Raw genomic sequence first — 72,089 nt, forward strand, 5'->3', positions numbered from 1 at the left:
CTAAAAATAATAACAAATAAAAAGAGGCAAAAATGAAAGGACAATTTCTGCATTATTTTAAACCAAAAAAAACCTACCACCATAGAAGTTGTTACTAATACAAGTATAAGAAAAATATCTTCCTTTTTAACAATAGAAATTGACAAATAAAATATGCAGTGGAGTACATTTCCTAAGCAATTCTATCTAATCTAAAAAAAAAGAGCACATTTAATTAAAGTACAAATTCTACAAACAAACCATTACATTCATTGTTCAAAAACCAGCCGCTCACAATAATAACTCCCAAAACAGTCCTTAACAACCATAACTACTAATAATAAGCTAATTTAACTCCCAAACCAGCCTTTAACAATCAACAACTACTATCTTGTATCTTAATTTCACCAAAACAAACAGCACATCTCTTTGGTAAAACAATTATCAAACAATAACAACAACAAGACTATCATTTAATCATCACTACAACCGCTAATAAGTTAATAAAATCAAATCAGGTATATTTCCAAAACAAATCCAATTCAATTAAAGGCTAAATTGCATTTAAAAAACACAAAATCTATAATTAAACAGATCTCTAATCACACTATTACAATCTTAATAAACCAAACAATAATCAATTACGAAGCAAAACCGAACCGGAAAACAACAGACCTTAGAATGTGAAAACCACAATTGCAATGCAGCCACAACCCAAGCTCCACGCAACCACGCCATGGAACAATTTACCCCAAAAAACCAGGACACATCTCCACTGGAGCGCCATCTGATTTGAAACCGATCAATCTCCGCCGGCATCACCATAGCTGTTGAAGACTCCGCCACAAAGTAGTACGGCTTTATTAGGAGGGAAAGGAAAAAAAATGGAAGAAAGATCAGTATCAGTCATGCAAAGCACCCATAACTAACAAGGTAAGAGAAGAGGACACGTCACGCCAAGCTGGAAATCAGACAAAAAAAAAAGGGGAAACGAAAAGACATAACTAACCCAGGTGATTTGGGTGGTCCAGTTTAGGGGGCTAAGGGTAGAAAAGGAAAGTCACTATTGCTAAGTGAATAGTAAACTAGTTAGACCCGGGCGATGCCCCAGGTTTTTTATTTCTTTGTTGTTTGTAGATATTGTGATATTTCATGCTTATAGTTTTTTCAAAATATTGCTTCATATTCCATAAAGTTAGCTAATCACTTGTTGTGTGTGACTATTTTATTTAATTCCACTATATTGTCTTGCTAGAATTTTGTACGTATAATTTGCAAGTTTTTCATTTTTAAATAGCATATATATTGAAAATTAATTAGCAATAATAAAATTCCGTAAATGCATAAGTAATAGTTAGAGTAATTAACAATACCGTACTTGATTGCTAATTTTTACATTCAGTAGGATGTATTATTTATCAAGTAAATCATTTATAGACTCTATTTATGTCTCAATTTTTTCATTTTATGATACATCTTCGTTATTTGCTGGGAGTTGTTTTTCTTCTGCATCTTCTCCTTGCATAGGTTCTTTCCAGAGTTGAGAAGCTTCGTTTGTTCAGTTTCCCTGTACAAATTCATATGATGATATCAGTGCTTTGGGTTATTTTTTGTTGGGGAAAAAAGGGTTTGGGGGTAGGGGTATCAATATATGCTTACCCTGTGGTTCAATTTATTTTCCGTTCATTGTCCTCTGATTTAGTTGATGTTGTGTCACTTGCATTTGGGGAACTTGTGTTGTGCAACATATGCGGATCTTCTTGCGTACCTTGGTTGTCGTTTTTTTTATGTTTTCATCATGCCATGAATCTTTTGCAGCAAATATTTTGTTTCTAAGTTATAGTTTATGTCAAATGTCTTGTGACAGTTCAACTCCACTGTGTCACTTCTTGTGTTCGCTTTCACACGGAATACAAATTGTTTTCCGTTGTATTCTTTTAGGCAACTCATAACTTTGTCCTCCCCGTTAGCCTGCAATTTGTTATTGTAGATTGTGATTTAAATGTATTAAGTCATAGGTATCCAAATGTGCCTGGTATCCAAATGTGCATATTATTTGAATAATAGTATTAAATGAATGCAATAGAATATATTAATTGATTTTCCATTTCTTTTGTCTGGCCAATTTTTTTTCTTTTGGTTTATTTTTTGTGTGTTTTGTGTTTACCTTATTGTAGAGGTTCACCGTTTCTTCTATTTCAATTCCGACAATCTTCTCAGCTTCTTTATCAAATAATGTCATTTGGCAGCTTTTACTCCCATGGTCTAATTCCACCTAAAATAAGTACCTGTGTATGGGCTGTATTTGTAAATTGTTGTAATTGTAATTTTTTTTCAAAAATAATTTCTTACCTTGGTTTTGGGTATTTCACTCGTAGTTGACAAACCCTACAAAACCGATCATCATGTATCATTCTCTTGCATGTGTCACATGATAAATATTTCCATTGTCCATCAGTGCGAAGATCCATTATTATTCCCTTGCAAGTGAATATTCCCTTTTTTGGGTGTGTAAGTATTAATTGATTAGTTTGATCTGAAAATGTACAATAATGGTGTTTCTTGTGTTTTGTTTGAAGTTGTATAATATATGGTGTTTTTTATATTTTTTGTATATGTAATACCTCGTATTTTTATGCGTATTTTATTTAAAATAAGTATTTTGAGAAGTATTTAATTGAATTTAAATGTTTTATTTAAAGTATTTTATTTATTTATTTTAATTAGTTGGAAATATTTTAAAAAAGGAAAGTTTATTTAATTAATTATTTAATTAAGTTGGGGTTTAATTTAGGAAAGTTTATTTTAGTAAAGTTGTATTAGGGATGGGATTAGGATAAATTAAAAAGGGAAAGTTTAGGGAGAAGGGTTTTAGAGAAGGGGTATAAATATCCCACATATGAGGCAAATCAAACTTTGCCCAAAGGGGAGAAAACCCAAGGTAAACTTCTCTCTCCTTTTCCTTATTTTCTTTCTTTTTTTTCTTTCTCCTTTCTCCCCTTCCCCTTCTTTTTTTTCGGCCACCCCCACCACCACTGCCAGCCACCGACAGCAGGTGGCTGCCGCTACCAGCAGGCGGCCACCGGCGCTGGCAGCCGGTGTGGTGGCTGCCGCCACCTTCTTCCTCCCTCTTTTTCGAATATAAAAAAAATAAAATAAAATAAAATAAAATAAAATTATTAATTTTGTTTTAAAAATCAATTTAATCCTAGATCTAAATATTAATTATGGGTTTTGTGATTTGATTTTGATGTTTGATTAAAAGTATTATGTTAATTAATTTTCAGATTATGTTTTTAATTAAAAAGCCCCAATTTTTGAAACCCTAGGTTCTTGATTTATAAATTATTGAAGGATTATGATATATAATGGTGTAAACCTTTGATTAAAGTGTTTTAAGACTAAATTACAGCAAGATTTAATTAAAATAAAGTGCTGGAATTTTTGGTAAAGCATTAGAAATCAAGTTTCTTTAAGGAATTGTAATTACCCATTAGTTGAGATTGAATTATGATGTTTTAAATATAATTTCAGCTTATTTTAAATAAATTATGAGGGGTTTTATAATAGTATATATTGCTGGAAATTTGTGTAGAGTGGGTTTTAATATTCTTTTATGATTTTAAATTGTAGGAGACTTTGAAGTGAGTGATTTCTATTAATTGTGGCGATATTAAGATCGTATTCAAGGTACGTTCGCGTACTTAGCATAATTATGTTGATGTAATAGCATGCTAAATGTGTTTGATTGATTACAAGTAGTGTCATGCTAGGTTTGGATTGGAAATTATGATTTGGATGTTATTGATGATTGGATTATGAGGCATGATTTATTTGTGATGGATTATTGGATGGAAAATAATAGTTTGGAATATTATTTATGAACCACATATTTATTTGTGGCATGTTAGAGAGCATGTTTAATTAAACTAAATGTTTAATTTGGTTTAGAATATTGAAAAGGAATTTATTTATGGTTCATATAATTTTTATTGATGCTATAAGCATGAGGAAAGGAGCTATATAAGTGTCTATGTACACGAGGAATAAATTGTATGTTGGTGCCTTTGTGCACTTAAGGTGTTATTAACGCCGAGGGATAGGATTTGTGGCGCTTTATGCGTTTAAGGTGTCATTGGCACCGAGGTAGAATTAAAAAGGGTTCAACATTAAATATTATGTGGTCACTAATTATTCAAGAATTAAATTGAAATATTTGATTGTTTGAATAATTATTGTTGATTGAATAATTATGGTTTGAGAGTCATCACCAAGTTTAATAATTTGTAAATAACGTAAAGTGAAAGATATTACGCACCAAAACTCTTGGAACGTATATACCTTGAGTATGAACATATGGGAGGAGTTATGGGATTTTATATTTAACCATAACTTCTAATGGAGTACAGGACGCTGTATATTCCTTTTTATTATTATGCGCAGGAATTCCGCCACCTATGTGTGGTTTTTGATGCTGGCACGGTTAGCTTCCGTGTCAGTAACCTCAATTTATTGGGGGAGGATAGGGGAAAACCCGTTCGATGCGTAATCAATGCTAAATAAATTATTTAGTGTCTAGTAAGAATTTTATTGAGTGTTGTATGCTTGAAAAACAGGTACAACATGGTAAGTTGTGTGTTGAAAGGGAATTGTATGTTAGTGTGTTAATTACGCTTATGTACTCAGCTTTGCTGATTGTGTGTTTGTTGGCCTTGTCTTTATCTTGGCCCTATTATGACCCATTTATAATGGATAGTAGTGGAAATAGGTAGAGATAAGCCTTTTCAGGTGTTGAAGCATATTCATGAATGGGCATGAGTGAAGAGCGTATCATGCTAGTTTCCATAAGTTTATGATGTGTTTATCGCTTTAATTATTTATGATAATATTATTATGCGTGACTAACAAAGAGGTTTTGAATTTGGTTTGGTTTTAATAAGGGCCTATAATGGTTCGAAGTTGTAGGTTGATTTTATTTTACTTCGTTTGACTTTGGTTTGACTTTACTTTCGTTGATTTACTTTTTAAGTTGACTTGTTTTGAAAGGGTTTGAAATTAGTCTTCCGCTGTGTGTCTTTGATAGTTGCCTTAGTCGTTATCACGGTGGCGGTAATGTCTTAGATATTCCTAATTAAAGTTTTAAACAGGTATTTTAAAAGAAAGGAATTTCTAGGGTGTTACAGTATATCCTTTATAAAAAGGATACACAACTAAACCATCAAATCAAAATTTCACTTGCTTTAAAAAGTTGTAATCAAAATTTTCCTCTCATTGTTAGTTAACCATCATGGCAATGAAATTATTTTTATAAAGTCCTCATAAACAACGCAGGTTGAGCTAGAATTATATAGTTGTAACTTATGAGCTAGAATTATAAAGTCCTCATAAACTGATTTAATAATAATAAATGATCACATACATGAAAAGGGTGATAATTGAGCTAGAATTTCACTTGATCAAAAGTGACAATGAGAGATTAGCCAACTATACAGAGTAAATGGAGCTTTGTTCATAATACATAGACACCCAAAAGGAAATATATGCATTATATTTTTTAAAAAATTGATTTGCACAATAAGAAGAAAGTACCTTAGGCTATTAGAATGAAGTGTCAAGTGTCAACCACTGAAATTAGCCTCAAACAACTCTGCAAATTCCAACATTAAAAAATGAAATTAATGAAATTAACAGAACAAATGATGGTTTTGATCAAGTTTTCAAGTTAGGGTGGTTTTGGGATTAGTCTGAATAAGTTTTTCATTTGAATTATTAGTTTTACAGACTAAAAACGCATTGTTCGTGCCTCATAAATTGACATTTAAGAAATTGACAACCCCCAAAAAAAAAATGAAACTTTTAGGTGATTTTTTAATCACTCTAAGACAATAGCTACTGCCACAAATCAATAAAATGAGGATACTTTCAGAGCAAAACACCTTTGCTTGATCACTCGACCGCAATAACTACAAACAAAATTCAATGAAATATGTAAACCTTTAGAACGTTGTGACAACTTTGCACCATAATATGGTTGGTTTTATAGTGAAAGATTGAGTGGTAGTACTAATGTCACACATATTAATTCAGCCATTAATTGCACAAATTTAGCTAGAAAAAATTTAACTGTTAACTATTATAATATGAGGCAATTCAATAGTTTAGTCTAATTTTTTTTCGGCAATTCTAATTAACACTCTTTAAATGATTGAATACTTTAGTGAGTCAAAAATTGATAATATTGTACGATTACTTATTCAACTAATTTATAATCATCTCAATTATTCTATCATCAATCAATTAATAACCTATACTAAAAGCGAACCTAAAATGACACTTGTCACAATCTCATTAACAATTTTTCTGCCCATTTTACTTTCCGTTTTTATGCAGATTCTTTAAGGAAATCATTTTATAATAATTTAAAATATCTTTCTTCCAATTAAATTCTTAACAATAATAATTCTCCATATAAACCCAACTAATATATTTTTACATATAAGTAGTCTTTTATTTGGTATTATTTTTTAAAAAAAAATGAGGTAAATGTTATTAAACAATACTACTATATATTATTTTAGTCTTCGATAATACTATTAACTTTTTTTTTTCTTCCAATTTTGTTACTTTTGCAATAATGTTTAATTCAATTAAAAATAAAATCATTATCATTTTGTTAATATATATATATATATATATATATATATATATATATATATATATATATATATATATATATATATATATATATATATATATATATATATACACACACTTTATTTTCCACTATTAAAAGTCGTATCAATACTAATGCAGCATGTGCGGGTACTATCCTTAGAATTTTTTTACAAAAAATAAAAACTTCAAAGACCTTTTTGTTTAAAAATCAAGTCTAAGTGTCACTAATCTTGACATTGATAGAGTTACATATAAAATTAAAGTTATATTTATTTTTGAATTAGTATTATGAGTTTATTTTTTTTTTTATAAAATTCAATACAATAACTCTTTATAAAATTTAATAATAACCGTGCATTGCACGGGACTTAAACTAGTTTAATAATATTGATTATACAATCAAGACAATTAAATGATTTTATTTCACAATCAAGACAATTAAAACCCAAATTTCACTTAGGATAATTCTCAAAATTATAGATCGATTACCTCTTTTTGAGGGGTTGCAAACCGTCAATTGAAAACATTGACGGCGTCGGCAGCCCATCATTCGATGCTTCCAATACTTTGGAAAACCGATTTAATTTATTCATTATTTGAAAAAGTAAACAAATAGCGCCCATCATTTGATTTTTGAAACCCTAATTACTTTTTATTTTTATTTTTTCCTTTTCAGGGTCTTGTTTCAACACGCTACCAGTTACGCGATTTGACTCAGTTCAAGCTTTCAAGGTCCCAAATAATTTCTTGTGGATTTTGAGATTCTGGGTATTTTCCGATTCTTAAATCTATTGCTTTAATTTCCTCCAAATTACGTGGGTTTTTGATTGCTTAAAGATTGGTTAATGAATTTTGATGGGCTGGAAAGTGCATAAATGTAATACTTGGTGCGATTTAGAAGCAAGTTTTGAGCTGTGATTTTGTTGAGTTTTTGGGAATTGTTAGATTTTCTATAATTTTGTGGTGTTTTTGCATAATTTGTTGTTGATTGGAGGTGAGTGAAAGTATGTACATATTAAATTGAGCGTTGAATTTAGCTGTGTCATTGATACACCAATGGGGTGTGTAAGTAGTAAGCCCAAGGCTGTGGAAGATGGTGGTGGGAGTCCTAGGCAGAGAGTACCGAGTAAGAGACTGTCTCAAACGACGTCTTCGAGTAGAGAAGGAGGTCCCCAAATGATGAGTAGAAGTGATAGTAGAACGTCTTTGATTGATAGAAAGGCAAACACTTCGATTCGATTATGTGAGGACCGTTCTGAGAAGAGTAGGCTGAAACCTGAAGATGTTTTGGTGCATCAATCAGATATTATCGTAGTTCCTAAAGCTTGGGAAGGTGAGCAGGTTGCTGCTGGTTGGCCTTCTTGGCTTGCTAAGGCGGCTGGCGAAGCTGTCTCGGGTTGGATTCCTCGGCGTGCAGACTCTTTCGAGAGATTGAACAAAGTATGCGCCTTCTTTCCAATTTACTCGCGTTTCTACTTTCTTAATGTCCCCCTTACCTCTATTTAAGAACTTTGATGTTCCTAAGTCATTATTGTGTATTTGTATACTTATAAAGTTATAAGTAGTGGACCAGTGACTCTTCTTCATTTGGTTAGTTTTGAGATATAAATTAAGAAGAGATACCTAAAGGGAATAATTCAGGCTAGTTAGCATGGAGACTTACAAAAGATTTTATTTGGTTTCCATGTCTTTATCTCTGGAACTCTAGATGTTTTAAGCTAAGCTGAGATAAAGCTTTGATTGCGAGTGGTGTCTTTAGCTTTTTTGAACTTAAATTCTCAACATCAACCTACATTAAAATTAAACTTGAGTTTTTAATCTTTTTTGTTATGTTAGTTCATATAACTACATTTTTGCTATTGCTTTTGGGTTTCTAATAATATTGTAACAATATTTACTATTTATTTTAGGTGAGCTGTTATAACATGAAAAATAAAATACTTATAACGTACTTCTAAGCTTTTTATCCCGTGAATGAGCTTTTCAAGTCAAGCAATTGTGTCTTGTAATATTTTTGAGCCGTTTGGGAGCTAGTTAGGATCATAAATGCCCCTAAGTTTAGACAAATGGCTAATATTTTTTTTGTGTATCTGCTTGAAATTTTTTTAATTGGATTGGACCTAAGGTGAAATTGATGGCAAATATCAACTACTTGCCATTGTATTAAATCTTAGCCTTATCAACACATTGCTACCATTGTAAAGGAATTTGAGCATACTGTGACAGATATATTAGGTTGTAACAACCGCATTCCACCCACATTGCTCGTAAAAGTGGTTATGTGGCTGTTACTGTGATCGCGACCGCATCTGAAATTTAACACCATGCTACTTGCTTCTTACAATTTTCTAGTGTCATGATGATAATACGAGTGTGATGACTATGATCTTGTATTAACTTTTGTTGCAACCATTTCAATTACATTTTCCCATTGAAGTATCAATAGTGGTGAGATAATCATGGACAAAAAATTATCTTCTCACGTTTCTCTCACACCCCACTAAGATTGACCCATGTCGCCCTTTTTGTTTCTTGTGGTTGCTCATGGGTGGGGTAGGAGGAAACGCTTATTGGGGAACAAAAGCCTCCCAAAATCCGCATACAAATTAAAGTAACTAAACATGCATATTAATTAATAACCACCACATAATTAATTATCAAAGAGAGAGAAAGAGGAAAAGACAGTCATACCTTTGATGCATGCTTCGCTCTTTCTTAGAGATTGAACTTGAAAGCGTAGAGCCCCGCAAATGCGCAAGGCTCCAACTATTCACACCCTCGAGACCCGACTCGAATGGCCCGGACTAGACCAAGAAAAATACTAGATTATTACAAACTTAAAGGTTTTCTCACCAGGAGATGCTTATTGAGTTCAACTCAAGTGTATAATCCTAGCTCCTAAAGTTGGTATTTATAGGCAAGGCTCCTAAAAAGGCAAAAAGTACAATCATCTTTCCATGTGGGAGAAATGATAGAGTGAGAAAAGTAAGTTATTAAGTAGCAAGACAAATAATCAAACATTACTTGGCACACATGGGAGGGGTTAGGTGAGGAGACTAAGGACCACAAGGGGAGGACCACTTTCCCCTTGCTCCCCAAGCAACCCCTGAAAATCGGCTACCCACTCCGGCCAACGAGCACGAGCCACGCCGGCACCCAGGCACCAAGGCGCGCCATGCTAGTGGCCTGGTGCTCGACTGGGTTACCAGTGTGCCCGCATGCGTGTGCGGCCCAGCACGCACGCCTCGCATACTTGCGAACTGCTACTGCTGGGCGTGGCATGCTTAGCGAGGCCCCCAACCAAGCCCAACAATTGCCGGTTGCCTTGAATGCTAGGTAGCTGTGCTAGCATGCTTGGCAACGCGCGGTTGGCCATGTTGGCCATGCCTTGCGCGCAAGGCTCACTCGGCCATGCTAGGTATGTTAGGTATGTTGTGCGTCCGAGCCTTGCCTTGCGGCAATGGCACTGGCTATCCATGCTAGCCATCCTAGCCCTCGATTGGCTAGGCCATTTCGAGGCTAGGTTTTGTCCGCGTTATGACTTGGTGTTTGCTTGATTTCTCGTCTCGTCCATTCATAAAGTCGACTCGACTTACGACGCCTGGTTTCGACGCTCTAAGCTCGAAATCCGACGTCTTTGTTCGTAATACTCTTATGACTCATTTAATCTTTTGGATTAATTTATGGTTTCGGTTTGGTTACTCGATTGGGTGTGACCTGAAGGGTTAATCCAAGATTAAACTGTAATATTAATTATTCATTAATATTACTGTCGGAAGCGGCATCCAATAATTATCTTTCTAATAATTCCAAACCCTCTATCGGAATAATACACTTGTTCGATGAACATCATTCATTTCAATGCTATCATAGGAATGGGGCAAACTCAATGGGACATCCATACCTTTATCTCAACATTAAAACAGTAGGTTCCTATAAATTTGAGTAGGAATTTATATTTTACTGCTACAAATGAGTTCTAGTAATTTTAATTTAGGCCCTATTCTTTATAGTTATTTTTATTGATTAAACTTATTTTTACTGATACTATATTATATTTGTTCTTTAATGTTACTGATTTTTACTGATTTAAACTTGCTTTATTTAACTAATCTAATTTTAAACTAATTTTTGTTGAACTTATATATTTTGAACTTAGCTTAGTTTTATTGAAATTATTTTTAACGAATTTAAATTATTTTTACTGTTTAATATTTCAATAAGGGTAAGAGAATAAGTCTAGTGAGATAAAGGGTTTTCTTGTGAAAAAATTGAAGCCGGATACATTTTCAATTCCGTACACAAATTTTATCCTCGAGTAATTTTCCTGATCCCAGCAGTACAAACCTTAAGACATGACTCTTTTCACACTTCCTAGAAAATTTAAATTATTGTGGCTCGAGTTTCTCTATGACTATTACTTGTGGATTACTTTAGAAGCTAATTAATATCTTATGTGTTAACTATGTAGAGATGCTCGTGACGTGAATTTTTAGGGTTTCTTTAAAATTTTGTCCTGCTTGCAAAGCAAAGCTATACTGGACAAAGTCTTTTGCTCTTATAGTCTTATTACGGAGAAAACTTAATTGTCTATTAGTCTTTTACTCTTATAGTCTTTTACTCTTATAGTCTTATTGCAGAGTAAACTTTATTGTCTATTATTAACTACTCTTCTTTTTTCCTTATAATTTTACGTCAATGTTAAAAATTGTGTTTGTTGCTCTGTAATTTGCTACTCAATAATTAAATCTAGAAAACTACCTTCATTAATTATACATACGTAAATTACAATGGTTGGATTATGCATATTTAGTTAAGGTATGTTTGCATCTATTCTTGCAGATTGGGGAGGGAACTTATAGTAGTGTCTACAAGGCTCGGGATCTTATTAATGGCAAGATCGTTGCTTTAAAAAGAGTAAGATTTGATAATCTTGATCAGGAGAGTGTAAAGTTCATGTCAAGAGAAATCCTTATACTACGTAGACTTGATCACCCTAATGTAATTAAATTGGAAGGCCTAATTGCATCTGCTACGTCTAGCAGCTTATATCTTATATTTGAGTACATGGAACATGACCTTACAGGAATTGCATCACTTCCAGGCCTGAAGTTTACAGAGCCACAGGTACCAACATTATAACTGTTTGCTTGTGTACTTGTTTTTATACTATATTTGTTGAATGTATTATTCCTCATTTCAAATAGGTTTTCTTTGTTAGGTAAAATGTTTTATGCATCAGCTTCTTTCTGGCCTTGAATATTGTCATAGACATGGTGTATTGCATCGTGACATAAAGGGTTCAAATCTCTTGATTGATGATTGTGGAATCTTGAAAATTGCGGATTTTGGGTTAGCAACTTTCTTCGATCCTTCGAAGAGCCTGCCATTAACAAGTCGAGTGGTAACTTTATGGTATCGACCACCTGAACTTTTGCTTGGAGCAACTCATTATGGGGTTTCAGTAGATTTGTGGAGTGCTGGTTGCATTCTTGGAGAATTATATACTAGAAAACCCATTATGCCTGGAAGGACAGAGGTAATATACATATTGGTGTGTGTGTTTAGGGCGGGGGGGGGGGGGGTGGAGTTCGTATTTTCGTAACTAGTAAAGTTATGTGGTAATGAAGGGGCAAAAGACTGGTAGGAAAATGTTTGAAACTGTAGAAACCCACATGAAATTGCAAGGGGTGGCCACTAAAGACTCTCGTTCTTATTCCCCTTTGACCTTTTCAATGCAAAATATGCCTTTCTTTTAATCGGTTTATCTTTACAGATCCACTGCTTGAGAAACTAATCAAACAATAAATTAACCCACCTATTAATTACTGCTTCACTAGTATAGTTTAATGAGTTAGAGCACTGAGCAAATTCCTATGGTGAATTATAACCTAAAAATGTATACTGAAAAACCCCACTCCATGAATTGAAAAATCACCAACCTTTGAATTTTGATTCTATTCCCATTCTGCATACTTAAGAGATTTGTGATGTAGGTAGTTCTTAGTGAAGGCAAAAGGAGAGCAAATACAATAAAAAGAATGTGTTTGTTTACCAAAACACTTAATAAGGTGTATGTGGTATATGATATGGGATGAGGGGATTGCTGTAGTGCTGCTTGTACTGGGTAAATGCTTAAAAAGTCATTGTAACATGTTTGTCATGGTACAGGGATTTTTTTTAACAAACTCCCAAGGTATTAAAAAAATTATTACTCTTGGACATTTTTATTTCTTTTTTTTCCTACTTATGCTGCATCAAAGTTGCATTGTGAATGTTCAATGCCTTAGAATGAAGATGACAAACAGCTAAAGCATTTATTGTATGAATTTATTGATTTTTGGCTACTGAGTTTATAAGCTGATAAAATAGGCTTGTATGTTGTGTTAGGGACTTCTTATAACTAAAGTTTTTCCTTTCGGTAAAATTATTTTCTAAAGGAAGTTTGGATATGTTAATAGGTTGAACAACTGCACAAGATTTTCAAACTTTGTGGATCTCCACCCGAGGAATTTTGGGAAAAATCAAAGTTACCCCATTCAACGGCTTTCAAACCTCGAAGACCTTATAGAAGACGTGTTGCTGAAAGATTTCAAGAAATATCTGCTCCTGCATTGTCTCTTGTCGAGACTCTACTCTCTATAGACCCTGCCTCTCGTGGAACTGCTGCTTTTGCTCTTGATAGTGAGGTGTGTGAATTGATTGATGAAGTAAATTGAATCCTGGTAAACTCTGGAAATTAGGATCTGGTATCATGTTATGAAATAATCTCTTTGCAATTACTTTTAAAATTGAATCTGAAGTATCTTAGATTGTGATTTGTGAGTGCTCTCAACATTATATAATTTAATTTCCTGTTATTTAATTTTGTAATCAAATTTCCTTCTGTTTACCAGACATTACAAAACATCCTTGGAATTATCAATAACATGTAGCTGATACCATCCTCAAAAACACTAGTTGTTGTAGCATGTTGAACTCATTGTTGTGTATTTGAGCGCAATTTTGTCAAAAGATGGTCTTGCTCACTTTGTTTGGTTGACTATTGGTCTTAAAGTACTTCATTCGTTTTTTTAGTTGCATCACTTTTGTAATTGCGGACTCCTACGCGATATTTGGATTAGAGGGAGATAGAGAGAAAAATAAAGAGGGCTTATGTGATAGGAGAGAGATAGGGAGAATATTATAACTAGGAAAGTGATCCATGTAAATTGAAACTTCTATTTTTAGAAAGTGATCATCTAATAAAAAAAGAAGAATGTATTGATTCTTTATCCTTTTGATTAAGTATGTTAACTTTGCACTGAGTTAAACAAAGAGGAGATTGCTTGCAGGGTTCCCCCCCTCCCCCTTCTCTCTCCTCCTATTTTTTCCCCTGTTATGGGTGATAAAGAGTAAGGGATGGTTGGTAAGGTTATTGATTATGCTGTTTGAGTGTTCGATTTATATGGTCTTTCTCTATTATTTCCTGGCAGAAGATATTGTGATTCTCAAATTTGATTGACTGTTAGCAAGGCGAATGGGACTCTAGATAAGCCTGTAAAGATTAGTGAAAGGCTGTTGAGGTTAAGGGAGAAGCAAGAGCGGATGCATAATATTCTACAAAATCGAATGCGGACGATACTTCTAAGGTGTCAACTCATAAATAGATTCTTCAGATTTTTTTCTAAAGGCTGATGTGGCTCTAGAAAAAGGTCTGGGGTTTTGATTTTTATGAAGATGAGTCTTTGTGAGAAGCAGATTGTTATTTGGAAAAAGGTCTGTTGTTAGAAAAACATAGGAGTAGAGACTCCCATGTCTTGGACTTGCCAATGGTGGATTGACAGTGTCAAATTGTTACATGATGATGTGCCTTGCACTGAATACCAGTGAAGAAATATGAATTCCTAAACCCCTTGCATGCTAGTCATAGTGAGGAGATTCCTAAGATCTTTCATATCTCCTCTTATATAATTATTGATTATTCTCTCTCATCACACCATAGCATTTGCTACTGTCTCCTCATAATTAAGGCTTTGTTTCTGTGGCTTGCAATTGTCAAATTCCTTAGAGTTGCAAAAATAGGACAGATTTTGTTGTCTTAAACTAAACGGTAGCCGATATAACAGTACAGGTCTGTTTGCATTATATTAGTGTCGAAATGAGCTAGGTGCAGCTCCCAAATTGTTTTAGACCATTTAAAGTGCATTTTCTCTCGAACTAATTTTCATCCTAGACTTTTGACTGTTGGAACACCTTGTCAAACTTGTAATACTATTATTTCATTTCTCTCGAGCTAAAAATTCTTTCTTTTTGATCGAGAACTACTGCCTGTTTTACGCTTTTATTTCATCTTGCTTTTTACTCATATGCCTTGCTCTACCATGTCAATGTACTTGATTTTGTTTGTCTATCTTGCTTTGGATCTTCAATGAGCACATATCAAAATAGGTAGTTGCTTTTCAGTTGGTGAATTGTGTCGTACCTGCTATTATTTCTTGATGTCATTTGATATTTTAATTTGCAGTTTTTCACGTCAAAGCCCCATGCTTGCGATCCTTCAACCTTGCCTAAATATCCCCCTAGCAAAGAGATAGATGCAAGAAGACGTGAGGAAGAAATCCGAAGGTACTTTCCATTTTCTGGAGCTTATTGTTATTATATTACTGTCCTCTGTCTGTAATCATATTTCCTAATGATCTATATTTGATGAATCACCTGCTCTTTACCTTAATGAAAATTTGATGAATGGAGGGGAGATAAAATACGGATTTAGATAGTCTTGTGTTGATATCAAGAGTCAACTGATAGGAAAAAAGGTCAGCAATTGGGGCAATAAGCTGATTTGTATTCTGTTATGGGCAGTTACGAGTTTATGACAAACCTCAGCCTTTGAGAACGTTTGGAAAAAGGATTTTGATGTGTGATGGTATCAGTTCTAGAAACCAGAAGTTAATGCATGGTTCCAGAAATCCAGAGTATTTACCCCGTACAACAAGTAGTTTGTGCTCTAAAAAATTGGTGTCAACCTTTTCTAGAGGGGAAGGAGCTCTGGTCTACCATTATTTTATGCAATAAAAAATTGAAGTATACAAGCTATTACAGACCATTATTTTTTAACAAGCTGCTTAAGTAAGCATTTACAAAATTTTTTTTGGGGGCGGGGGTGGACGCTGGCTAGGGTTCTTCGAGTCTGCACTAAGATAATGATGCCATGTTGATTGTGGAGCAATAATCAAATCTGATTAAAAATTATTAAAAATTGCTTACAGCCCAAAGTATTAGATATGTGTCCTTATCTGGCGTTAAAGAACATACATCAAGTGAAATTTTAAAATCTAAATTCAACTCAAGAAGAGAAAAAAGAAAACATAATTTTGGAAGGAACAAATCACTTTTTACTAACGCAAATACCAAGTCAAATTTGTTATGAATTATTCCCTTGTCTTTATAGAACTACATACCTAAAGAAAGGTTAGAAAATGGTAAACTAAAATCTGAAAATTTTTATAAATATCAAACATATATATATATATATATATATATATATCTATATATATATAGATATATATATATATATATATATATATATATATATATATATATATATATATATATATATATATATATATATATATATACACACACATGTATATATATATACATGTATATATATATATACATGTATATATATATATATACATATATATATGTATATATATATATATATATATATATATATATATATATATATATATATATGTATATATATGTTCCTTGTTAGACTCCTTAATCTACCCAAAGTAAGAAGAAAATAGTCAACTCATTTGTTAACTTTTCAAAAGTTTTGATGAGAAACAGTCTTAGGTTAGGCAACAGAATACGTTACCGTGTTGACTTTAAATTTATAATGCCATAACTTCATCCTTACTTATAATATTAAAGTTATTTATTACTCGCTGGAAAAGTTTGTGAATTCTACTTTCACCTTCAAGAAATATCCGGATAAAAAAAGTGATTTTCCTGTGCATTCATACTATTTACAAGCAATGCACAGCCACCTGTGTTTTACAAGCTGTTCCTTTGGAAGAGTAACTTTCTTTCAAGAATATCTGAATTGGTTTTATTGTGTCAGTTACATGTAATTGCTTCCAAATCATTATGATAACATTAAATTTAACCTATATAGGATTTTTTTTGGCGGTTGGGCATGGCCAGTTGCTAATTAGTATTCTGATATTGCCTGATCCACAATGCCCAAATCTCAAATTTACTTACAATTTCAGTTATTAGACTAAGATTGAGTTCTTGTAATATAGGTATTGTCATAGTTGATTACTTGTAATTTTGTATTCCTTCTAAGGAAGCAATAATATTAATCCCTTAATCTGAATTTCAAATTTGAATTTTGCATGAAGAAGTTTTGACTATTGGATAGAAAGAATAAAAAAAGTAGGAGAAATTGTGGAGATAAAGAAAGAATATATTGTTGGGAAGCAGAGAAACATAAAAAGTTCAAAATTTTAAAGCCTGCTTGAAACAGAAAATTGAAGTTTATTTTGCACATCCCAAAATATGTAAAGTGAAAAGTGAGTAAGATGATTATAAGACATAGCCCTTCTTTTTTGGTTTGTTTTGTTTCAAACTTCTTGTCACTCTATAATATCAATGAAACCTTAAATGTCAATGTAAGATTAGCCATTTAAAACCATCAACATCTATGTCATTTTACATTATTATTAGGGGAAAAATTCAGTGGTAGCCTCTACTTTTGCTTTGATTTTTTTTTTTTTTCACTGGTATTAAAACTTTTTTATTTATTTATTTATTTTTTTTTATTGATTATCAATGGTAGCTTTAAACATTTATAATTTATCAAATTTGGCTTTAATGATGTTTTTTTAGTTAGAACCTAGTTTTTAGCCCGAAGGTCATTATAATATGAGGTTAGAATTGTTGTCAAGTATTTGTATTTCTAATGCGTTGGATATTAATATGTTGTCAATAATGTTATGAGATTAAACATAGTGGTCAGATTTTACAACAAGAACAACAACAATAACAAAACCAAGCGATACCATGAACCAAACTTTTGAGATCTATGGATAATTAAAAAATAATACAAGACATAACATGTATATATATAATGGAAAAAAAAGACAGATTATTAGTGCATTTAGATTAATTATTGCTTGAAATTTTGTTGTTGTTTAATTATTGAATTTAAGTCCCTTACATATAAAATTCAAGATAGTAGTTATGGTGAATGAATGGATATAAAATAATATAGCTTAGATGGTAAGTTATATATATTATTAGTGAAAGGTTTTTAAGTTCAAATCTTAATAAACATTTTTTTAGAATGATAAAGTTATTGTAGATTGAAGATTAATATAAGACTTGCACTTGCCATGTCATTGCTCATGTGGCACCAAATAATGTTGAAGGATGGATGACACATAATAATAACTTATTGTTCTTTGGAGTTTTAATATTGTTATAGATTCTATTAAATCTTACTTTTTAAAAATGAAGGCAAACTCAGTAAAAAATTTATTAATATGAAAGCCCTTGTCAACCCCACTCATTCTCCTTTTTTCCCCCTCAATTCCTTATCAAACCACCACCTCTATTGTAAGACCTAACCTCCACTACTGCATAAGCTTCCACCGCTGCCACTACTACCCCCTTGTCTGGCTTTGTATATTTCATAGGAGTGAAGACCATTCTTTAATCCTAGCTATATGATTTATGATGATGATGATAAGGTTGTGTTGTTGGGATTTGTGATTAAAAATATAATGTGGATGATGGTAATGTATTGAGGTGTACTGCAAATCAAAGAGCAGAGAAAAAATGGAGTACGGTTAAATCAATGCTTTAAAAATCCAAAAAAATAATATGAAAATTTCCTTGAAAAATCCCCAATATTTATCAAAAACTTCTTTGAATGAAAAGTTCAGATGGGTTGCGTAGAATGAATCGAGAAAGATTAATTGGTTTTGTGTTAGATTTCGAATTATATTAGATTTTTAAAAGAAGAGAGAGACATGAGATGGAGGTGAAGGCAGAGGAGAGAGAAAATAATGGTGATAGTGGGAAGTTGATGTAGGGTAGTAGACAATGGAGATAGTTAACCATACTTAATTAAAGTTAGTTTTAACATATAGTTAACCATTCATGAAAGTCAAAAGTACGGGGCTACCATTGAGAGTTTCTGGTGTTTTTTTTTATTTTTTTATTTTTTTATTTTTAGCCTTTGAGTAGATTAATCAATATATCTAAATTTATTACAGTATTTGCTCGTGACATATTATGTCATTATACATGTTTAAATGCTGTTGAGTGCCATTTTATAATTCCCAAGCACCTCTCATACAAACTGGTAACTTTTACTGCTGGTTAATACAACTTAATTTGGTATTCAAGTTCTTCTGATTGTTTTCATGAAGTTCATTAGAACTGATCATTTTGGTTATATACTGAGTGATTTGGCACAAGTGTTTGAATGAGTTAAAAGGCAGGTTTGATCACGATCTATTTTGGTGTATCTGTGGATAGATTGAGTTATGCTTTGGGAAGTTCTTTCAAATTATGTTTTCTTTGCCAATTTAGGGTTTTTGTGTAGTTCACAACTAATAAAATCAGCCTTCTCCTGTAAATCATTGTGCTGTTATTTTTGGCATGCAAGTTATATTCCATTTGCTTCCAAAAGATTTATAGTCCTCGTTAGTTGTGCTTTCTTTTGGTCTCACTAATGCAACGATCTCTTATGTTTAATTTTGTTACATGCATAATATTTACATGTTTAGTTGTGTTCTAAAGATTTGACAATTTATAGCTAAGATCTTTCTTCTTTATAGTTAATTTCACATGTATAGCTTGCAATCCTCAGTGTCTCCACACCCCCCCCCCCCCCTCCTCCCTTCTTTTCATCAGGTATGATTTCCCTAACTTTGGTTAGCTATGTTTTTTTTGTTGATTTTGTAGACGTCATGCTTCAGGAGGCAGGCATGATAGGGTTGACCAAGGAAAACAAAGCTCACAAGAATCTATTGCTACTGTATCCGCCAAAGTTAATGCGGACTTTGTTTCATCATTGCAGGTAGTGTAGACTATATATGTTCTTTCAGTATGAAGTACGAGGCTATATTACATACATAATTTGTTAGCTGAGTTATCTCTTGCTGCTCAATTTAAGCTGAACTAACTTGTGTACAGAGTGTTGGAATGAGTCCCAGTAATCGCATTAGAGGATGCAGTCCCAAGGATTTACAATGATTAAAAAAAAAAAAAAATCAGACTTCGAAAATAGAAATAACAAAACTTTAACGCGGCTCAGCCTTTTCACTTGGTTACCATTTACCAATGATAATAGACTAAAGAGTTATTACAACAGCAATGCCAACAAAAATAAAGCCTGAATCCCAAAAAGATGAGGTTGGCTACATGAACTAAGATATTATCTGTTGTGGTCCTCCACAAATATTTTTCCTTCATTCACTCCTATCTACTATCTAGTGCTATATTGATGTTGGAGCAAGTATACGACTTTTATTAATTATTATATGTATATACATAGTTATCAGAATCGGGATTCTACCTTGAATTGGTGAGTGGGGTAGAATTTAATCGGTAAAATCAAATCGTAGAATCGTACAATTCTACAAAATTGTAAAATTGGGCTTCAAAATGTAACAAGTGACTACATACATAATTTTTAAGCAATGAGAATGATAACAATGTATATTGTTGATAACATATTATCGACAATACAAAAATAAAATAGTCTTAGAATTAATTTTGCACGCGCATAACTCAAACAAATACACAATACACTATAAACTATAAAGTTAGATTATTGGTACACATTCTTAAGAATGAGAGTACGAGACAATTGTTGTTAAATAATGAAAAGATAAAAAAAAAAACGTAGTTGACTCGCAAAGTTATTTCCCCTAATAAAAAATCCAATGATAATAGAAAATTAAGTGTTAAGTTAGTTCATTTAATGAGATAGCTAAAGAATGACAATTTCAACAAACTCATGTTATAAAAGTGTATTTTATATGCCCCGAGTGCATTAGACTCATGAATACATTCATATGCCCACAAAATTTAAGTGGTTGGATAAGATCTTAAAAGTTATTTAAATTGATGTTCCATAAGCTTTATTATGATTAAGATTGAATAATATATAAGTTATTGACTAAATTTAGGCTCAACTATGACACCCTTACACTCTTTAGGCTATAACATAAAATATATAAATTATATGGGTACGTGACCAATTTGATTAGAAAGCAAACTTCAAAATCTTTCCAATGATATATTATAAGCCCAATTCCAACTTCGCAATTAAAAAGTATGGGTTTTGGAAAATCAGATTTTTTGCAGGAGTGGAATCGTTAAAATCGGTATGGAATTGTAGAATCGGTACCGATTCCAACAATTCTAACCGATATGAGCGATTCTACAGCCGACAATTTGCATAGTTTAGGTGAATGTACGATAAGTTTTTTATTTTTCTCAATGATAAACATCAAATAATCAAATTATTTTTGGTCATCAACAATATGTGTAATTAATTCAGTGGTGACATTAATGAGATTAATCTACAATTATAAGCTTAACTATAGTTAATTAAAGGCAAAATGACTAACATATCCTTGAAAATCAGATTTTTCTTTATTATTTTAACAATTAAATTATTTTTTTTTTTAAAAAAAAACCATTAACCACACTTTTCCCGCCACCACATCGAGCCAACCACCCTCCCAACCTCGACCCCCCTTCCTCCGACGTTGGCCGTGCTTGAGAGAGCACGAACCACGAAACTCTATACCCTTAGGGCACAACCCCAACCCTCGAAAAACCCCAACCATCCCTAACCAACAATGGCGTTGGAAAACCCTAACCCAGTAACCCCAAATATCATCTGAAATTCCAACTCCGATGCCGACAAATTCCCAAAAACCTTGTCGATTTCGACCTAGGGTTCGTGAAGTTAGCTCCAGATTCATGTTACCGATGGAAAAACCTCCAACGAACATCTAGAAGCAAATCTGCATCAAAACCACGCTATCCAACGATCTAAAACCGATTTCTGGCCGTCATAGTCAAGATACGCCTACGGAAATTGACCCGATTCGTTGAACCGGAAATCTGTTAGCTCAGTTCGATCTTCATCGAAACCTAGGGCTACTGTTAATGGTGAAAATGATGATGATGATGATGGTGGCTGTTATGTTAATGGTGAAAATGATGATGATGATGGTGGTGGGTGCCGCGAAAGAGAGAAAGAGGAAATGACTGGTGGGGTTGCGCTAGCGTTGGGGTTGTGGGTACTGAGTAGGCAAAGGCTGGCTGGGTTGGGGAAGGGGGAAGAAGTGGGCGGATTTTTTATTTTAATTTTTCTTTTAAAATAGGGGTATTTTGTAACGGACTCAATGCTCAACAAGGGTCATGATTTGATTACTTATTCAAGAAGGAGAAGGAAGGGTCAGCAAAATGGAATGTCAGAGAATGCACAACAAGGCAGCCACCAAGCAGAGAGCAGTCACCAAGCAGGCAGCATCATCCAATCAGAGGAGAGCCTTGACAGCTGCCACAACAACTTTTGTTGTTTTCTTCTTTTTGGCAGATTATGTATATATAAGAAAGGGAGAGTGGGATGTGCTAGGTAGGCAAGATCATAGTAATTCCTAGGCTAGAGAGTGGTGCCCTAAAGGTGCTAAAATCAGAGACTAGTAGCCTCAAGCTACCCTTGTTTTGTTTCTTCCATTTTCATATTAATCAAAGAGCTGCCCATTTTCCTCAAAACTCACATCTTTATTGCATAACTTAATATTAATGCGAGTAAGTAACCACTAGAGTGTTACAAGTGGTATCAGAGCGGCGGTCCTGCGGCCAACAGTACCGGAAACCACCACCCCATACTCTGTTTACAAAAAAAAAAAAAAAAAAAAAAAGAAACATGGTCACATCTGCAACACAGATGTGCGATAACCTGGATGAGCTAATGGCTGGAGTTCAAACTCGATTGCAAGCCTTGGAAGCGGCAATGAAAACACAAGAAGAAACACTCAAGAAGACCTTAAGTGAGGCCAGTGAGAAGGTCGATAATCAATTTGAGCTGCTACGGCAGCAGCAGGAAGCTCAGACCGCCGCGAACGCCACCACACAAGCCCAGTTCTTCGAAGAGCTGCGAAACTTGGTGAACCAGAGGCATCACGAACAGGGGCTAGGCTACAGCCGTGAGGATCGCAACCAGAACGGCGGCGGTGACTACCATTGGAAGCCGAGGAAGCTTGATATGCCCATATTCGAAGGTGCGGACCCGGATGGGTGGATCCTAAAAGGGGAGAAGTATTTTCTCCACTACCATCTCACGGAGGAACAAAAATTGCAGGCGGCCGTCTCGGCGTTGGAGGGGGACGCGCTAAGGTGGTTCCAGTGGGAAAATCGAAGGAGGCCTATTGCTACGTGGGAGAGTATGAAAGCGCGGATCTTGCGTCAATTCCGGCCAACTCACGCCGGGAGCCTCCACGAGCAGTGGCTCGCCGCAAGCCAGGAGACGACAGTCATGGAGTATCGAAAGAAATTCATCGAACTTTCAGCGCCGTTGGAAGACATCCCTGAAACGATTATGATGGCTCATTTTATACAAGGGCTCAAGGAAGACATCAAAGCTGACGTCAGACTTATGAACCCGTTTAACCTGGAGCAAGCTATGGAGATCGCGGGTCGGCGGGTTGAGAAAACCACCCGGGTATTTTGGGTCGGGTCGACCCACTACCAGTACAACTAGATCATCCGGATCCAGCCCCAATCGGGTGAGGCCTCATTAGCACTTTTGGAACCCCTGCTCAACAAGCCACGACCTTCAAAGGGTGGCCTAAAGCTCCGATCATCACCCCTGAGTCTCAGAGCTCAGTTAATCTTCCCCGATCTACCACCAGTTCAACGGCGAGGTCCGGGGAGCCGCGGCGGCTGACTGATTTCGAGCACCAAGAACGTAAGGCCCGAGGGCTTTGTTTTAGGTGCGATGAGCGGTGGAGCGTGGGCCATCGCTGCAAGAACCGCGAGCTTAGTGTGCTGCTGCTCGGCGGCGAAGAAGACGTTGGAGCTGGGCCGTCCAAACCTCCAGAACTGGACTCCAGCGACGACGAGGTGGTGGCTGGAGCCACCCTCTGCTCCTTGGTGGGAATTTCGAGGCCGAAGACCATGAAATTGGAGGGGAAGGTCGGACCGAAGTCAGTGGTGATATTGGTGGACTCCGGAGCCACACATAACTTCGTCTCGGAGGTGTTAGTGGCTGAGGTGGGAATTCCGGTGAGCGGTGACCGTGAATTTGAAGTATCTCTTGGGAATGGTGATGTGATCGTGGGAAAAGGGAGGTGTACAGGGGTTCGGGTGGTGTTGAATGGCGGTTTTGTGGTGGTGGAAAACTTCCTGCCTCTGAAATTGGGTAGTGCTGATATGATTTTGGGAATTGAGTGGTTAGAGAAGTTGGGGTCGGTCACGCACAATTGGAAAACGCACCTCATGAGTTTTATGGTGGGTGATCGGAGGGTGACCTTGGTGGGAAATCCCGCGTTAGAGCACTCTAAGGTGTCGCTCAGGGCAATGTTGAGAGCCTTGAGGCACGAAGGGGAAGGCTTATGGGTAGAGATCAATCATGTTGAGATTAAACCAAGGGCAGAAGGAACCGAGCCACTAGTGGCAGCACCACCCCCGTGGTTGAGGGATGTAATGGATGAATACCAAAGTGTCTTTGCTGAACCTAAGGGGTTACCACCTAAGAGGGGACATGAACACTCAATTGTGTTAAAAGAGGGAAGCAATCCGGTGAGTGTAAGACCCTACCGGTACCCCCAATTTCAAAAAGATGAGATTGAAAGGATGATTAGGGAGATGTTAATGGCCGGAATCATCAAGCCTTCGGTGAGCCCCTTTTCAAGCCCGGTTTTGTTGGTTAAAAAAAAAGATGGATCGTGGCGCTTTTGTGTAGACTATCGTGCCTTGAACCGAGAAACAATTCCGGACAAGTACCCCATTCCCATCATCGATGAGCTCTTGGATGAGCTTCATGGGGCGGCCATTTTTTCCAAGCTCGACCTCAAGTCGGGCTATCACCAAATCTTAGTAAGGGAGGAGGATACACCCAAGACCGCTTTCCGAACCCATGAGGGTCACTACGAGTTTTTGCTAATGCCTTTTGGGCTTACTAATGCTCCCGCCACCTTTCAAGCCTTGATGATGAGGTGTTCCGACCTCACTTGAGGAAATTCGTGTTAGTTTTCTTCGATGACATCTTGATCTATAGTCCCAACATTCAGAGTCATCGTGAGCACATGAGGGTGGTGTTGGGGCTACTCAAGGAACACCACTTGGTGGTGAATTTCAAGAAATGCGAGTTTGGGCAGCAGCAAGTTGCTTATTTGGGACACGTGGTGTCCAAAGGTGGAGTGGCGGTGGACATGGAAAAAGTCAAGGCCATGGTGGAGTGGCCTACCCCAAAGAATTTGAAGGAGTTGCGGGGTTTCTTGGGGCTAACCGGCTATTATCGCAAGTTCATTAAGGGGTATGCTCAACTAGCTAGACCCTTGACCGAACAACTTCAGAGAGATAATTTTGGGTGGTCACCCGAGGCAACCAAGGCATTTGAGCAGCTCAAGGCTGCCATGGTGGCTGCCCCTGTGCTAACAATGCCAAATTTCAGCAAGTTGTTTGTGGTAGAGGCCGATGCTTCGGGCTATGGCTTAGGAGCGGTGTTAATGCAAGACTCTAGGCCTATAGCATTTTACAGCGAGTTATTGGGCCCTAAATCGCAAGCAAAGGCCACCTATGAGAAGGAACTAATGGCGATTTGCCTAGCCATCGTTAAGTGGCGCCACTATCTCCTAGGCCGTCACTTTGTGGTGAGAACGGATCAACAAAGTTTGAAGTATTTAATGGAACAAAGGGAAGTGGGAGGGGATTATCAAAAGTGGGTGCGCAAATTATTGGGTTTCGACTTTGAAATTCAATTTAAGCCGGGGGCTAGCAATAGAGTGGCGGATGCCCTCTCGAGAAGAGGTGGTTCGGAGCTGGAAATGGCAGCCATGATTTCTGTCCAAGGAATTAAGTGGGAAGAGTTGGAAAAAGAAATCGAAGAGGATGACCTCTTGGGTAAAATAGCAGCAGCAGTGCAGCAAGGAGGTGGGGCGTATGTGGGGTACACCATGGAGAATGGTAGGTTGTTGTTTAAGGGAAGGGTGGCGATTCCAAAGTCATCCACCTTGATTCCCAAGCTCTTGCGAGAGTATCATGATAGTCCCATTGGAGGACACCAAGGTGAGACTAAGACCTACTTGAGAATTGCTTCGGAGTGGTATTGGATTGGGATGAGAAAGGATGTCGGGGAGTATGTGCAACGCTGCCCCATCTGTCAGCAAGCAAAACACTCGCAAATGCAACCCGCGGGGCTCTTGCAACCCCTACCCATTCCCGAAGCCATATGGGAGGACATATCCATGGACTTTATTGAGGGCCTTCCCAACTCAATGGGGATGAATTCTATCTTGGTTGTGGTAGATAGACTCTCCAAATATGCTCATTTCGTTGGGCTAAAACACCCATATAGTGCTGCCACTATAGCTGCCATTTTTGTTAGGGAAGTGGTCAAGCTCCATGGGTTTCCTAGTTCTATAGTTTCGGATCGGGATCGTATATTCATGAGTATTTTTTGGCGAGAGTTGTTCAAGCTACAAGGCACGGAACTCAAGAGAAGCACCTCGTATCACCCCCAAACCGATGGTCAAACGGAAATAGTCAATAAGACCTTGGAAACATATCTAAGATGCTTCGTGAATGGGCAGCCGAAATCTTGGGGAAAATGGTTGCATTGGGCTGAATTCGCTTACAACACTGCTCACCATGAATCAATCGGGTTTACCCCATTTCGAGTGGTCTATGGAAGGGATCCTCCGAAGCTAATTAAGGTGGGAAAAGGCCAAACGCCAGTGGATAGCTTGGAGGTGTGGTTACAAGAAAGGGATTGGGTGCTTGAGGATTTGAAGATGAACTTGCTTCGTGCACAGCAAAGAATGAAGGCAAATGCTGATTTAAAGAGACGAGAGGTCGAATTTCAGGTGGGAGATTATGTCTACCTTAAGCTACAGCCACAGAGACAAAAGTCTCTTGCTAAGAGGCCTAATGAGAAGCTCTCTCCGCGTTTTTATGGGCCATTTATGGTGGAGCAACGCGTGGGAAATGTGGCCTATAAGCTGAGTTTGCCAGACTCTTGTCGCGTACACCCTGTGTTCCATGTCTCTCAACTGAAGAAGGCACTTGGCAGCCAAGAAGTGAGCCCTACCATACCAACTCAGCTGACAGCAGAACTGGAGCTGCTGGCAGAACCAGAGCAGGTGCTGGCTGTCAGGAAATCCAGCAGCTCTCCCTCTCACCTGGAGGTGTTGGTTAAATGGGAAAATTTACCCATGATGGAAGCCACTTGGGAAGAAGCTTCTCTCATCAACGAGCGTTTTCCTTCCTTTCACTTTCACCTTGAGGACAAGGTGAGTCTTCTAGGGGGAGGGAATGTAACGGACTCAATGCTCAACAAGGGTCATGATTTGATTACTTATTCAAGAAGGAGAAGGAAGGGTCAGCAAAATGGAATGTCAGAGAATGCACAACAAGGCAGCCACCAAGCAGAGAGCAGTCACCAAGCAGGCAGCATCATCCAATCAGAGGAGAGCCTTGACAGCTGCCACAACAACTTTTGTTGTTTTCTTCTTTTTGGCAGATTATGTATATATAAGAAAGGGAGAGTGGGATGTGCTAGGTAGGCAAGATCATAGTAATTCCTAGGCTAGAGAGTGGTGCCCTAAAGGTGCTAAAATCAGAGACTAGTAGCCTCAAGCTACCCTTGTTTTGTTTCTTCCATTTTCATATTAATCAAAGAGCTGCCCATTTTCCTCAAAACTCACATCTTTATTGCATAACTTAATATTAATACAAGTAAGTAACCACTAGAGTGTTACATATTTTAGGCATTTCACTATTCCCTCCATTTTAAAACGTTAACCATGGTTAATATTTTCTTAAATGCTTAACTAATGTTATCACTGAATTAGGTTTTACAAATTATAGATTACCAAAGTTAATTTGATATTTTATTGTTTACCATTGAGAAAAAAAAAAAAAAAAAATAGAAACTTATGAGTACCATTGAAAATTTCTTTTATCTTATTATTTTTAAGATTTTATCAATCTTTTTAGGGTTTATGTTAGTTGAATAAATGAATCATTGTATTATTTTATAAGTAGAGATTGGTTTTAGCCGAATATGAGTTGAGCTTTAATGCTTAAACCTAAGTGAGAGGATTATCGTAAAGAGTTCGAACAGGTTCCTGGAATTCAACGTAGTTGCCATTACAGTCACCCTTAGAAGTTGTTGTTTTCTAAGTTATATCCTAAGGTCGTCAAGATCGGCATCATATATGCTCATGTAAATTCATTTTCATCACTAAGTTTTCATTGTTGGTGCATCTATTGCTCACTATTGCACATCCCAAACAAATCTTGCAGAATCACTCTTATTATATCCTCAAATGTTGCCGACTTTTATTCATAAGGAATTTGATGCATTTGAACTAAGATTTTTAATAATCTTCTCTAATATTCAAAATGCAAGGGTTATAAATCTAATTTAGAGCTTCACATATCTTAATTATATAATTGAGGTTTATTTATTTATTTAAATTCTAGTATTTTTCTTCACAGACTAGACTAAACATAAACAACCAATCATTAACTGGTTTTAGACTTGCCAAGGAATTTTTGATAGAGTTGTAACGTTCTAGTTATATATTACTGTAATATTGAAGGAAAAGCAATAAAGATGAATTCTTTAGGGAAGTAGGCAGCTATTTCATTGAGTAATAAAGGGAAAATCTTTCACACACTAGGAGGCTTGAGGCCACCACTCTCTCACTAGTACCTTGAGGGCACAAATCTCTACACTCAAGTGTTTACAAATTACCAGCTACCTAGCACACTCCTACCACCCCCCCCCCCCACTTATATGTACACAATCAGCCAAAAGAGAAAGATGACAAAAGCTGCAGCTGTCGCCTGTCACAATGCGAGGGGCTGCTGCCAACCTTCATTCACGACAGTCCTTGGTTGCTCTGATTTGGTGGCTGCTCCTCTACCTCATTCCCTGAGTCCTTGCTGCTGTCCTTTCTTCTTCCTTCGCTCATACGTGATCCAACCCTTGTTCTTGTTGTTCAAGGCATTCGTTACATTTCCTTCCCCTATGAGAGTCACCTTGTCCTCAAGGTGAAAGGATGGAAACCTCTCTTGAATTGTAGCAGCTTCTTCCCACGTGGCTTCAATTACGGGCAGCCCTTGCCACTGAATTAGGACCTCCAGGATTTCAGGGTTGCTCCTAGAAGTCCTGATATCCAACACGCTTTCAGGTTCAGAGTTCCAACTCCTCGGTCAATTGGGTAGGAATCGTGGGGTTAGCCACTTGATCCCTTAGTGCCATTTTGAGCTGGGACACATGGACAACCAGGTGGATACGGCACGTTCCTGGCAGTTCCAGCCTGACCGATGCGCTGCACCACCTTGAAGGGCCCATAGAAACGCGGAGCCAACTTTTCATTTGGTCTTTTTGCAAGAGATTTCTGCCTATAAGGCTGGAGTTTCAAATAAACCCAGTCCTGTCTCAAATTCCTCCTTTCTCTTCATATTAGCGTTAAATTTCATCCTTTGTTGGGCTCGAACCAAGTTCACGTGCAGCTCATCTAACACCCAATCCCTCTCTTGTAACCATTCGTCCAGCCTATCCACCGGTGTTTGCCCACTGCCCACCTTGATTAATTTTGGAGGGTCTCTCCCGTACACCACCCTAAAAGGTGTGAACCCTATAGAGGCGTGATACGAAGTGTTATAGGCATATTCAGCCCAATCCCCAAGGCTTGGGTTTGCTATTGACAAAGCATCGCAAGTAGGTCTCCAAGGTTTTGTTGACAATCTCCGTTTGTCCGTCGGTTTGGGGATGGTAAGCGGTGCTTCTCTTGAGGTCCGTTCCTTGCAACCTAAACAACTCAAAACACACTCATAAAGACGCGATCCCTATTCGATACAATGGAAGTAGGGACTCTATGTAATCGCACAATTTCCTTAACGAATATTTCAGCCACTGTTAACGCGCTAAATGGATGTTATAATCCAAGGAAATGCACATACTTGGACAACTTGTCCACTACAACTAACACCGAGTCCATGCCCTTCGATTGTGGAAGACCTTCTATGAAGTCCATGGAAATGTCTTCCCATATAACTTCGAGAATGGGCAACGGCTGTAGTAAGCCTGCTGGGTGCAGTTGAGAGTGCTTAGCCTGGTGGCAAGTCGCACAGTGCTTCACATGGGTACCTATGTCTTTTCGCATCCCAATCCAATACCACTCCGAGGCGATCCTTAGGTAGGTTTTGGTTTCTCCGTGATGACCCCCCATTGGGCTTATCATGGTACTCTTTTAAAAGCTTGGGAATCAACGTTGAGGATTTAGGAATTTCTACTCTCCCTTCAAATAGTAGCCTGCCATTTTTGATATAAAATCCAACATGAGCCCCTTGCTTTGCTGCCACCTCCGCTGTGATTTTGTTCAAGTCCTTGTTGGACTTCACTTCGTTCTCCAACTCCTCCCAATTAGTTCCAGAAATTGAGACTAAGGCTGCCAACTACCCAACAATCTCTCCTCTTCGGGACAGGGCGTCAGCAACCCTATTGCTAGCTCCGGGTTTGAATTGGATTTCGAAATCGAACCCCAGTAGTTTGCAAACCCACTTTTGACAGTCTCCGCTTACTTCCCGTTGCTCCATGATATACTTAAGACTTTGTTAATTCGTTCTAACAATGAAGTGTCGTCCGAGCAAATAATGTCGCCACTTGACCACAGCTAAGCATATTGCCATCAATTCTTTTTCGTAAATGGCTTTGACTTGCGACCTTGGGCCTTACACCTTGCTGTAAAAAGCAATTGGCCTTGCTTCCTGCATCAACATGGCACCCAACCCGTATCCTGAAGCATCCGCCTCGATTACAAATCGCTTGCAAAAATCTGGCATAACAAGCACGGAGGCCGAGGTCATGGCTGCCTTCAACAGCTCAAACGCTGTTGTTGCCTCGGATGACCACCCAAAGTTATCCTTCCGTAGTTGCTCCGTAAGGGGTCTTGTAATTTGCGCTTATCCTTTGATAAACTTCCGATAATATCCGGTCAATCCCAAGAACCCACGCAATTCTTTCAAACTTTGTGGTGTTGGTCATTCCACCATGGCTCGGATTTTATCCAAATCCACAGCCACCCCTTTTTGGGATACTACATGACCCAAGTATGCAACCCTTGTCTGACCGAATTCGCACTTCTTGAAATTAGCCATCATGCTGTGCTCCTTAAGCTTGGACAATACCATCTTCATGTGTTCCAAGTGACTCATCTGGTGGGGACTATAAATTAGAATATCGTCAAAGAACACTAGCACAAATTTCCTTAGGTATGGCCGAAACACCTCATTCATGAGGGCTTGAAAAGTGGCCAGGGCGTTTGTGAGTCCAAAGGGCATCACTAAGAACTCATAGTGGCCTTTATGGGTACGGAAAGCAGTTTTGTGAGTGTCCTCTTCCCTTACCAAAATTTGATGATAACTCGATTTAAGGTCGAGTTTTGAGAACACGGCAGCCCCATAGAGTTCATTTAATAGCTCGTCGATTATAGGAATGGGGTACTTGTCGGGAATTGTCTCGCGATTCAAAGCCCGATAGTCCAGGCAAACCCCCACGAACCATCATTTTTCTTCACCAATAATACGGGCCTGAGAAAGGACTGACAGATGGTTTGATTATTCCTGCCTCGAGCATTTCCTTGATCAATCTTTCGATTTCATCCTTTTGAAATTGCGGGGATCGATAGGGCCTAACGCTCACCGGATATCTGCCTTCCTTCAACACTATAGCTTGTTCATGTCCTCGCTTTGGTGGTAACCCTTTTGGAGAGGAGAACACCTCCTGAAATTCTCATTAGTCCGTCCAGCCATTCCGGCACCAAGATGACTCCTGATTCCTCATCCCTCACCGTAGCTTCCACTCGGTTAATCTCCAACCAAAGGCCTCCACCCTCGTGGCGCAGGGTCCGTATCATGGCTTTGAGCGATATTTGGGTCCGCTCCAAGGCCGGGTTCCCTTCCAAGGTGACCTTCCTGTCACCCACCATGAAGCTCGTTATTTGGGTCTTCCAATTGTGAGTGACTGGTCCAGCTTCTCTAACCACTCAATGCCCAATACAAGGTCGGCATTCCCCAATTTAAGTGGCATGAAGTTGTCCACCACCGCATACCCACCATTGAGAACCACTCTCACTCCCTTGCATCTCCCCCTTCCCCTCGCCGTTACCTAGTGAGACGCCAAACTCGTGAGTGTCCACCACCGGCACCCCCACCTTAGCCACCAAAACATCGGAAGTAAAATTGTGGGTAGCCCTCGGATCCACCAAAATTACCACCGGTTTAGGTCCCACCTTCCCTTCTAATTTCATGGTTCGGGGATTGGAAAGCCCCACCACCGAACAAAGGGAAACCCCCGGCGCCACCTCTTCCTCATTGCTGGAATTGGAGTCGGGTGGTTTGGATGGCCCAGCCTCGGCGTCCTTCGTGTTGCCCAGAAGAACACTCAGCTCCTTATTCTTACAGCGGTGCCCTACCCCCCATCGTTCATCACATCGAAAGCAAAGTCCCTTCGCTTTCCGCTCCTGATGTTTGGCGTCCGTCAGCCGACGACTCGTCGGATTTCGCAGATGAACTGGTGGTCGCCTTAGTGAAGTTCACCAACCCTTGTGATTCTGTTGGAGCCTTAGGCCAGCCTTTGAAGGGTGTATCTTGTTGGGTTGGAGTCCCGTAAGTGCTGATGAGGCCCACGCCCAGACGAAACCTTGGACCCACTACCACTTGCCACAGATTTACCCGACCCGAAGTAGCTGACTCCCTTCTTTGATCCGCCTACCCGGTTTCTCTCCTCAACTCGACCCGCTATCTCCCTGCTTGCTCTAGGTTCAACGGGCTCATTAGCCTCACATTTGAGCCCACTAATGAAATGGCCCATCATGATGGTTTCGGGTATGTCTTCCAAGGGAGCTGAAAGTTCGATGAACTTTTTCCTGTACTCCAAGTCGTCACGCCAATCACTGTTCGTGGAGGCTTCTGGCATGAGTTGGCCGGAATTGGCACAAGATTCTAGCTTTCATGCTTTCTCAGTTCGGTATTGGCCTCCTACGGCTTTCCTATTGGAACCACCGCAAGGCGTCGCCCTCCATGACTACCACGGCGGCTTGCAAAATTCTGCTCCTCCGTTAGTGGTAGTGTTGAAAGTATTTCTCCCCCCTAGTATCCATCCAGCCATTGAGGTCCGTGCCTTTGAAGATTGGCATGTCCAACTTTCTCGGCTTCCACCAGTGACCTCCACCGCCGCCTGGGTCTTGCCAGCCTCGCATTCCGTTATTGAACGGTGGCGCTTGCTCTTGTTCGTGGTTCCTCCGGTTTACTAGAGTGCATAGTTCCTCAAAGAATCGACCGTCGAACCTGTGAATGGCGTCATCCGTGGATTTCTTAAGGGATTCTTCATGAGCCTTCATCGTTGCCTTTATCGTCTCTAATTGGTTCTTTACTCCGACCATCTGTTCTTCCAGTGCGTCGCACCTTTGGGTTGCTGAAGTAACCATTTTTTTTTTTTAAAAGTCGGAAGTTTGTGGTGGTTTTCCGGCTCCGACAGTCGCAGGATCACCGCTCTGATACCACTTGTAACGTTCTAGTTATATATTACTGTAATATTGAAGGAAAAGCAGTAATGATGAATTCTTTAGGGAAGTAGGCAGCTATTTCATTGAGTAATAAAGGGCAAATCTTTCACACACAAGGAGGCTTGAGGCCACCACTGTCTCACTAGTACCTTGAGGGCACAAATCTCTACACTCAAGTGTTTACAAATTACCAGCTACCTAGCACACTCCTACCCCACCTTTACTTATATGTACACAATCAACCAAAAGAGAAAGATGACAAAAGCTGCAGCTGTCACAATGTGAGGGGCTGCTGCCAGCCTTCATTCACAGCAGTCCTTGGCTGCTCTGACTTGGTGGCTGCTCCTCTACCTCATTCCCTCACTGTCCTTTCTTCTTCCTTCGCTCATACGTGATCCAACCCTTGTTCTTGTTGTTCAAGGCATTCGTTACAAGAGTTCACTCCATCAAACTTAACAGAAATTCTGAAAAACAATCCAACTTCATTTCAGCAATAACAATCTCTTTATAATGAGCAGCTCAAAAGTTTATTTTTCTATAAAAGACCAATTATGTATTTTCAGGTTTTCTTTAGCAAAATAATTCTAAAAAAGCTGGAAACTATTAATTCATACTAATTATTTGCCTCCCCGTACTCATGTCTAAATCTTTGACAAAGTTCCCGTGCCATAATAATTTGAGATCAACGTACTAGTCTTGTAATCCGAACAATCAATATATAAATTGTGGTTTTAATTTGTTCTTTTACATCCTTTTTTGCTCTTGCTGTGGTTTTAATTTGTTCTTTTACATCCTTTTTTGCTCTTGCTGTGGTTTTAATTTGTTCTTTTACATCCTTTTTTGCTCTTGCCTTTTCGATTTAAATTAGGGTTATTTATTTGGGTTAATGGAAATTATGACGGAATCTGTCAAATGGTAGTGGTATCAGAACCAAAGTTTAATTAAAGGTAGTTGTCCACAAACTTTGAAGTAAAAAGGTAATTGTTCGCAAAAGTGATAACTTAAAAGGTAAGGGTGTTCAGATCCGGGTACCCGGGTTTTCGGTTACCCGAAAATGCGGGTACCCGAATCTTTGGGTAGTTTGAAACTCGGCCCATGACCCAACCCAAAAAAGTCGGGTACCCGCTTTTCTCAGGCAGGTCATAGGATACCCGGAAACTTTAAAATCAGTTTTTTTTTTTTTTTTTTTTCCTAAAAAAAAATCAGTTCAAAAAGAATATATGTAAAACTTAATTAATTAAGGTCAATACATACATTAATACTTTCAAAAATAAAAAAATGCCAGTAGATTAATTTGCTACTAACTATAAAAGATCCATGAACAATAAACACTGCTGTAACATACAAAGTATTTGATTGGAGTCCTTACCAAGTTTTTACTTACTAAATTGAATTACAAATATCACATATCTTGAAATAAATCTAACTACATCATAATACATCCTTAAACAAAATGATAATATAACCCAAAGAATCTGGGTTTCACTCTTTTACCCTAAGCCTGCTGTGCTGCCGCCTTTACCTCTGCCGCCTGCTGCTAACCATAGTGTTTTCCCACCGCCCCACTTTGTAGAGGGGGAAAAGATTATGTAGAGAGGAGAGTTTAGAGAGGGAAAGAGAGCATGTAGATAGAGGAGAGAGAAGAGAGTATGTAGATTGTAGAGAGGGAAAGAGGAATGACGGCTTGTTAGAGGTGAGAGAGCATGGTAGTTGGGAATAAAACCCTAACCCTTCACATGAACTGATTTATCTTTTAACCCAAAAAAACAATATATATATATATATATATATATATATATATATATACACGGTTCAGCGGGTACCTGCTACCCTCACAAGTCTGCCCATGACCCGACCCGAAGCCCTGCTATATTTCTCGGGTCGGGTACCCGAACCGCTAATTTGAAAAAAAATATATAAATACCCGCTAAATTCAGTTGGGTCAGTCGGGTCGGGTATTTATGAACACCACTATTCAAAGGTAGTTGACAAAATTTCTATTATCATTGATATAAGCATGAAAACTTTACTCAACAAAACTCCAAGCTCTATACCATTTTCCTTTTAATTAATCTAATGTAGACTAATAGCATGTAAACATGTAAATATTCCCATTTTAATAACAAGAATGTTCGTATTTTCTTAATTATGCTGGGTACATTTTACTCTGATAGAATGCCTTTACAAGGAAATATCCAGGGCTCAGTTTTTGTAGGATATGATGCATCATAGAAGTTTCAGGTTTTTAAAATGCTATATATTTTGTTGTAGATAATAGTTTGACATCAGTGTACCATATGTATGTAAGTCATGTATCTTTTGATGTTTAGGCTTACTACCTTATATTTTCATTTAAATGCTTTCATCATCTTTTGCTGACCATTTCTTGAAATAAACAAAGTAGAGATTCCACGTTTTAATGATGTTGTTTGGTATGTTGGGCCCTGTCTTTTAGCATGCGGGAGAAGTGTGTTGCTAACTTGCTATTGTGAATTCCCTCCTGAATGTGAGACCTTATTGCTGAATGGCATTTTATCTAGAGAATTATTGACCTCTGTACAGGTCTCTGGAACAACCTTTTAACCTTCACATTTTGAGTATTTTGATTCAAATTTTGCTGCCTCCGGTTTTGCAAGTCCCATATTAATTTGCAAATGATGTTGTGTATATATTTATGGATAGGCAATTTTGTCTATCCTCTTTTGTATATCATTTTATTCTTGTATTTCTCCTTCTTTAGAAAGTTCCTCCAATTTGTTGCTTGACTTGCTCATATGCCCTCTTGCTCATTATACTATGATTAAATTGCAGAAAAAGAAGAGTCAATCCCAATTAAAGCCTCAAAATGAGTTATGGCCTGTTCAAGTGGATTTTTCTTCTGGTTCTACGGGTAATTCAGAAGCTGTCAAAGAAGTGAGTAAAGAAATCTTTGACCGCCTTCACCAGAGAGGTGTATATTCAGGTCCATTAGCTCGTGTGGATCGATGGTCAAATGGTGAGAAGAAATTGAATAATCCTCCATTTTCAAGGCTGCCAAATGTAACTTCATCTAGTTTGGTGCCGAGTAGGACTTCAGTTATTGATGATAATCGCCGAAGATTTGGCCTTTTGAAAAATCAAAAGGCAACTGATGCAGCAGAAAGATTTTCAGGGCCTATTAATGATTTGGATGGAGTAAGAAATGATGATTGGTTGGACTACTCTGGAAGTATGATGGGTTCCCATCAGCTTGAAGAAAATACACATCCAAGGAGACTGGCTTTGGTAAGTTTAATCCTTTTTGTGCGTTACATTAGTCAATTATCGAGTTTGAGTGTAAACTGCATCATTTGATTAAAGTCATCATATTGAAACTTCCTTTCCTTCAACATATATAACAACATATATATGCTCTGCTGGCTGTCTTCTACTTAGAAACTCAAAATTTTTCCGGAAAGTACACTAGAAATGTTTTAACTGTCAATTTATGCATTATTTCTTCTGTTTCCGTCTATCCAGCAAAGTCTTGCACCTGACAGTGACAGAATTCACTTATCTGGCCCACTACTCCATCCTTCAAAAGATCTGGATCAGATGCTTAAAGAGCATGATCGTCGATTTCAAGAGGCAGCTCGTCGTGCTCGTCATGGTAAGTTAAAGCACAACAAAGTGCTGGCTAGGTGATCCGAATAGATGCTTAAAGAGCATGATTAGTGATTTCAAGAGGCAGCTCCATGATAAGTTTAAGCACAACAAAGTGCTGACTAGATAATCCGATTAATTCATACTGATACAGGTCAAGTTTCATTCAACCTTCCATGTAAATACACATATCATCTTGTTGGGTGGTGATGAAGAAGTTATATATCAAGCAATATATATATATATATATGCAAATTGGGTTATATAAGGCTCATTAGCTAAGTAATGTTCGTTTAATTTCATGAGCTGTTACTCACACGTCTTTAAGATTCTTTTTATTTTTTTATTTATTATTATTATTATTATTATTATTATTATTATTATTAATATTATTATTATTATTATTATTATTATTATTATTATTATTATTATTATTATTATTATTATTATTATTATTATTATTATTATTATTATTATTATTTTCTAACCTCACCCAGCCTCTTTTTTCATCCTTTATAATGTTTTGTTATAACCTGCCCATATCCAAAAAGTTGAAGTTTATACGTGAGAAAAGAAAGTTTAACTCGATTGAATTAGAGCAGCTCATGTTCTATCGTTTGGGAACAAGAATGAGTACTTTTGTCAAACAAATTGTTGCAGGAGCTAAGCTCTACTGCTTGAGACAACAGAATTGGGTAGAATAGAGGAGATAAGAGACTAAGAGAGTTAGAAAGAGAGAGAGAGAAGAGAGATAGAGAAGTTTTGTTTATTATAAAATCTTAGTGGCGCACTCAATTCATTTTGCCTTCTATACATTAATTTTCACTCTTTGCTCGATTCCCTTGCCCGGGATTTCTTTTTTGTGCACTCGATTTCTCCGATTTCGCGCCCGATCGGGCGAAATTTCACTCGATTTCTCCTTCACTTGCGTGCCCAATCGGGCGATTTTTCGCTCGATTTTTTGCTCGCTTGCACGCCCGATCGGGACACCCGATCGGGCAAGGATAAGGTTCGATCTGAACATTACTCTTGCGCCCAATCGGGCGAGGTCTGCCCGATCTGGCCCCTGCCCAGTTCGGGACACTCAATCTTTTTTAACTTTTTCTCTTGAATACTCTTTACTTGTTCAAAACCTGTGCCAAAAGACACTTTGTAAAGGTAAAATTGCACTCTTCTCACCTCTCAAAATAAAATAAAAAATAAAAGAAAGGAAAAAAAGTTAGTCTAGAAAGCAAGAAATACGGGTTGCCTCTCGCAAAGCGCTGGTTTATCTAGGTCCCGCATGACCCTCTTACCACAATGTAACTCAAGGTGAACCGGAACCGGTTAGGTGAACTAACTCAACCGCACCGATCGTAGCCCCTTCATGGTATAACTTGAGTCTTTGACCATTAACCTTGAACTCGTTACCTTGCTCATCAAACAATTCCACAGAACCAAACTTATTAGCCCTTTTTACAGTAAAGGGACCCGACCACCTTGACTTCAACTTTCCTGGGAAAAGTTTAAGTCTAGAGTTGAACAACAACACCTTGTCACCCTCTTTCAACTCTCTTGGAAGGATCATCTTGTCGTGCCATCTCTTGGTTTTCTCCTTGTAGACTCGTGCACTATCATAGGCCATCAACCTAAACTCATCGAGTTGGTTACTTTGAAGTAACCTCTTTTCTCCCGCTAGCTTAGCATCCAAATTGAGCTCCTTAATAGCCCAATATGCCTTGTATTCTAATTCCACCGGAAGATGACATGCTTTACCGTACACAAGTCTATAGGGGGTAGTACCTATTAGGGTATTAAATGCAGTTCTGTATGCCCAAAGGGTGTCATCCAACTTATCGCCCCAATCTTTCCTTGATTTGGCTACCACCTTCTCTAATATGACCTTGATTTCCCTGTTGGAAACTTCAACTTGGCCACTAGTTGGGGATGATAGGCTAGACCTGTCCTATGGTATACACCATACTTCTTGAGAAGGGTGTCTAACTTCCGCTCATGAAAGTGAGATCCTCCATCACTGATTATAGCTCTAGGTACTCCAAATCGTGGAAAGATGGTCTTCTTGAAAAGTCTATGGACCACCTTGGCATCATTGGTAGAAGTGGTAATGGCCTCAACCCACTTGGATACATAGTCGACGGTGACAATTATATAACGATTCCCATTTGAAGAAGGGAACGGTCCCATGTAATCAACACCCCAAACATAAAAAATTTCTACTTCCAAAATCCCGGTTTGAGGCATCTCATGCCGTCGCAAAATGTTGCCAGTCCTCTGGCAAGAGTCACAAGCCTGCACAAAAGTGTTAGCATCCTTGAACATGGTGGGCCAATAGAAACCTGACTCATTAATCTTGGCCACCATTTTGGTAGGGTCATGATGTCCACTATAAGGTGAAGTGTGGTAGCTAGTAAGAATGTCGTGGACTTCCCATTCGGGAACACACCTGTGAAATAATCCATCTGTACACTCACGAAACAAAAAAGGATCATCCAAAAAATAATGTTTAACATCATAAAGGAATTTCTTTTTCTGTTGGTAGGATACGTCAGGGGGTAGAGTACCACCCACTAAATAATTAGCAAAATCGGCATACCATGGGTGCTACTCTACAATTGCATACAAGTGATCATCAGGGAAAGAGTCATCTATAGGAAGAGAATTCTTACCCTCATTATACCTGATACGTGACAAGTGATCTGCCACAACGTTCTCTGCACCTTTTTTGTCTTTTATTTAAACATCAAAGTCCTGGAGTAAGAGAACCCAACGGAGTAGCCTAGGCTTTGATTCTGCCTTAGCTATCAGATACTTCAGAGCTGCATGGTTAGTAAAAACAATAACTTTAGAACCAACTAGATATGATTTAAATTTTTCTAAAGCATAAAGCACAACAAGAAACTCCTTCTCCGTGGTGGCATAGTTAACTTGGGCTTCGTCCAAAGTTTTACTTGCACAATAAATAACATGCAAAACCTTGTTCTTTCTCTGTCTGAGCACGGCTCCTAGTGCAAAGTCACTTGCATCACACATAATCTCGAAAGGAAGATTCCAATCGGGTGCACATATGATGGGTGCCGATATCAAAGCTTGCTTTATCCTGTTAAAAGCCTCAAGACACTCGTCAGTAAAAACAAAAGGGGCATCCTTGAGTAAGAGCTGAGTTAGTGGTTTAGCAATTTTAGAAAAATCTTTGATAAAGCGACGATAAAACCCCGCATGACCTAAGAAACTTCTAACTCCCTTAACATTAACTGGAGGAGGTAATTGCTCAATCACAGAAACCTTAGCTTTATCTACCTGTATACCCTTATCAGATACAATATGACCAAGAACTACTCCCTCTGTCACCATAAAGTGACATTTCTCCCAATTTAAAACCAAATTGCATTCTTCACATCTTTTCAAAATTTTGGCAAGATTTGCTAAGCATGCATCAAATGAAGAACCATACACACTAAAATCATCCATAAAGACTTCCATAATAGACTCTATGAAATCAGAAAAAATGCTCATCATGCAACGTTGAAAGGTAGCGGGGGCATTACATAAACAAAGGGCATCCTACGATATGCAAAAGTACCATAAGGGCATGTAAATGTGGGCTTGGGGGAGATGATCTTTTCTTGATCTTCAGGGTGAATCGGAATTCGGAAAAATCCCAAATACCCATCCAAATAGCAAAATAATTTATGATTAGCTAACCTTTCAAGCATTTTATCAAAAAAGGGAAGGGGGAAGTGGTGTGGCGATTTAGTTTACGATAATCGATGCACATACGCCACCCTGTAACAGTTCTAGTGGGAATTAATTCATTTTTCTCATTTTTAATCACAGTTATCCCACCCTTTTTAGGAACCACCTGTACAGGACTTATCCACTTAGAGTCAAAAATAGGATAGATAATACCTGCATCAAGTAATTTCATCACCTCTTTCTTAACTACTTCCTACATATTAGGATTCAACCTCCTCTGGGGTTGAATGCAGGGCTTATAATTGTCCTCTAGATGTATCTTGTGCATACAAAAATTAGGGCTAATACCCTTGAGATCATCAATACTGTACCCTAATGCCCTTTTGTGGGTTCTAAGAACCTCTAGAAGTTAGGAAGTTTGAGGGTCATCAAGTGTAGTACTAATGATCACAGGGTACAATTCCTGCTCATCAAGAAAAACATATTTTAAATGAGAAGGGAGAGGTTTTAGTTCAGGTTTCTTCACCTCTGCAGGTTTAGATTCCTGAACCAATTTTACTACCTTCTTACTCTCTTTAGGATCGAGTTCTTCTATGGCAAGAGCTTTCTTAATGGCATCCACCTCTTTGCTCCAAATACTCGTATCACCTGCAGACAAATCTCCACAAAGTATTTCTTCCAAGGGATCCCTTACAAGAACCTGTGGTAAGCTTTCTTCACAGATATCATCCATTATATCAATCACATCAGTTAAACAACAATTTTCCTCTAGCATAGGTCCTTTCAAAACCTTCCCTAAATTAAAAGTGATATTATCATCTCCAACAGAAAGGGTTAGTTTACCATTTTTAACATCAATTATGGCTCCTGCAGTATGGAGGAAAGGCCTACCTAATATAATGGGAATTTGTGTATCCTCAGCCATGTCTAAAACAACAAAATCAACAGGGATAAAAAATTTACCAACTCTAACAGGGACATCCTCTAAGATACCTAAGGGGTATTTAACAGAACGATCTGCCATTTGTAGAGTAATATTAGTAACTTTTAAATCACCCATATTAAGTTTAGAACATATAGACGATGGCATAACACTAACAGAAGCACCCAAATCACACAATGCTTTATCAATGAAGACATTACCAATATGACAAGGGATAGAAAAAATACCAGGATCCTTTAACTTAGGAGGGGATTTATTTTGCAATAAAGCACTACATTGCTCTGTAAAAGCTATAGTTTCTACCTCATTAAAGGCCCTTTTCCTAGTCAGAATATCTTTCATAAATTTAGCATATGCAGGAACCTGTGTAATAAGGTCTGTAAAGGGAACTGTTACCTGCAAATTTTTCACAACCTCCAAAAACTTACCAAACTGCTTATCCAATTTAGTTTTCAATTGACGATTTGGGAATGGTAGTTTGATAAATGGTTGTTATGCTTCTCTACTCTTTTCCTGAGTAGTATCCTTCCCTGAAGTTGTACCCTGTAATGTAGTATCAAAAATGTTAGTTTTACCCTGGAGCCCTGCAGGAACATCAGGTATAACGGAATCAGGATTAGAAATTTTAATTAAATTAGATTCATCCTCTTTGGGCATAGGGGGCCCATCGTAGTGTGAACCGCTTCTCAGGGTAATTGCATTTGCATGATCCATAGGTGGTATTCCTTGCGATGGTAGAACTCCATGCTGGCGAGTTTGTAGAGTAGAAGATAATTGGGCAATTTGGGTATCCATGACTTTATTATGGGCTATAATTGAGTCAATCTGTGTATCTCTACTCTCCATATGCTTTTGCATATTAGTTTACATCGCTCTAATTTCTGACAATGCAGGGTCAGAAGATGGAGTAGGGGTTTGTGCTGGGGCTTTTTAGTTAGAGTGGGGATGGTAATATTTCTGCTATGAAGGGGGCGCTTGTTGTGGTTGTTGTGGAGGTGAAGGATTTTGAACATTGGCACTCCGATAGGATAGGTATGGATGGTTCTGGAGGGCAGGATTATAGGTGTTGGAGTATGGGTTATTTTTCCTATAGGTTTGGAAGGCATTAACCTGCTATATAGAACTCCTGCAATCTTGCTCCCAATGTCCTACAATACCACAATTTTCACAAAAAGCTTCATTAGAATTATTAGAAACAGCAGAGACATTAACAACAGAAGTAGGAATAGCAGTACTAAGACTATCTAGTTTCTAGCAAATAGATGTAAGTTGGGCTTGCAAAAAGGATACTGAATCAACGTGGTGTTTGCCTTTGTTCACAAAGCCTCTAGAATTCCCATATTGGGAATTATTTACTGCCATATCTTCAATAACTTGACCTGCATCATCAACATTAAGATTCATAAATCTACCACTAGCCGTGGAGTCTAGAATCGTCTTTGATGTATTTCCTAATCCGTTGTAAAAGGCTTAAATCAACTGCCACTGTGCCAGATCATGATGGGGACACTCCCTCTGCAGATCTTTGAATCTCTCCCAAGCTTCATATAGCACTTCATCTGGCTCTTGGCCAAAATTCTGAATTACACTTCTCAATAGAGCTGTTTTCTCTACAGGGTAATATTTGTTATAAAAATTCAAAGCAAGAGTTTCCCAGTTAGTAATACCTAGTGCAGTTCTATTCAAACCATTAAACCACAGTTTAGCTTTTCCACATAATGAAAAGGGAAAAAGAATCTCCCTAATCTGGTCCTGCGTAACCCCATTCTGCCAATAGTATTGCAGTACTGACAGAAACCTGCAATGTGAAGATTTGGGTCTTCACCCTTGGCTCCACTGAACTGCTTCCTTTCTATCATAGTTATGAATTGGGGCTTGATCTGGAACTGGACTCCCTCGAGATCTAGAGTACGCAAAAGGTGTGGAAAATCCGTCAGGGACGGTTGCGAGTAATTGCTGAGCTTCTTAGGTGCTGTCATCTCTGATTCTGAATCTGAAGGAACTTCTGAATCACTAGAATCAGTTGGCGGATCGTTAGGAATATCGTTACTCCCAGAACCTGCCATGATTTGTCTGTAGAGATTCTTTTGTCTATGGAAAGAGCGCTCGATATCAGGATCGAATGTAATATAACCTGATCTGGAACCCCTGGGCATAAACAAAGAACTAAAAAGACAAATATGAGAATCGCCTCAAAGAACTAACGTTCTCTGAGACAAGAGAAAATAATCTAGACTACATAGAACAATCAAAAATAAAAATTAAAACCGTCTCCCCGGCAACTGCGCCAAATTTTGATAGGCTAAAGTAGTAGTCACCCAATCAAAAATAATACCTAAATCCACTAACTATGCAGATAGGGAAGAAGGGTCGAACCACAGGAAAACGAGTTAATTTATTCCTAATTAATCAATATAATCTAAATTATCAAGTAACCAATTTGTTATTATAAAAGGGAACTAAACTACTAAGAGTATAAGTGGGAAGGAATAAAAGTAGGAGGAAAATCAATGAAATAAAAGCCTAGGGCATAGGTTCACCAATAAACAATATTCCAAGGTAAAACATAACAATCAATCATCAATGCATCAATTAATCAGATCATAAAGGGCTTTCGCTACGTATTACAATCAAAGATTTAATTTACCGGTATTAAATCTCATCTCTCGAATCTCGACTTAACCATTTATAAATTAGTGAGCCTATTGAAACTAAGCCTAAACATCAATTCTCATCTCTCGAATCTCGAATCAATATTGCTAAACTCATACAATTAAACCAGGCCTAATCTAATTGCATAGCATTAAATCAATCAATAGGAAATTAATCAAGCATTGATAACCAACAATAATAATTTACCCCTTCATATTATTTATGGATCCCCATAAACCCTAGAAAGAAAACTACTCAGACATAATTGAACATAAACTAAACAAAGCAATTAAAGGAAACATGATGAAAGAAATAAATTAAAATAAATGAGATTAAAGTAGAAGAAATCGTTACCAAAGTAATCGGAATTAAGGAGTTGAATTAAGAACAAAAATGGAGAACAATGTTGTAGAGAGAGAAACTAATTTAAAGCTAAGTAGAGAGAGAGAAAGTCTAAGAGAAGAGGTCCTAAGCAAAAGCATTAAAAATCGTATTTATACCATAACCCGAAACTACTCCTAATTAGAAACTAAGTAGTCGTCGAAGAAGCCTCCCCAAAAACACGCGCCCGCCTTTTCTCTTCTCCCTCTTGTTCTGGGCATCCGCCCGATCGGGCTAAAGCTTGCCCGATCGGGCCCGGCTATATGCTGGACTTGGATTGGGCTCCATTCTTGGCCCAATTCGAATATCCACTTTGGGTCTTGAATACTTGGTGTCCAAAAGCAATCGGTCATGCCTTCAAATGCTCGTAGTTGTACCGCAATAATCCCGGGAAAAAGCTCAAAAGATGCAATTCCATACAAAACTCAACCGAAACTACGAAAACACTAGAAAACACTAATTAGTAATAAAAGTGGCTCTAACGAGCCAAAAACACTACTAATTACGACCAAGGGATGGGGGTAAAACACCATATAAAGTAGACATATCAGCTATGCAGCCCGGCTCGCCAAGGGATGCTTTGCCCTCGATTTCCGTGCAATATCCCCTGGTTTTTAACCCAAATTTTGCGTGACTAAATAATTAATTCAAATTAATTTTAGAATTAATCAAATGAGCCAAAAATGAAAAATTATTACAAGTCCAACTTAAATAAAAACTCATCAAGTTGCGCATTGATGTGTGACATTTTTGGCACTCATTTGGTTCCTTTTTGGATGATTTTTATTTTATTTTATCTCTCTTTTCTTTAGTTTTCCTTAGTTTTATTCTTGTTTTCTTCATTTTATGCTTTTTGTAGTTAGTTTCTCTTTTTCTTGTCTTTTTCTAGTTTACTTGTTATTTTTCTCTTTTACTTGCTTTTTATCTTTTGCTTGTAGGTGGTAATTGATTGTCCAAGAATTCCCGGGCTTCCTTTCTATAGTTTTCCATTGATTTTCATGCCTAAAGCTTGTGCAAGAAGTTTCAAGTCAATGAGAGGTTCAAGGAGCATGCTTCAAAGTCTTGTTTATGCCTTCCTCATGGCTCATTTTCTTCAAGAAATTCAAGGAAGTTGCTGCCTACCTTGTCCTCCATCATCATCATCTAGGGTGCGTGCACCTTGTGAGCAAGGGCAAAGAAGAAAGGAGGAAGCTGCAGCTATGTGCGGGCGCACTTGAGGAGTGTGCGGCCGCACATCAGGTGTGTGCGGGCGCACATTCCTGGGTACACTCCTTCGAGCGCCCGCACTTACGAGGGTCTATTTTTGGGCGTCATTACCGACCTCTCCTTTGTATATATAGTTATTTCTACCTGTTTTTGGGGAGGAAGTTTTAGTTTTAGATTGAATTTGATAGTTAGTTTTTGGGAGAATTTTAGAGAGAGAAACTCAAGAACTAGAGAGAGAAACTCATGATTTTTGGTGATTGCTCAAGGATTCCTCATTGTATTTGATCTTTGGATCAAAGTTTTGTAAGGATTTTCTTCTTGATTTCAATACAAGTTTGATTTTAGTTGATTTCATTAGTTTTTCATATTGTTGATGATTGATTTGGTTATTGATTGAATTTTGATTGATTTTGATTGATTGTTGGTTTAATTTTTGAATTCAAGTATGTTGATAATGAATTTGATGAATGTAGTAGTTTTGATCTCCATTTCTATGGCTAGTGAGTAGTTTCCTAGCTAGGGAGATGGTGAAGCATGTATGAATGATGGAATAGTGTAATTTGGGGATAATTGATGGAGTTGATGATATGATTAAATTTGGTTGATATTTCATGTGCATGTGTGTGATTAATTGAGGTTTGGCCATCTTTGATTAATACACTAGATTGCATTGTAAGCTTGCTATGATACGGACCATTGATTAGTGAACTTGCAATTTCACGATTGAGGTGCTTTGTGACGTTCCCTAGTTAGTGTTTAGCGTAGTTGACGCTAGTTAGACCTCTAGGTGAACCACCTTAGTATGCTCTTTTGGATACATGATGATTTTCCTTCATATCGCTTGACTTAGTCGGTTTGACCTCCCAAATTACCGTTTCCATTATGATTGCATGTGGATCCATTGCCCTAGTGTCTTAGATTGATTTAATACAAGTTTGCATACCTAGTTAGCTTTACTTCTACCTCAAACCCCTTCTTGATTCCGAAATAGCTTGATCTAGACTTCGTGCACTTGATATCCATTCCCTTGGGTTCGACCTTGACTTGCCACTACGCTAAATAGGGGTTAGTTAAGTTACAAATTTTGTTTGATAGGGTGGGGTGGTAGCCCAACGACCTACCGTTCTCCGTCCCATCAAAATGGCGCCGTTGCCGGGGAATGGTGCTTGAGTGTATGTTGTTTTTGAGTTTATTTCATTTTGATAAAATACAAAAAGATTTTGTTTCTCTAGGCTACATTTGTAGCCGTGCTACTAACATTTTTGTGTGAGTTTTGCATGCATAGAACCCATGATCGTCCCCTTGTTCCCCTTGATCCGGAAATTGAGAGGACTCTTTCAAGAAGAAGAGTGGATAATGGATCCTTGGCTTATAGCTCTTCAAGTGAAGAAGAATTTCAAGAAGAACAAGGAATGGGTGAAAATCCTAGAATAGCCTTAAAGGAGCTTGGAGTGCCCGGGGCATATAGGTTTGAGAGTGGAATAGCTCCACCTACTACCCCGGCAAATGACTTCGAAATCCGGCCGGCAATGATCACCTTGATTGAGAGAAGGCAATATAGTGGGGCTAAGAATGAGAGCCCATTGAACCATTTGAAAGAATTTGAAAAATATTGCAACACGATCAAAGTCAATGAGGTCTCTCAAGAATTCATCCGCCTCAAGTTGTTCCCTTTCTCTCTATTAGGAAGATCTTTGGAGTGGCTAGACAAGGAAGTGAAGCCCAACTCCTTGAGAACTTGGGATGATGTTACAAAGGCTTTCTTGTCCCGTTTCTATCCCCAAAAGAAGACGGCGGAGGCAAGAGCTTTGATTCAAGGGTTCAAGCAAAGGCCGAGTGAAAGCCTTTATGAAGCATGGGAGAGATTCAAAGAGTATCAAAGGGAGTGCCCTCACCACGGAATCCCCACATACCAAGTGATCCAAATCTTCTATGGCGGTTTAAGTCCCCAAGGCAAGTCATGCCTTGATGGAGGGGCCGGGGGCCCTATCATGAACAAAATCGAAGAAGAAGTTGTGGACATCATTGAGGACGTGGTGACATATTATAGGGATTGGCAAGATGGGGAGAGAGACTCTTCAAGCAAGCAATCTTCATTGTATTCGGTGGACCATCTCAATGCAATCAATAACTTTTCCTCCCAAATGACAAACTTAGGAAAGGAGGTCACCGCAATCAAAGCTAAGTTGGAGAGCACTTCTACCTCTTCTCAAGCTTCTAATCTTCCCTCCCAATTTAAGGGGAGAGGTACTCCTTCTAACTCTCAACCCCCTCCCTCTTCACATAATATGCCTTTGGGTTGCTTGTTTTGTGATGCATGTGGATCGTATGATCATGACTCTAGTGTTTGTCCTAATGAATGTGTTGATGAATTTGACAACAATGAGTGTGAACATGTTAATTTTGTGTCAAACAACAATGTTCAAAGGTTTGATAATAAAAAAGGCCAATGGAATAGGAATTACCAAAACCAAGGCAATTTTGACAACTATAATCATAATGGTGGTTATAGGAACCAAGGGAATCAAGGTTCTCGTGGCAACCATAACCAAGGTTATAGTAGCCAAAATCAAAGCCAAAACTATGGTAATCAAAATCATAATTATGGTAATCAAAACCAAGGTTATGTAAATCATAACCAAGGTAATGGAAACCATAATCATGGTGGTGGTAACCATATTCAAGGTTATGGTTCAAATCAAAATAGGAGTAATTGGAACATCCAAGGAAGGGGAAATTTTCAAAACAATGCTCAAAGAGGTCCCCCACCCGGTTTTGTTCCAAAGACTCAAAATGAAAATTCCTATTCACAACCTTCTTCTCCTAAGACAACCTTGGAAGAGTTGATTGATAATCAAACTAAGATCATTAACACCTATATGGCGGTTAGTGATAAGAAATTCAATAAGATGATGACCCACAATAAGATGCTTGAGACTCAAATTACTCAATTAGCAAGCACTATTAAGGATTTTGCTAGTCCTTCATCTTTGCCTTCCCAAGGTGTTGAACCAAAGAAACCCGTGTACTCTATTGCCACAAGTGGTGGAAATGATTTTGATGAGGGAGTTTCTTGTTCAAAAGAGGGAAGAGATGAGAGTGGTGCTAAGGAGAATGAAGTGGAAAGGGTTGAGTCTAAGGAAATCTATTGTGAGGTTGACAAAAGAGAAGAGTGTGTTGGTGAAAAGATGAGTGAGATAGAGAGATTTCCCGATCTACCATATCCCCAAAAATATTTGAGATTCAAAATGGATGAGCAATTTGGGAAGTTCCTTGAAGCTTTTAAGGATGTTCATGATTCTACACCCGCTACCGAACCAATTCCCGACATGCCTAAGTACTCCAAGTTTGTTAAGGAGATCTTAAAAGAGAGAGAGGATTTTGATGAGGGTAGTTCGGTGGAAGGTGGGAAGTGCTTTAGTGCTCTTATCCATGGTGAACTTCCAAAGAAGATGGAGGATCCGGGGAATTTTTCAATCCCTTGTCGAATTAAGGAAATGGTTTTTGAAAATGCTTTGTGTGACCTTGGTGCTAGTGTTAGCATTATGCCTTTCTCGGTCTTCGAAAGGCTTGATCTAGGTGAGCTTCAACCGTCCAAGATAACACTTCAATTGGCCGACCGTTCTATTAAGCTTCCTAAGGGAAGAATTGATGATGTCCCCTTAAGGATTGGAGAGTTTGTTTTTCCGGTGGATTTTGTTGTTCTAGAGATTGAGGAGGATGAACATATTCCAATCATCTTAGGGAGACCTTTCTTAGCTACCTCGGGAGCTTTAATAGATGTCGAAGGAGGTCAAATTACTTTGAGGTGTGGGAAATTAGAAGAGAGTTTTAAGTTAAAACCAATGCATGAGTCTTTATCTTGTGTCGAAGATATCGCATGTGCTAGTCTTTCTCGTTCCATTGATGGTATGTGCATGATTGATTCTTCTACTAACAATGTTTTTGAGATTGTTGATGATGTTTGTGCAAGTATTAATGACGTTAGTGAAGAAGAATTTGTGATTCAAAAACCAAAGGATGAGAAAGATATTGGTTTTCCAAATTGGTTCAAGCTTAATTCTCATGAGGAAGAGAAAGCTTCCATGATTAAGGATGTTGAAGTCAAGCCGAAGAAAAAGGCCCGTGACTCGAAGAAAACAAGGAAAAGGAAGAAGTTGAGAAGTGAAAAAGAAGAATTTGAAAAGAATTTTGTGAGAGTTTCATCAAGCATTAATGAGAAGTTGCCCAAGGTTGAAGAAGAATTTGCTCTATCAACCACCTTGAAGAAGGTGGTGTTCTTTGATCCTCCATGATTAGGAGGAAGGGTCGAGCTTAGGACCTTAAGCAAGCGCTTCCCGGGAGGCAACCCGGAGTTTCTAACCTTTCTCTTTGATTTTTGAATTTTCTCATTTTTGTTTCTTTTATTACCTTGTCTTTTCTTTTACTTTTCTCCTTATTTGGATTTTTAGGATGTCCGTTTGTGGGATTGGAATTCAACAAATATGCATGATGGATGGAAGGTGTTCATGGCACAAATCATATTTTATTCGATTCTAGTCGAAATTTGAGGTAAAAGGGTAAGAATTTTAGAGAGGTAAGATAGGAATTTCATATTTTGAAAGTTGGAGGAAATTGATACTTAGTGAATTTTTGTGGTGTGCACATGAATTTTCAACTTTGAGGACTTTGAAAATGATTTTAGCTACTGCCTATGTTGCTCCTCATCACCATCATGATTCATGTGCGCACCCAAATAGGCAGCAAGTATCAACTCTTTGAGAAAAAAAGAAGGAAGGAGCACGCACAGGGATGTGCGGCCGCACACGAGGCATGTGCGGGCGCACAGCCTGCGTGTGCGGGCGCACATCAGTGCTGTGCGGCCGCACAGATGCTGGACGTGCATTTATCTTCTTCTTCCTCCTTTTTCCCCTCATTTTCTCACTTCCCTCATCTTCTTCACTCATACCCTCATTCAAACCCTCCTTTGTGTGCACTCTTTCACCCTCATTCATCATCCAAAAACACTCAAACCCTCACCAAAATCACTACATTCTTACTCAAAATCACTCACAAATCTTTCTACACTACAAATTCCTCACAATTTGACCCAAATTTCACTCACTCTCTCTCCTACTCTTGGTGGCCGAAAATTGGGGGTTTTGTGTGGAGTTGGAATTGCTTGCTCAAAATTGGTTTATCTTGCTTCTTTTATGGTATAATCACTAATCCTTGCTTTAATTTTGCCAATTATATCATAAATTTGCATGAATTACAAATTTGTATGAGCATGAATAGTGTAGTATTGATTTTGTGAATTTTGATGCTTGTTCTTGATTTTGGTTGTGATTTGGTGATATTTGTTGATTGATTTTGCATGACATTGTGTTGTTTGTTGATTTTGTAGCAATTTTCATCAATTTTGGTTGAATTCTTGTGAGTTGAAATTTTGGAAAGTTGATAGTAAGTGGTGATTTCGGTATTGGCTTTGTGTTTGCTCTTGGATTGATTGAAAAGGAATTTTTCTTGGTTCATTGATATTGTTGATTGGTTTGGAATTGGTTTGATTGAAGGGAATTGTGAAATTGGAGTTTGGTGATATTGGTAGTAAGTGGTGAATTTGGGTGTGGTGCTCTTGGTTCTTTGGTTTGCTACTTGATTGGTTGTTGGTGATCTTCTATACTTTTCACAATGTCTAAATACCTCAAGAAACTCACCAAAAAGCGAAAAACCGATGTTAGCATCGAGGAACCTCCCCGCCCAAGTACCTCCACTAGGCCTAGTACATCTTCTAGGCCTAGTACTTCCAACCCATCTTCCACTCAAACACGACCTCCTACCTCTCTTCCAAAGAAGAAAAATTTCACCGATAAACAAAAAGCCTTTTATCAAAATCTGAAAGATGAAAGAACCCCAAACAAACCCGCCATTACTTTCAATCCGATATGCTGAAGTTGGGGATTGATAATGATGTGCGGTCATTGCTTTTGAATTTGAGATTGGGGACTTTCATCGCCGACGCCTACCGCACCTACAAGGAGCCTACCTTGGAGCTTGTACCCATTGGAGGGGTATATAGGGTGCGGTTCCAATTGTTCAACATCATATTTGACCAATCTTTAGAAGAGTTCAACGCTGCTTTGGACTTTGATCCCCATGGGGATATTATTAACGTTGAACACTTCATCTTCCCGGATTATGATCAAGATTCTTGGTGGGAAGACATCTCCGGTGGTAGTGAGTTCATCGCCAACAAGGCCAAGATCTCGGACGTGTACCAACCTTGTCTTAGGGTTGTACACCGTCTATTGGGCTATGTCTTGTTCCCCAAGCAAGAGATGGGGAAATTGAGTAAATTGGAGCTCAAAGTCCTTTGGCTATCTACTCGCCCGGAGTTTGTGGGCCGGTTGAACTTGGGCTACATCTTTGCCCAATATTGCTTGGACCTTCGCAAAAGGAGGACGGGAGAGATCCCTTGTGGGGGTATGGTAACTAGGCTTCTGACACACCTTCGCCTCGATGATTATCTCCCCTTTTGTAAGGAGATCGGGGATGCAGATTCCATCTACCTCGATATGCAACAATTGAGTCAAATCCAATTTATCTCCAAGGGTTTTAGTGAAGGGAGATATGAGTGGCTAAGGGGCCACGAGCATTGGTGCTTCTTGCCTAACCCTAGCTTGACTTCTTTGGCTAGGATTGCCGACAATGTTTGGCATGTTCCCAGGTCCTTCCGGCATCCCAACTTTGATTCCGAGGAGGATGAAGAAGAAGAAGATGAGGAAGAACAACAAAATCAACAACAACAACAACATCAACAACAACAACATTTTTCTCCACAACAACAAGCTCCTCATGAGCAAGAACAAGAGCAAGGGCAACATGCTTTTGCCAATGAAGATTTGAAGGCTCTTAGTGAGCAAATGAGTGGATTGAAAGTCCACGTAGACGGCATGTACGATCAAGACTTTGGGGCCCTCTATGACCAAATAAGAGGTATTCAAGAGATGCAACAAGGTATGTTTATACAACAACAACTTTATGATGCGGAAGTTAACCGTGGGAACATTACTCCCCCGGTTAACTATCCGTATTTCCCGCCCCAACAAGGTCCTCTACCTTCGTTTGGGCATCCTTATTAGTCGGGGCCTTCTAACCCCGACACCGAGCGTCACTATTACCCGGACGAGCATGGTAACTATGATTACAAGGCTCCGGGTGGTAGTGACTATAGGGGGGATCCTAACTACCCCCATGTCCATCCCAACCACCCTTTTGAGCTCACTTTGCCCGATACCTACACCCCTCTTGCTCCTTGGCAACACGATCTTTTCAAGGGGCATTATGGGTGGCCCGAGGGGTACACCGGAGGATGGGAGCCTTACCCTCATCCCTTCGATGACCCCGAGCGCAACAGAGATGGGGCCGGGCCAAGTGGGAGTGGTGGTGGTGATGGTAGTAGTTATTAGTTCCCTTTTAGCTTCTCATGCTTTTTACCTCCATCCCTCATATTTTTGATACTTGCTTTGTTTTGATCGGGATGTTGAGATGTATTTTCTATCTAGCTTGGGGGAACTAGTAACTTGCTCGGTGACCTTGTTGTTGTTGTGTACATATCTTAGTTGCTTGCATGTTTATTTTCATTCCTCTTTTTGGTTTCCTCATTTTCTTGATCTCTAGGCTACTTTTCTTGTAGCTAGCTTGTTTGCCCTATTTTCTTGGATGATTGTTGTTTGTGGAGTTGTTTTGCTTGCCATGTTGTTGTTGATGATCCCTTATATCCAAATCCCTCAATCCAAATCCCTTAAATCCAAATCTTGTAGTTTAGAGTAGTTCTTTAGTTCGTCTAGATTTTATTTCTTTTATTCTTTATTTTCTTTAGTAGTGTAGCTTCTCTTTCCTTTAGTTGTATATACTTCTTGCTTTGTTTATTTTCTTTTATTTGCTGTTTTCTTTTATTTGTTTTGAAGTTACTAACCTTTTTCTTTGTTCATAGTTTCTTTTATTTCTTTTTTCTCACTTGGTTCCTTGAAGAGCTTATGGATATGGAATGCTACGAGGTGGTTTCTTATTGCTTCGTTTGTTTTTGCTATGCTTGGAATCCCGGTGAGACCTTTCTTATTTTTCTCTTTATTTTCCTTGGTTGCATAGAATAGGATTAGTTTAGGAGACGTTGAATGGTTCGAGGATGGATGCTTGTTAACACGTAATGTGTTTGGGATCGGTGACTTTGTTGTCTATCGATCACTTGTTTGTCGATTGGGATTTTTATGTGTTTAACATGCTTTCTAGTCCTTACATGCTTTTCTACTCTCTTTTATTTTACCTTTTTCTCTTACTTTCTTTTATTTTTCTTTTTATTTTTGATGTGATTTTGGGGCATTGTTTTTCATTTCTTTTCTTTTGAAATGAACATTGTACATTGGACTTGTCTTTTGCATGATTTTCTTCCTAGGTTGTAAAGGTATGCACGGTTTGAGATTATGTTTGGTTGACTCTAGGATAGTGTATGCTAGGGCAGTTGGTATGAACTAGGAGGATCATGCAGCCGGATTCTACTTGTTTGTGGTATGTTGGTAGTTGCTTCCTATAGTTGATTTGACACCATTGGTGAGTTTTTGCCACCACCTTGTGAGGTTACTTGTTTTTCAAGCCTTCAACATTCCTTGTTTAAGCGGCGTGGATCCGTGACTATGCAAAACTAATCTAATAAAGCTTGATGTATGATTCTCAAACACGAGACCGAACTATCTAGGAAGGACAAAGGCACATTTTTCGGGGTGGTATTTTCATTTTTACTATATTTTGTTATTTTCTTTTGTTTTTGGTTTACATTTGCCTTCTTGCAACCATTTGAGCCTTATCCCTTTTTTTCAAGCCACATCTTTAGTTATTTGACCTTTTGTTTCATTTTCTACCTTTCTTGATTTTTGTGAAGCAATATGATCATTTGAGATGAATTTTGTGGTGGTTACGTTGGAATTTTGGTTTTTATGTAAAGCAAGATTGTGTTATGATTTCTTTGTGGATAATGGCAAATGAGTATGAGTAAAAGCCGTCCTTTATAATAAAAGGCATGGACAAATAAGTGCAAAAGTTGTAAAAGCCGTCCGAATTTAGCAAAAGGCACGGACTTTGCATTTACAATATAAAAACACAAAAAAAAATGAATGAAAAGTGAAAAATTCAAAAATATTTTGATGTATTCTTTTCTCCTTCTAAGCATTGAGGACAATGCTCCATTTTAGCTTGGGGGAGAAGCGTGTACGCTTTTTGTATATATTTTTGTGAGTATAACTTCAAGTAAGCTTGGGGGTGTTGTTTTTGTTTGGTAATTTCTTGATTGTGGTGTTAAGGATTGATCACCCTTTTGCTTCACTTTTTAGGAAAATCACCAAATTTTAAAATTTTTGCCTACCTTCACCCTTTTATGCCTTACGTTACAACCTTGGGGAAAGACCTTTCGACCTAGATAGTTGAGTCACTATTCGGGGGAGGGCATCATGGGTCATTGCCTAAGGAAAGGGGATGCATAGTCAAGATTGTCGAGTAGCCTTAAAATATTTCTTTTCCGATTCCTTCGAGGAATCATTGGGACACTCACTAAGGGGAGATTTGAGACTAGTGGGAAGAACGCGGTAAGATTGTTTGGGATGAAAGTGAATTGTGATAACTAGTTCCTATGCCTAGCATACCCTATGTTTCAATCAACCTTGGATATCTTGAAATGTGCATACCTTAACTACTTGAGAAAGATTGTCATTCACATGCTTTATAGTCTTTATGTTGATTCATTTCGTAAAGATTTGTTTCTATTTCATTTTCTTTCTTTTAATTCTATGGTTTGCCTCATTGATGTTTGGTGGAGAGTTATGGGTCAAACTCTTAGGATACCCTTACGAGACCTCACTCGTCCTCATAGGCGACTTTGGGGTTTAAAGGGCTTGTTGTAGCTAAAAACAACCGTGATTCCTACGACAATGAGTTTTAGTGTATATTCTTATCTTGAGTCTTTCTTTTTCGTTTTTAATAAAATTTTCATCCTCTCTTTTTCTTGCTTTGTTTTGCTCGAGGACGAGCAAAAGTTTAGCTTGGGGGAATTTGATGTGTGACATTTTTGGCACTCATTTGGTTCCTTTTTGGATGATTTTTATTTCATTTTATCTCTCTTTTCTTTAGTTTTCCTTAGTTTTATTCTTGTTTTCTTCATTTTATGCTTTTTGTAGTTAGTTTCTCTTTTTCTTGTCTTTTTCTAGTTTACTTGTTATTTTTCTCTTTTACTTGCTTTTTATCTTTTGCTTGTAGGTGGTAATTGATTGTCCAAGAATTCCCGGGCTTCCTTTCTATAGTTTTCCATTGATTTTCATGCCTAAAGCTTGTGCAAGAAGTTTCAAGTCAATGAGAGGTTCAAGGAGCATGCTTCAAAGTCTTGTTTATGCCTTCCTCATGGCTCATTTTCTTCAAGAAATTCAAGGAAGTTGCTGCCTACCTTGTCCTCCATCATCATCATCTAGGGTGCGTGCACCTTGTGAGCAAGGGCAAAGAAGAAAGGAGGAAGCTGCAGCTATGTGCGGGCGCACTTGAGGAGTGTGCGGCCGCACACGACAGATGTGCGGCCGCACATCAGGTGTGTGCGGGCGCACATTCCTAGGTACACTCCTTCGAGCGCCCGCACTTACGAGGGTCTATTTTTGGGCGTCATTACCGACCTCTCCTTTGTATATATAGTTATTTCTACCTGTTTTTGGGGAGGAAGTTTTAGTTTTAGATTGAATTTGATAGTTAGTTTTTGGGAGAATTTTAGAGAGAGAAACTCAAGAACTAGAGAGAGAAACTCATGATTTTTGGTGATTGCTCAAGGATTCCTCATTGTATTTGATCTTTGGATCAAAGTTTTGTAAGGATTTTCTTCTTGATTTCAATACAAGTTTGATTTTAGTTGATTTCATTAGTTTTTCATATTGTTGATGATTGATTTGGTTATTGATTGAATTTTGATTGATTTTGATTGATTGTTGGTTTAATTTTTGAATTCAAGTATGTTGATAATGAATTTGATGAATGTAGTAGTTTTGATCTCCATTTCTATGGCTAGTGAGTAGTTTCCTAGCTAGGGAGATGGTGAAGCATGTATGAATGATGGAATAGTGTAATTTGGGGATAATTGATGGAGTTGATGATATGATTAAATTTGGTTGATATTTCATGTGCATGTGTGTGATTAATTGAGGTTTGGCCATCTTTGATTAATACACTAGATTGCATTGTAAGCTTGCTATGATACGGACCATTGATTAGTGAACTTGCAATTTCACGATTGAGGTGCTTTGTGACGTTCCCTAGTTAGTGTTTAGCGTAGTTGACGCTAGTTAGACCTCTAGGTGAACCACCTTAGTATGCTCTTTTGGATACATGATGATTTTCCTTCATATCGCTTGACTTAGTCGGTTTGACCTCCCAAATTACCGTTTCCATTATGATTGCATGTGGATCCATTGCCCTAGTGTCTTAGATTGATTTAATACAAGTTTGCATACCTAGTTAGCTTTACTTCTACCTCAAACCCCTTCTTGATTCCGAAATAGCTTGATCTAGACTTCGTGCACTTGATATCCATTCCCTTGGGTTCGACCTTGACTTGCCACTACGCTAAATAGGGGTTAGTTAAGTTACAAATTTTGTTTGATAGGGTGGGGTGGTAGCCCAACGACCTACCGTTCTCCGTCCCATCACGCATAACCAAAATTATTTCCAAGAACCATTCTTTAACAAAATTGGTTTAACTTGGTGTAACAAAATGAACAAGGGTAATAACTCACTATTATTTAATTAATTTAAATTAATCATGAGATTTTGACAAAATAAAGGGGAGTTGGATTTATGAACACAAATATTCAAATAAAGATTCCATCTTTAACTTGTGAATCCTTGAAAAATTATATCTTCCAATATGAAGATAAATGAAATTTCTATCACAAGATTCAAACTTTATGATTCCAATCAACTTAATATATGATTAAATCAAAAGTTCAACCAAAAGTTCATGGAATTTAGTAACTCAAAGTTTCAATCACTTAAAACAATTAAAGATTCAATCTTTAGTACTTAGAAGCCTCAAAGAACAATTTTTTCACACTTAATGCAATGGATTGGCAAATGTGAAAAATATAAACCAATCTTTCAAGCACCAATTACTACTAAGTAACCATGCTTAAAGAAGTTTAAAATGCAGAAACATTAAGGAAAGAACCAAATACATAACCACCATAAATATGCCATTAAGATTCAAGGTTAGAAAGGCTTAAAACTTTTCGTTAAAACGAAAAATCCCTCAAAAAAGGCATTTCTGGTAGGATTTTGGCCAAAAACACAGTTCCTAATAGGGTAAAACCATTTCCAGAACACCTTTTCCACCCAAAATTCACTATTTTTAGGCGAAAATCTGGGTTTGGGGCTATAATCAGCTCTAATATATGCTTAAAAATAATAAAACCGAGCTACTAATCTAATTAGCAACATAAAACCAGAAAAATAAAGCCATAAAAACACCTTGAAAATTATGATTACAAAATAAATGAGAAAGGCTCCGATACCACTGTTGGGTTTCGATGAGTCCGACTCATCGCGGAAGAAAACCCGAGCTAAGATCACACTCACAATTAATATAATCACAAGACATAATTAACTTAAACAACAAGAATTAAGGAAATATTAATTACCTTTGACGAGTGCTTCGCTCGTAACCCCGAGCTCTTACTTGGGAAAGCTTTAAGTCTCGCACGCGCGAAGACCTCCTATGGAAATCCACCCACAACTCGACCCCGAAAAGGTTTAATGCTTAGAGGTTAGCTTAGCCCGACCTAATACTCGAGTAATTATATGTGTTTAAAGGTTTTCTCAATGGATATGCCTTTTCTAACACCTCACTCAAGTGATTTTTCCCATACCTCAACTTGGGTATTTATAGGGAAAATCATGAGTGAGATTTTCTCTTCCATCAATGTGGGAGAATGGATTATTCCTTTTATTTTAAAATCAAAAACAAAAGAAAATAAACAACAAATAATTAATTAACAAGTGGCACATTTAGGAGAAGAGTTACGTGAGGACCACAATGAGGGGAGAGGACCAAACTTGATCCCCAAGGAGCTCCCTAAGAGCCGGCCACCTACACCCTTCAACCGCTAATTGGTGGCTGCCATGTGGCACCCCAATTTGGGCACCAAGGCAGCCGGTTGGGCTGCTTCCTTGGCACGGCTTGTGGCTGCAGCCTCGGCCCAGCTAGCTGCTGGCCTTGGCTTGCGGCTGCTACCTTAGCCTGGCTGCCGTGGGTAGCACCATGTTAGCCATGGTGCGCTAGCATGCACCAGCCAGCCTAGGCTCGGCTCGGCTTGGTGCACTTGCTAGCCACCTCGGCTATACCAAATGCCCCTAGGCATCGGTTTGCTCGGGGCATTCCGATCCTAGGGTTATTTCGGTAAATTGTTGATTAATTAGTGATTTTACTGTCTCATCTTTTATTATTTCGACTCGACTTCCGACGCTCGGTTTCGACGCTCCAAGCTCGAATTTTCGACGTCTAAATATTAATTACTCGAGTGACTCATAAATTCCTTCCGAATTAATTCGTCGCGTCGGTTCGTTAGTTTCTTGGGTGTGACCCGAAGGGTTTAGTCAAGATTAAGCTGTAATATTATTTATTCATTAATATTACTTATTGGAAGCGGCCTCCACCTAGGCATTCCGATCACTTGACCTCACCGAATAATTAACTTTCTAATAATTTCGAACTCTCTATTGGAATAATACACTTGTTCGAAGGACACCATTCCTATCAACTATAACCTTTGGGGATTGGCTCATTGACTAGGGGTTGCCAACATTAGGCTTCTATCCCGAAATCAATAACAATCATCCCACCCATATCACCATTAAAATGTTAGGAGGGCTATGTCATTAGTCAACATGTTGAGTGATTGATTTTTGCATCTTTCCTTAAGATATGGTACCTTTGGACACCCAAGCTTTTGACCTTAGAAAGGCCAACTGTGAATCTTGGCTTATGGTATGCTTATGTGATTATATGACTTTATGCGACGTGTTTAGGATAGCTTTTTTAGTTTGGTTAGATTCCCAATTGCGAAGTTTTCCCTTCATAATTTTGAGTCGCATTCGAAGGGTATCATAAAAAAAAATCGTTAAAAAAAAAGAAGACACTGCTCGGAAAAAAAAATCTCCACGAGCAGGTGGCGGGAGCAACTCATGAAGTTGCGTGACCATGACCAGCGCAAGAGCTAGGGATGCGTGCGCCTTTCGTGCGCAACCAAGTTACTTGTGCGCGCCTACCGTTACGAGGTCCTTTTGATTTCTCAAAGAACAATTGACTCGTACAAACAATATCATTATTAATGAATTGTTTAAAGGCGATGTTATTCAATCGAATGCATCTTGCGTCTTTTTCTTTTTTCTTTATTTCTTTTTTCTTCTTTTTGTCTTCTAAACAAGCGTATTGATTTCCTTAACCTTTCGTAGTTCCTTTAGGGCCGGTTTCCAAGCTTGGGAACGAAGACTCTCGGGCACTTGCATTATACGTTTACCATCAAACAATTCACCCCTTTCAAACCATCTTCCCTCAACAACTCACTCTAGTCCAACAACAATGTCAACCATAGAGAAACTCCAAGAAGAGATTGTTCGTTTGAGAGGAGAAAAGGCTCAAGAGGCCGAGGAGAGAAGAATTAAGAAAATAGAAAAAGCTGAAAAGAAAAATGCCAAAGCTTTGGCTTTGCAACAAAAGATGGATGAACTATCCATAAAAGAGAAGTCATTAGAGAAGCTTGTTCTTTGTTCCACAATGGGGAACAAGTACTTTGATGCAGAAAAGTTTGCTCCTCCTACAGGACTCACTTTACCAGAAAAGTTCGTAGCTACGGACTTGCCAATATTCAAGGTGACCAATAATCCAAAAAACCATTAATGAGTATTACTGGCACCATGGCTTTAAAGGGAGTTGATCCTAAGCTTTATGCTTTGACTTTCCCTTTATCTCTAGGTCCAGCCGCGAGAGAGTGGTACTATGGGCTAGATGCTAAGTTTAAGACATCATGGGAAGATGTAGTTTTGGCTTTCATCACCCAATATGAGAGTAACGTAGAGTTCAAGTCGACTTTACATGAACTTGAAATGCTTAAGCAAGGCGACGATGAAGGTTCCCTTGCTTTCTACGGTAGATGGCAAGAAAAGGCGGCCCACCTTGCCCAAAGGTCACCTGAACTCGAGTTAGTACAAAAGTTCATTGACAATTGTCATGAAAAGTATAACAAACATCTATGCTACCTTGGTTTATACACTTTTCAAAAGATCTATTCCGTGGCCACTAGGATTGAATATAATCTTGCTAAAGAAAAGGCAAATAAGTCTCATCATCATCAACCTAAGAACAATTACAAAAAGGGGAATGATAACACTTCATCCTCTATTGATGTATTTGCGACTTCCAAGCAATATAATAGCACAATGCAATATCATAATAATGACCCTCGGAAAAGATGGACAAGAGAAAGAAGATTTACACAATTTCCTGTGAGTTATAAAGAGTTGCTAGAAAAATTAAACAAAAAAGGATTGCTCGCACCAACAGAGCCAACACCACCCACTTATCCAGAAAAAAGAAACTCTCAATGGGATGACAATGCCTATTGTGCTTATCATAGAGGTGTTGGGCATGATACTGAACATTGCTTTGTCCTAAAGCACAAAATTCAAGATCTAGTAGACGATGGGAGAATTCCCACGCCTAAACCCAACAACAATGTATCCCCATTGGGGACATTTCACATTGATGAGGATCATGTGGGAAGTGATACGTTTAATCCTTTGAATTATATCACTCCCATAGGGAAGCCTCTAACCACAACACTCATAGGGGAAAAAAATGAAGTTTGTGGGTTATGGGACGACGACTTCCAAGACTTATATGTCTTTAAGTATGTCGCCGTCCTACCTCCACCTTGTCTACAAAAAAAAAAAAAAAAACAAACAAGTGGAGTGCTTGATTAGGATCATTTCTTGGGGAAGTCACAAGATTTATCAAATCTCTCCTTGGATGAATAATGGCATCAAGCACAACTCATGAGCATCTTGAAATGGAAGCGCACTCAAAGCCTCTAGAAGAAAGTTGGTTTATGAGTCCTACAACTAACCCAAACGAGATAGATCATCTAACTCGTTCTGGGCGAGTTTATCAAACACAACCAAATGGATCTTCGATCACTCAAAATCAAGTTCAAAATCCAGTACCACCTCCACCTGAGGTGGAAAAACCATTGGTCAAACAACTTCGCCAATCTAAGGCGAATGTTAGCATTTGGGAACTCCTAAGTACTTCTAAAGAACATAGGAATTCTCTTATGAATGCTCTAACGGCTTCGTCTGTAAGTACAGACACAACTCCACAAGATCTTGCTAACTTGCTTACTAGCAAAAAATCCGGCAAATCAATTACCTTTACTAGTGACGATTTGCCCTCAAAAGCCACTACCCACAATAATGCATTATACTTTACTGTGGGGTGCAACATATACAACATCCCTCTTACTTCAATTGACAATGGGTCTGCCGTAAATGTGTGCCCATTACGAACTGCGAAATATTTAGGCCTAAATCCAGAAAAAGACTTTCAATCAACAGCAGAAAGCATTAGGGCCTATGACAATTCAAGGAGATCGGTGTGTGGGACTGTTAAGATACCAATTACCACAGGCCCAATACAAAAGATGGTTGAATTTCATGTCATGGACATTAAACCTACATTAAACCTTCTTCTTAGACATCCTTGGATACATGAGCTAGGAGCAATACCATCCTCGCTCCATCAAATGATTAGGTTGAACTATCAAGGTCTTCCTATGACTATACATGCTTCTCCTCTTAAAATAGCAATAAATGATCAATCACTTCTAGAAATAAACCATGATAATGATGAAGAGAACATGTGGGGATTCGCCGCGGAGGCAATTTGCACACTAGAAATGGAGGAAAGCCTTGAAGAACCGTTCAAGCTTGATCCATATTCCACCCAAATAGTAAACGACATCTTATTCAAGAGTAGTTACTTTCCTAGGATGCCCTTGGGAATAGGAATAAAGAAATCTCTTTTACTTCCTATCCCAAAGAAAAGCTTCTCTTTTGGATTGGGATATAAACCAACCAAAGAAGAACTTGAGTCTCATGATGCTAAGATCAAAGCACGTAGAGACAACAATAAGAAAGGGATAATCTCTTTACTCCAATCCTACAATCAAAACCTTAACGGTCAATTCATTAGGGAGGAAGAAGATTACCCATGCTATGACTTTCCAGAACCACTAGTTGCAGAAGGTATCAAGAAGCCTGGATTCGAAATATTCCACGATTGATACTTCTTGAATGACGATTTCGAAATCGTTCAATCAAAACTTGCTATTTGGACTAGAGCAAAACCATGTTGCTACAATGACTAATCAAAATGCCATCCACCCAACCTCGTTGATCATCCCCATGCAAGGACATGCCTGAAATAGATAGGAAAATTGAGGAACATACCATTCCTTTGAACCCTACCTCTGAACAAGTAAAACAAAAACTTCGACGAATGAAACTTGACGTCGCTTTGAAAATAAAAGAAGAAGTACAAAAGCAATTAGACGCAGGCTTCATTCGCGTATGTAATTACCTAGAATGGGTATCAAACATCGTCTGTAATACCCCATATTTTTATACGTATTTTTATTTTAAATAAGTATTTTGTGTGGTATTTAAATAATTTGAAATGAATTATTTATGACATTTTACTTATTAATTTTAAATAAGTTTGGAAATATTTTATAAAAGGAAATTTTTATTTAATTAATTATTTTATTAAGCGGGGATTTAATTTAGGAAAGTTTTATTTTAATAAAGTTTTATTAGAAAACGGACTAGGAAAGATTAAAAAGGGAAAGTTTAGGTAAGAAGGATTTCTAGTGAAAGGGGTATAAATATTCAACACTTGGGCAAACTAAACTTTGCCCAGAGTGGAGAATACCCAAGGTAAACATTCTCTCCCTTCTCCTTTATTTTCCTTTTCCTTTTTCTTTCTTTTTCCCCTTCCCCTTTTTCGGCACTCACCACCGCTGGCCACCACCAGTAGTAGTCGGCAGCAGCGGCGACACCACCAGCAGCACGACAGCAGCCGGCTGTGGTGTCGTGGCTGCTGTTTGGCCTTCCTTTTCGAAAAAAAATTGTTCTTTTTTTATTTTTCTTTTGTTTAAATCCTAGATCTAATTATAAATTATGAGTTTTGTGATAATTTTATGGTGATTGATTTTAAGTATGGTGCAAATTAATTTTCAGATTTTAATTCTAATTAAAAAGCCCAAATTTTTGAAACCCTAGATTTATAAATAATTGATTATTGAAGGAATATGATTTAGGGTGGTTTAAACATTTAATTTGAGGGTTTTAAAGTATATTTACATCAAGTTTTCATGAATTAATATTGCTGGAATTTTTGTTAGTATGCTAAAAATTAAGTTTCTTGAAGGAATTTTGACTACCCATTAATTGGGATTAAAGTATGAGGTTTTAAATTAATTTTCAGTTTGTTTTAATTAAATTATGAGTGGTTTAATAAGAGTTTATATTGCTGGAAATTTGTGTGGAGTAGATTTTAATGCCATATTATGATTTTGGTTTATAGGAGACTTTGAAATAAGCGATTTCTATTAGTTGTGGCGATTTTAAGATCGTATACGAGGTACGTTCGCGTACTTAGCATATTTTTGATGATGAAGTAACATGCTAGGCTTGATTATTTAAACCTAAGTAGTATCATGCTAGATTATGATTGGAAATTGTGAATTAGTTGATATTGGTGATTGAATTATGAAGGATGATTTTCTTGTGATGGATATTTGAGTGGAAATCATTATTTTAGGCATATTTTATATGAACCACACTTTTTATTTATGGCATCATAGAAAGCATGTTTAGTTAAACTAAATGTTAATTTGGTTTGGAATACTGGAAAGGAATTTTATTATGGTTCATATAATTTTTATTGATGCTATAAGCATGAGAAAGGAGCTATGTAAGTGTCTATGTACACGAGGAATAACTTATATTTTGGTAACTTAGTGCACTTAAGGTGTTTTCAACACCGAGGGAGAGGAATTTTGGCTCATTATGCGTTTAAGGTGTCTTAGACACCGAGGTAGCTATAAAAAGGGTTCAATATTAAATATTAAGTGGTCACTAATTACTCAAAAATAAATTGGAATGTTTAGTTGTTTGGATAATTATAATGTTTGATTATGTCATGGTTTGAGAGTCATCACCAAGTTTAATAATATGTAAATAACGTAAAGTGAAAGAGATTACGCACCAAAACTCTTGGAACGTATACACCTTGAGTATGAACATATGGGGGGGAGTTATGGGGTTTTATATTTAACCATAACTTCTACTGGGAGTACAGGACGCTGTATTTTCCTTTTATTATTATTATGCGCTGGAATTCCGCCACTTACAAGTGGTTATTTTATACTGGCATGGTTAACTCCTGTGTTAGTACCCCTTTATTGGGGCAGGTTAGGGGGGAAACCCGTTTGATGCATAATCAATACTAAATAAATTATTTAGTTACTTAGTCGTGAAGTCTTGTTGTATGTTGTGTGCTTGTAAACAGGTGCAACGAGGTAAGTTGTGTGTTGATAGGTGAAAGCATGTTAGTATGTTTAATTATGCTTATGTGCTCAGCTTTGCTGATTGTGTGTTTGTGTGTTTGTTGGCCTTGTCTTTACCTTGGCCCTATGATGACCCATTATTAATGGAGAGTAGCGGAAACAAGTAGAGAGAAGATTTTCAGGTGATGAAGCATATTCATGATGGACATGAGTGAAGAGCGAATCATATTAGTTTCCATAAGTCTATGATGTGTTTGTTGCTTTCATTATTTTATTATATTATGTTTGTGAGACTAACGCAAAGGTTTTGAATTGGTTTGGTTTTGATAAGGGCCTACAACCGTTCCAAGTTGTAGGTTGACCTTGTTTTACTTTGGTTTGACTTTATTTCCGTTGGTTGACTTTTTAAGTTGAGTCGTTTTAAATATTTTTAAAGAGTCTTCCGCTGTGTGTCTTTGATAGATTCCTTAGACATTTTCACGGTGGTGGTAATGTCTTAGATTTTCCTATTTTGAGTTTTAAACAAAGCGAAACATGTATTTTTAAAGAAAGGAATTTCTAAGGTGTTACAAACTGGTAGCTGGGAGCTTTGGTTGGGATTTTATAACCACTAAAGCCAAAGACGTGTTTTAAAGTGTTTTGTTTTGAAACATGGCCTAGTACTTATTTATTTGTGGATTTCTAAGGAGTGTTATTTTATTTAATTTTATTTTGAGAAGACGAATATTTTATTTGATTAAATTAAAAAACCCGAATTTTTTTTTTAATTAAAGGTTTTCGATTTTTTTTAAAGGGGGGTCGAAATATTTGGTCTTTTGATTCTTATTTTCAAAAATTGTATTTAAAAAGGAGTCAAAAATATTCTTAGTTTGTTTATTTTGCAGGAAAGCAAGGATTGAGGTAAGTATTATGTGTTAAAAGCTTTTTAAAGCATGTTGGTGAGAATGGGTAGGAAAGAATTTGGGCATATAAGTTAGAAAGAATTTAGGCTGTGATGTTTAATCATGTGAATGGATTGTTTGTGAGCATGTAATTATGTGATTAGGAATAAGAAAAATTGTTTGATTGAACATTGAACCTAATTCATGCAAGAACTGTATTATTATGTTTTCTTTGGGAAAGGGAATTCTTTTCTAAGCCTTTCCTTTACAGGATGCCGATTCTTCCTAACAAATTCACCCAAATTGGCACTCTCGTTAAGAAAAACAATGAACATCCCTACGATTACGTAGAAAAGATTCGTTATTTCTGTTCCTACATGAGCAATGTCTTAAGGGACAGGGTTTATTATAATCCCGACCGTATTTCAGCTATGATTGTTCATTGCCTTCCGGATGAGCCTCCTTATCTTGCTGTCAAAGCAAAATTCTTTGATTTTTATCTTTTAGGGGACATCCCAAACTACCATAAGCATAAGGATTATTATGGACAATGGTACCCAGACTACAGATTTTTCATTACCGACCTCTTAAAGGTTGAGAATAACCATTGTAACCTCTTACATATTCCATACCCTGACTACTATTATAACAATCCAGTAGGGAATAATTCCCCATCTACTAGTCACCAGTCAGGTAGTTCTTCTTCTTCTCAGGGTGATCAAGCAGAAAATGGAAAGCAAGAAGAGGGAGATAGTTCCCTGATGGAAATTTCTAACCCAAATCCACCTCCACCTCCAACCCCAATAATAATTGATATTTATCTAATGAGGAGGAAGAGGGAGAGTTTGTGCAAGTAGAGCCTGAACCAGAGTCACCTGAACCCATGGAGGAGACATATGATCTTGAGTTCGATCCTGGAAATTACAAACAGTTCGCTGATAAGAGGGACAATGTTCAAAAGGATTAGATCCTTATGGTTTCTTTTCATTAAGGATTCTTAGTTTCATTTCCATTTATCATTTCTTTCAGTTTTAGTAAAGTAATAAGTGGCATGACCACAATGAGTCAGTGAGCTTATGTAATGCATAAGTTTTTAAAATTCATTTCATTTCAGTAATTTTCTTCATTTCCTTATAATTAATAAAACTTCTATTTATTTCCTTGTCAATTAATTTATTTATTAACAATTAATTCATTTCACTTCCCAAAATTGTTCTTCTCATGTTATCATTCTAATGAGCCAAACTTCAATCAAAAACACTCCAATAAATTATTTCTAAGCTATGGGAATTATTTTTATTTATCTATGTGATGCTTTATTAAATGTATGGTTGGTTAGCAATCAATAATTGATTGACAAAGCTACAAATATAGGGAATTTTTAGCTTTTGTTATCTTAATTTGTTAGCTTCAAATTTACTACGAATGTCTCAAGGGTGTTAATTAATAGATGAGTGTATACCTTGAGAGCTAACCAAGACCATATCTAATATGCCTTTGTTCTTAATCCAGGAGAAGAAAAATGGTAAGGGGAAGTGGTAACAATAATGATGGAGGAGAGTTGAGTGAAGTTGTGAGGCAATTGGTAGCTATTGCCCAACAGTTGGCAAGGAACTCGACTAATAATGGGGATGCTCAAGGAGAGCTTTTCATGAAGGTGGCCCAAAGCAAACCACCAACCTATCAGGGAGAGCCTGACCCTACCATACTGGAAAATTAGTTAAGGGAGTTTGAGAAACTGTTTAGGGCAGTTGGGTGCCCAGAAAATTCTAAGGTGGGTTGTGCTACTTATTATCTAAGGGGTGAAGCTGACCTTTGGTGGCAGCAAACGAAGCTACCATTAGGGCATTACCTAGATTCAATTGAACTAAGTTCCAGGAGAAAGTGAGAGATAAGTTTTACCCTAGCTTCTTACAAAAGCAGAAAGCTGAGGAATTCTCAAACCTTAATATGGAGGAGATGTCGGTAACTGAATACTACACAAAGTTTATTGAGCTGTCTCGTTTTGCTGAAGAGTCTGTTGCTACAGAGAAGGCAAAGGCTAGAAAGTTTGAGAGTGGTTTGACTATTGATTTGCAGCTGAAGTTGTGTGGACAAGTGTTTGAAACCTTGGATGAAGTGTATGGGAGAGCCGTACATCTTTATGCTCTATAAGTGAAGAAAAAGAAAGAACTAGCTGAGATAGAAGGGAAGGAGAAGAGGAAAAAGGTGGGGCAAAGTTCTTGAAACCAACAGGGTAACCAGAACAACTTTAAGAAGCAGAAGTACCACCATAACAACAATAACTTCCCCAACAACAACAATAATTCCCATGGTAACAGTCGTCAAGGAGGACGAAACTTCAATGGAGGGGCTAGACACTATAACCAAGGGAATAACAAGAATGAGAGGCGTTATTTTTGCAAGAGGTGTAAGAATAACCATCCTAGAAGGGATTGTGAAGGCAATCTAGTTACTTGTCGTGCTTGTAATAAGCTGGGACATAGGGAGTATGAGTGTTTCTCCAAAAATCCTAATGGAAACAACTAGAATAATAATTCAGGAGGGACCTAAAGGAACTTTCAGGGGAACATCAATAACTTTTCTGGGAATAAGGGAGTACAACAGAATAGAGCAAAGGGCAACGACAACAGTAGTGGGAATAGTCAACAGAAAGGTGGAGCTACAACGAAACTGAATGTGTTGAGTAGGCATGAGGCTGATTCCACGAAAGATGTCATCACTAGTACTTTTTCTATTAACTCTACCACAAAAGATGTCATCACTAGTACTTTTTCTATTAACTCTATTCTTGTTAAAGTTTTGTTTGATTCTGTTGCAACTTTTTCTTTCATTTCAAAGGGTATTGTTTCGAAACTTAAAGACTGTTTGAAAATAGTAGAAGCAGTAGACCTACCTATAACCATTCCTACGGGTGGGGTAGTGAAATGTACCAAAATCTTTAGAGACGTGCGTTTAGAAATTGAAGGGAAAGTGTTCATGTCTGACCTCATCGAGTTTGGGTTGAGTGATTTTGATCACATTCTAGGAATAGATTGGTTGAGCAAGTACAATGCAGAAATCAGTTGTCGATCGCAGAAAGTGAAAATGAACACAATTGAGAATGAGTCAGTGACTTATTGGATGCCGGTGAGACCAAGTGCCCAAGGTTGATATCCGTGCTAAAGTTGGCAAAGTACATTAAGAAGGGACATCCAGTGTACTTCTGCAGTGTGAGAAACATGGATCACGAGGAGGCAACTAAACCAGAAGATATAGAAGTGGTGAATGAGTTCCTAGATGTATTTCCAGAGTAGATCCCTGGAATGCTACCTAGGAGGGCAATTGATTTCACAATAGATTTAGTCTTAGGGACAACACCAGTATCCAAAGCACCACATCGAATGGCACCTGCAGAAATGAGTGAATTAAAGGAACAACTGCAGGATTTATTGGAAAATGGATACATTAGACCGAGCGTATCTCCTTGGGGAGAGCCAGTCTTATTTGTTAAGAAGAAAGATGGGAGTGTGAGACTGTGTATTGATTACATAGAACTAAATAAGGTAACAATAAAGAACAAGTATCCACTACCAAGGATTGATGATTTGTTTGATTAGTTAAAAGGTGCAACAGTGTTTTCTAAGATTGATTTGAGGTCCGGGTATCACCAGTTGAGGATTGCAGATGAGGACATTCCTAAAACTGCATTTAGGTTAAGATATGGACATTATGAGTTTACAGTGATGCCATTCGGATTGACAAATGCACCGGCAATCTTTATAGATTTAATGAATAGGGCATTTCATCAATTTATGGATAAGTTCGTCGTAGTGTTCATAGATGACATATTGGTGTATTCAAAGAGCAAAGAGGAGCATGTAGAACACCTAAGGGCAATTCTACAAACACTAAGAGAAAACAACCTTTATGAAAAGTTCTCTAAGTGTGAATTCTGGTTGGAGAAGGTAGAATTCCTAGGTCATTTTGTATCTAAGGGTGGAGTGGAAGTAGATCCAGCAAAGACCGAAGCAGTGAAAGGTTGGCCTACGCGCAAAACAGTATCTGATGTTCGGAGCTTCTTAGATTTAGCAGGGTATTATAGGCGTTTCGTGAAGGATTTTTCAAATATTGCTAAACCTATGACTACTCTAATGAAGAAGGACACAAAGTTCGAGTGGGATGATAGGTGTGAGGAAGCATTCCAACTCTTAAAGCAGAAGCTGATTACAGCACTGATGCTTACACTGCTAGACGATAGTTGAATCTATGATGTGTATAGTGATGCATCCAAGAATGGCTTGGGATGTGTGCTTATGCAAAATGGAAAGGTGATTGCATATGCATCAAGGCAGTTAAAGACTCATGAAGTAAATTACCCAACCCATGATTTGGAATTAGCTGCAATCATATTTGCACTAAAGATATGTCTGCATTACTTGTATGGAGTGAAAAATAGAATTTATACAGACCATAAGAGTTTGAAATACATTTTCACTCAAAAGGATTTAAACTCTCGCCAAAGGAGATGGTTGGAGTATGCGACGGATTATGACTTTGACATACAGTATCATGAAGGTAAAGCAAGTGTAGTTGTGAATGCTCTAAGTCGTAAGACCAGTCATGGATTGAATACTTTAGTAGTGGCTAATGATTTATGTAGAGAGATGAGGAAAATGAATCTAGAAGTTGTAGAATGGGGAGTACCAGCAGGAATACTTGCGAACCTGACCATCCAACCAACGATATTCGATGAAATAAGGGAAAATCAGGCAGGAGATGTGAAGTTAGATAGGATTCACAAGAAAATAAAACAAGGCAAAGCTACATATTTCAAAATTCATGAAGATGGGAGTTTAAGGTACAAAGGTCGATGGTGCGTACCACATAAATGTGAGGAAGTTAAGAGAAAAGTAATAGAAGAGGGTCACAATACAACCTACTCAGTGCACCCAGGAGGGGATAAGCTATATAAGGATTTGAAAAAGGTGTATTGGTGGCCTAGAATGAAGAATGAAGTTGCGGAATTTGTAGCAAAGTGTTTGACTTGTCAAAAGGTGAAGATAAAGCACAAGAGACCCCAAGGGACTGTGCAATAATTGGAAATTCCTGGATGGAAGTGGGATTGTATATCAATGGACTTTGTGACTTGCCTCCCAAAGTCAAAGAGTGGAAATGACACCATTTGGGTAGTGGTGGATAGACTTACAAAATCTGTAGTGTTCATACCAATGAAGGAGACTTGGAAGATGGAACAACTTGCAAAAGCTTACATAAAAAATGTTGTGAGGTTACATGGAGTTCCAAAGGATATTGTGTCTGATAGAGATTCCAGGTTTCTTTCAAAATTCTGGAAAAGTGTACAGGAAAACTTTGGTACAACACTTAAGATGAGTACATCGTTTCACCCTGCCATAGATGGACAAACTGAGAGAACCATTCAAACCTTGGAGGACATGTTGAGAGCTTTTGTTATAGACTCTAAGGGGGATGGGAAGATAGCTTGGATTTAATTGAATTTTCTTATAATAATAATTATCATGCAAGCATAGGAATGGCTCCATTTAAG

General features: G+C 37.9%; 1 protein-coding gene, 1 long non-coding RNA gene and 2 other non-coding genes across 6 annotated transcripts in view; 2 read left to right on the top strand and 2 right to left on the bottom strand.

Annotated features, from left to right (window-relative positions):
• Positions 1 to 945, bottom strand: part of LOC145587710 (uncharacterized) — an 8,364-nt gene extending 7,419 nt beyond the window's left edge. The window contains exon 1 of the long non-coding RNA XR_014101378.1: positions 655 to 945. This is a non-coding gene — a long non-coding RNA (uncharacterized LOC145587710). The remainder of the gene's footprint in view (positions 1 to 654) is intronic.
• A 6,190-nt stretch (positions 946 to 7,135) lies between these two features.
• Positions 7,136 to 37,385, top strand: LOC145589540 (putative serine/threonine-protein kinase At1g54610). Of its 3 annotated transcripts, XM_081646149.1 has the most exons (9): positions 7,137 to 7,422; positions 7,728 to 8,094; positions 11,497 to 11,781; positions 11,876 to 12,193; positions 13,116 to 13,343; positions 15,161 to 15,261; positions 19,624 to 19,738; positions 36,294 to 36,746; positions 36,981 to 37,385. In XM_081646149.1, exons 2-9 carry the CDS (start codon positions 7,831 to 7,833, stop codon positions 37,143 to 37,145), a joined length of 1,929 nt encoding a protein of 642 aa, XP_081502275.1. In that variant the 5' UTR covers positions 7,137 to 7,422; positions 7,728 to 7,830; the 3' UTR covers positions 37,146 to 37,385. The 3 variants fall into 3 exon arrangements, with proteins under 3 accessions (XP_081502274.1, XP_081502275.1, XP_081502273.1); XM_081646148.1 differs by having other exon boundaries at positions 7,136 to 8,094; positions 11,954 to 12,193; XM_081646147.1 differs by having other exon boundaries at positions 7,137 to 8,094.
• Positions 37,386 to 43,231: 5,846 nt separating this feature from the next.
• Positions 43,232 to 43,338, top strand: LOC145590335 (small nucleolar RNA R71). The gene has a single exon (XR_014101959.1). It is a non-coding gene; the product is annotated as a small nucleolar RNA R71 (small nucleolar RNA).
• A 4,437-nt stretch (positions 43,339 to 47,775) lies between these two features.
• On the bottom strand, positions 47,776 to 47,881 carry LOC145590331 (small nucleolar RNA R71). Its single transcript, XR_014101956.1, has one exon. It is a non-coding gene; the product is annotated as a small nucleolar RNA R71 (small nucleolar RNA).
• Between the last annotated feature and the right edge of the window lie 24,208 nt (positions 47,882 to 72,089).

This window comes from Chenopodium album, chromosome 17, assembly GCF_948465745.1.
Source record: "Chenopodium album chromosome 17, dcCheAlbu1.1, whole genome shotgun sequence".
In the NCBI taxonomy this organism is placed as follows: Eukaryota; Viridiplantae; Streptophyta; class Magnoliopsida; order Caryophyllales; family Amaranthaceae; genus Chenopodium; species Chenopodium album.

Coding starts and splice junctions, on each gene's coding strand:
- LOC145589540 (XM_081646147.1), top strand. CDS start 7,711: ATGGGGTGTGTAAGTAGTAAGCCCAAGGCTGTGGAAGATGGTGGTGGG. Junction 11,782..11,875: donor TGAAGTTTACAGAGCCACAG/GTACCAACATTA, acceptor TTTCTTTGTTAG/GTAAAATGTTTTATGCATCA. Junction 19,739..36,293: donor ACTTTGTTTCATCATTGCAG/GTAGTGTAGACT, acceptor ATTAAATTGCAG/AAAAAGAAGAGTCAATCCCA.